This window comes from Vipera ursinii, assembly GCF_947247035.1.
Source record: "Vipera ursinii genome assembly, chromosome: 5".
Classification (NCBI taxonomy): domain Eukaryota; kingdom Metazoa; phylum Chordata; class Lepidosauria; order Squamata; family Viperidae; genus Vipera; species Vipera ursinii.
In genome coordinates, this window is record NC_139518.1 from 20,722,260 (window position 1) to 20,794,348 (window position 72,089).

Here is a 72,089-nt window from a genome sequence, read left to right on the forward strand (position 1 = left end):
TAAGGAGATGGGGCACGCTGACGCCCTCAGCAGGTTGCCTCTAGAGGATACAGGCACAGACCCTGCACCTGTGGGACAAATCATGTCCCTGCAAGAACTTGCTGAGTGCCCCCTAACTGCCAGGGACATTGCAACAACTACCAAAAAAGACCCCATACTCAGCAGAATAGCAGCATGGGTACAAGGCGGGTGGCCTAGCAAAAGCCCAGACCCTAAGTTCACACCATATGTTAGAAGGAAGGACGAACTATCATCACATGTTGAATGTCTGTTGTGGGGCAATAGGGTTGTTATACCAGAGAGGCATAGAAACACAGTAATCGGGGAATTACACGATGGGCACCCTGGAATTGTGCGTATGAAGGCCCTAGCTAGAAGCCACGTATGGTGGCCAGGGTTAGACACAGCCATAGAAGACAAAGTAGCGGGATGCTACCAGTGTCAGCGTTCTCGACCAGAGCAAGCACACACAATGGTACACAAATGGGAAGAGGCCAGGAACCCGTGGTCTAGGATCCATATTGACTTTGCCGGCCCATTCCAGGGCCTCACATTCCTTGTAGTAGTGGATAGCTACTCCCGGTGGTTGGAGGTCGTGCCTGTTAAGTCCATGACATCAGCCAAAACTATACAGGTCTTACGGGTTACCTGACGTAATTGTTTCTGACAATGGGCCACAATTCACATCTAATGAATTTCAGGATTTCCTCAAGGCCAACTGGATTAGACACGCGACTTCAGCACCCTTCCACCCCTCCTCTAATGGCTTGGCAGAACGGAACATCAGAACAACCAAGGATGCCCTCAGATGAATAATCCATGGCGATTGGCATCAGAGACTGGCTCAGTTCCTGCTGGCCCAACACACCACTCCGTGTGTGGCCACAGGGAAGAGTCCTGCTGAAATGAGGTGGGGCAGGCGATTGATAATGAAATTGGACAGACTACACCCTGACAGACTACCTGCTGAACACGATCCGGTTCCCCCAACCAGGTCTTTGAACATTGGGGACATGGTGTGGGCCAGGAATTATGGACAAGGGGACAAATGGGCACAAGGGGTTGTGATCGATAAAACCGGTCCCTTATCTTATTTAATTGAGGGGGAAGGGAATCAGCTGATTAGTAGACACATTGATCAGCTAAGGAAAAGGGCCCCTGAAGGTGTACAAACCAACAAAGAGAGGGAAAACACTACAACTGACTCTATTCCTGCCCCAGCCAAGGGTAACGAAACACCAGGGGGGAAGGGGAGGAGAATACATTTCAGGACAATTGAAGCAACCCCCCAGAATTGCAACGCAAGGATAGAAATAGCGCCCCCTGACAGCCCACCAGGGTCATCCAGTCTATCCAATGTACCCCAACAACAGCAATCACAACAGCTGCCTAATACGGAGATACCACCAGGGCTGTCCACACACACAACAGGGTCAGAGGTGGTAGTCAACGGCGGAACTGAGGGAACCCCAGCAGTTAGCAAGGCCAGCCGATATCCAGTCAGGCAACATAAACCCCCTAGCTACCTGAAGGACTTTGTCAAATAGCTAATTTCATCCAGGGGGGAAGGGGTGTTGTGTACATAGTTATGGGAGTGGTTTCTCTTCGGCGGGAAAACTTAGTGCAATCATTGGCTGTTACTCCCCGGCGGGAGATTCCAAGCCGGGGATTGGTTATGTTTGAACGGAGCCTAGTATTCAAGGTAGGGTTCAACGGCTGCTAGCCAGTTGACCCATGTGAGTTCTAATAAACGTTCCTTGTTGACATCGCTGTCTCCGCTCGTCATTCCGGACTTAACAGAAGTGGTTTCCAAAATTCTTCACAACACGTATAAGTAAAAATACCAAATACAAAGACAAAAAGAAGTTACTGATGATATTGGGTTATGCAAATTAACTATTAAATGTTGGGGAAGTCAATGTTATGTGGCCTGCTTGATGGATAGAAATGTGTTTAGGGATGACAGGCAATCTGAACAACCCTATTAAATCTCATTTCCTCTCTGAAGAGTTTTTGCTTTTGCAGAATGAGGCAATCTTTAATATCCTGATCAAACATCAGAAATTGGCTGGCATCTTCTGACACTCCAGTGATAATGTACCATAATTTTGCTGAAGTAATTGTTCTGATTCCATTGTAGAGAAACCCTTTTGCCATTTTTTACTGCAAAAGAGAGAGAGAGAGAGACATTATTTAAGGGATAGGATATGACTAGTAATGGCCTCAGAAAATTACAGTACATAATCATTTACCACTTTCTAAACTATCAAAAGTTTTCATCTTGGAAAGTTCCCTCAAAAGTTGGGCTCTGCCATGCAAGATGGACTGTGACATTGACATTTCAAGACAGCAAGGATAAATGGATTCATTTTGTGCCACATTTTCATTTCATATTTTTTACAATGAACATGCCCCAAATATTCCATAATACATGGGCTTGTTATGCTAGTTAGTTTTTGTTAGAAACCCAGAAAAAGTATGTTTATTCTACCACACTCATTTCTCCCACATGCCCTCAAAGAATAAATGTTCTGAAATAAAGCATGCGTGGCAGATTTTGAAAAGATTTTAGTTGGTTTTTGAATTGATTGTGAAAGATGTCTAGGTGAATGCATATCAGTCCTTTTCCACAGATGGAAAACCTGTAGCATTCTAGGTTTCGGCTACATAGAGAAGTCTGTGACATGCATGAGTTCTCTCCTGATTTTACATTCACTTGCTGGGATTGGAGTCATCAGCACAAGACAGGCTGAGGAGGCCCTTCCTTATAAAAGAATTACAAAAAATGGCTTTAAGAATTTACTTGACTTCTTATTAGTGCAGATGAACTTAAATATGACAACAATTATCAAAATGTAATTATGATGCTTCTTCAAAACAGAATTCATGTTAACAACTTTATCAATTCTTTGTAGAATGTTCCTATTTAAAGCAACTATTCTTCTAAAATTTATATTCTTATTCATAGATTTCCAATTTCTTTTTCTATTATTTGGTATTGCACAAGGCAAAAGAATTCTCTATTTATAATAAAAAAGAAATAGAATCAAACAAACTATATAATATAAGCAAAAACATAATAGAAGCCTAGCTATACTAACCTGAAATACTATTTTATTATGAATAAGTTGAAACAATGAACTATAGTATATTCAGAATTTAAAATATATTCAATAGTTACTGGTAACATTTGTACTGGACTACTAATTTGTTAGGGCACACCAGAAACTAAAAGAATCTCAAATTTAAACTTACAGCTTGGAGCTATAAAAAAAGGTAGAAATATATTCTGATCTGATTTTCTCTTCACATTCTTTCTTTTAAATACATGATTAAATACAAATAATTCAAGGAATGAGGTTACAGAAGGCCTTATAGGATTAGAGACTTCATTAGTTATGAGAAACTTATTTATACTGGAGATATCTTAGGGGAAAATTTCTTACCAATGTCAACCTAGTTTGAAATAAAACAAGCACAATTATTTTTGTCATGAGGCTTTGTGTTCTCAGGAAATGATCAGACATCCAGCACACAAAATAACTTCTTATGAAAAAAGGACAAAAATAACATCACAACAAACTTTTTAGTGGAGTCCTAGGTGCTCCTTGACTAAAAGATTCCACTAAAAGATTCCACAAAAGATTCCAGCATAGCATATATTCTCTTCTATTGAAATTTTTAGTATCATTTTCAACCATGCACAGCTAATATATAATATTGTATTGGGGCACTTAAACAGATATTTTCACCCACACTGCCTTCCATTATTTGCATTGGCATGCATTTCTACCTCCCTTTCCCATCTTAGACTTAAGCAAGGAGCATTAATTACATTTGGTTGATAATCAGATGAGCAGAACGTTCTCTGGCTTGACGTGCTTCTAAACCATAATCTTTATGGTTATTTCTTCCCCTTAAGATTGAATCTCAGAACATACTGATACTCCATTTCTTTTTTTCTTTTAGAAGTGATCTAAATGCCATCCCAAATGCTTCAGGAGTCTTCTCACAAAGATATTTCTTCAATAGGATTAAAAACACTTAAAAGCAAGAACCTATTTTAAAGGTTTTTTAAAAACTCTGGGAACAGGACTTGTTATTTGGATTAAATGTATTTTGGAAGTCTGCAAAATTCAATTATATTTTACAAGTAATCAAGAATTACTTGTGAAATAATACTACACCCATTTAAAATTGCATTATCTTAAGTGAGATATGTTCAGATTGTGTTTGAGAGATTTTAATAAAAAATGTAATTAATCACTATCCCTGCTGGGGGATAGTTCATTTAATGGTTCACTGAAAGCTTTTGACAAAATTAGGAAGCTTGTACTACCTAATATTTAATCATTATCATTGATATTAATGTCAATGTGGTTTTATTGTCCATTTCACAAGACTTATCAAATGATGCAACATAAAGAACCCACTCTGTTTTTTATCTGCCAATTTATTATCCCATAACTTTAGAAAATTAAAGCACATCTTTCTTTAAATCATCAATAATACAATTAGCTGAAAAATGAACAACCATATATTACTTTGGATTCAGCATCAAAAAAAGTGCTTCGAAGGCCTAAATGATGAGAACAAGAAAACATCGTGGCTTTAAAGCAGCCACAGCTTTTCCCATAGCTGCAACTGGAAGCATTATAATAATGTACTGTTTCTTTAAATAAAAGTTTTAAATCTAACTCTAATTCTTAGAATTTAAGATTTCTACTGTAACTGTATCCAGATACCCTAATATGTTCCAAATCATTTAGGCACACTTTGAGACCACAGTCAGAGCACTGTGTTTGTCTTTATATTCAGTTTTAAATCATAGTTCAAGAAAGTTATTAGTCAAACAGCTGATCAGCACAGACAAATTCGCAGGCCAGAGCGTCTTATACGAGGGTGGATCTTATAAATGGAAAAATATGGTATGTAGATTTCTGGTGCAATTTAGAATTTTATGGAGAGAACCCTTATACAAGATTCAATCTGGATCAGTCCTTAGGAACAGAGGTTTACTCTTCCGTGTTTTCAGAGTTCTACTGGAACCCATCCTTAGGGAACTTCTCTCTATTAGAATATGTGCTTTGGGCTATTCTATATGTCATATTTATGTGGTGCCTTATGATTCAGATGTTCATTCTATAAAACATAAACCAAAAACAAGAGTAGGAAGAAAAAAGTAGACAGTATTACTAATAGGGCTACCAGTTTTAGAATTCCCTAGTCTCTTATCTCAGTTATGCTCTGTCAGACTAGGAAAAAAATTATCCTAGAAGATCTGGAATTGGAGATTTAGGATTTAAGTTTCCAAGATCTGTTTTTTCACATAACACAAGTTAATTAACTGTCAGAATATGGTGAGCACAATTATTGGGTTAATGGCACTAATTTAATTTACTAAAAGAGATTCAAGCTAAGTTACTGTGAAACCAACAGCATTTCTGCATTGTGCCCTTCAGCTTCTCTTGTCTTGCTTGGATGAAAGTTTTGCCTAACACACTATGGACAGTACATTATATTTCTTTTAAAAAACCTTCCACAACAATTTTCTTTTGGGGGAAAATATGCATAAGTCTTCGCAACTGTTTATATCATGCAGTTCTAATTATCTGGGGTGGATTAAACAGGGAATGCAATTATTACAATAATTACAATTATTAGCAAAGGAGGGAAGGTGTAATTTATATTAAAGCTGTTGTTTTGACTTTCATAGGACCTTAAAAATTATCAAATAATTGACTTCCGGTTTGCCATCGCAGCACTGTGAACGCTGGAAGATGAGCGTCCGAATTCATCCCACTGGAGGACCTTGGAAAGGATCAAAAGTCACCTTGTGACTTCTTTATCATGGGAGGGCAGCGGCCTTTCCGTTTGATCCATGGAAGCCCTCCAAACCAGCAGGGAAAAGACCAGCCATAACAATATGGCTCATCACTAAGCTTCTGACAGCTGAAATCAAAATCATCACCAAGCACCTTTAAAACAGTGTGGATGAAACTGGGTGAGATCTGATCCTCTCTTTAAGACTTTAAGTATTTTTTCCTGTAAAAGCTGCCCAAAGTATTTTTTTTCTCCTGTGAGGAGAAAGGGAATGGAATTTCTACCACCCTCTAAGAAAAGCAGTGACTAACTACCCAGGGGAAACAGAGCAACTATAAGAACAATTTTAATCTAATTGGATGTATATGCTTTTGAAACTTGGAGACTAAAAGTGTTCCTATTCTTACTCGAGACATTTGTTTTTATTTTTTTTAAAAAGTAAGACTTGAAAAACTATCAGAAAAACTTTGGACTTAAAAAGCTTCAGTGGCATCTTTTGGTGAAGTATGGTTTTACAATTTGTTATTGCCTAAAAAAAACTTGGCTTGAAGCCGATACTCCAGAAAAAACTTCTCTGATCTTCACAGTTACCACCTGTGAAAAACTCAGCTGCAGAAAAGGAACTTCTGCATGGCATATTTGGTCTGTTTGAACTATGAATGTAAACTTTTACTGACTTTCAGAGCTATACTTGGGGAATTGCTTTCCTATTTCTTTACATGAGAAGCATATGTTATTATACGAGATTATTATTATTATTATTATTATTTATTAAATTTTTATACCGCCCTTCTCCCGAAGGACTCAGGGCGGTGAACAGGGCATATCTTAAAACTACAAAAATACAAAAATTAAAAAAGAATTAAATTATTGCCCACAATAAAAACAATAAAAATATATATAAATATTAAAACCCTAAGTGATTCCCCATCAGGCCAGGCCAGCTTGTTCAAATAAATGGGTCTTTAACCCGCGACGGAAGGAGCGGAGATCCGGTGATGGAATACCTTGGACTATAAACTCTTACTTGACAAACAATTTCTACTATAAAGACCACCTATAACACATGAAATAGATGTCCCATACCTAGCTATAAAAAACAAAAAAAACTATTTTTAATGTTTGATTCTAAAGTTTTCAACTTAACATACTATCAAGAGAATATGGATGAAGATCAGGAAAAAATCCTTTCCATGTTGAAATCAATACACAAAACCATTCTTTCAGCTTGTGACAAAATAAGATGCAACATAAAGGAATAAGATGCCAGCTTAAATATACAAACCCAGATCTTGACTACAACCAAAGAACTAACAATGCAGAAAATAACAGGAAAAGTGGAACAACTAAACACTAAGACAAAGGACCCAATTGACCAACAGATCCAGCCAATGGAAAAATCAGAAAAAGGAGTGACAACATTTAAAATGGAAGAGACTTTTTACAAAAATCAGAAGAAATTTGAGGAAAAGGAAGAAGAACAGATTGAATGGAAGATAAATCTGTCAGGACAATTGTGGGAAATTGGAGTAATAGGGAGGCGATCTAATGAATACAAATGGGCTAATTCTTCCAAAAAAACTTCAATCAAATGGTCTTTCTTAGTTCAAATAATATATATAATAATAGAGGGATAACTATTTTATGATTCAAAAGCATTGACATGGAAGGTTAGTTGGCAAAGAAAGAAAGCCATAGTAAGGCTGAAGAAAATAATGGTTTTGATTTATTAGAGGGGATATCATATTACTAACTAGAGGGTTGAATATGGTGGAAAATAGATAATTTTTAGAAAATAAAATAACATTATAATTGAAAACAAGACTAATAGACTTTGGTATGAAAAGGGGAAAAGGGAGAAAAAGGGAGAAGTTGAGATAAGGGAAATTTTGGTCACCTAATATAAAATATTTTGAAATCAGTTGAAAATAAGAATTCTGTTTGCCTAATATGAGATAATAGATATTACCAGAAAAAGAGAGGGAGTATTTGAGCTTTTAAAAATTAGACATACCGGTAAATGAAAAAAATATGTATATTACTGATTTATTTGTTAACCCAGACAATACATATAATGGTTTTGATTTATTAGAGGGGATACTGTATTATTAATTAGATGGTTTAATATGGTGGAAAATAGATAACTTTTAGAAAACAGAACAAGACTATATTCAAATAGATAAGACGTGTATTTAGAATATTAGATTTTGTTATGAAAAGGGAAAAAGGAAGAAGTTGAGATAAGAGAAAATTTGGTTAACTAAAGCTTGGAAATTATAAATACCAAATGTTAATTTGAATATTGATGGGAAATTAAAGCTTGGGGAAAAAGTAATAACAGGACATTGATTGCATATAAGGATTGAACGCAAACACAATTAAGGTAATGTATAAGCTAAAAATTATTGATAAATGTAATAAAGATGTTTTTACTTAGTTGATAATAATAATAACTGTATTAGCCTAATATGAGATAGTAGATATTAAGGGAAAAAGAGAGGAAATATCTAATGTTGTAACTTGAGATTTATACTAAAGACTTATGTATGTTATTGAACTATGGACTAACCCAGTCACCACGTTGCTTTTTGAATACTTAATTGTAAAATTAGAAAATTAATAAAATATTATAAAAAAATAACATAAAATAAAAACATTATCAAATAATTAAAATCTAAACTGTGTGGGAGAATATTTTCAGAGTGTATAACCACGTAGATGGCAAAGAAGTCTCCCTGAGGAGGATATTCTATAAACTGACGTCACAGTCTGCTCTGTTGTAGTATGTCTAAGTTGGAAAAGATGCATCCAAGAATTGCAAGGGTATAAAGCTAAAGAAAATAGTGCTACAAGTGATTGCCTCCAAGAACATCTTGCAAATACAACAAGATCTAAAGATATAAGTTGAAATATTTTCTGATAATTAAAAGGATCCAAGAAATAAGTCAAGGAACAACCTTTTATCATGAAGATAGGACAACAAGCAGTTATATAGAAGCACAAGAAAATCTTTTCTAGAGCATTTTAGCAAGAGAACAAACTTTCAAAGATGGACAAGCAGGCCTCTTGGAGATTCATAGTGTCATAAGAATAATTTGCGGTTCCAACTTGAGCCGGGGTTGCACAAGAATAAATAAAAATGAAATCCAGACAGCAGTGAGGAAAGAAGAAATATTTATTCTTCAAAGCAAAACCATTTGCTTTTAGGGGCAGCTGAAGAGAAATGGGGTACAGCCACAGATTTTTATAGAGAAAGCTTGTCTGGGATATATTGTGCTGATTCTAGGGTGACATTTCAGGAGTGTGTATATGTACATGTAGGTATGCTTATTGTGAACATGCAGTTCCTCTGGAAGACACAATTTAATTAACTCTGTGTTTGCAGGTTTTATCCTTTTAATATGTGGATTAGGTCTGGTTAACTTATTTTGGGATTTGAGGAAGTTTGCTAATTTGATTAACTTGGAGACACTGATTCTCAGACCCCTGTGGATTCTGTTAATATTTTAAGGAAAGATGGAAACAGTATAAAGAATAAATATATATTTGGATATAAAACTTGGACAGAAAAGTTTTTAGACAAATGGTTAAAACTTTTCTAGAAACTGAAGCTAATCTCACAGGTCACTTATATGTTGACATTTGAAAACAGCTTGAAACATTTCAGTAAAGTGCATGCAGCAGAATTATCAGCAGCCGTTCCTCATTGGCCTACTTTTTTGACTGAACAACTGGAAAAACCATAGGAGAATTCCCCAAGAAATGCAAACTCCCATGATTTCTTGCATTGATGTGGTAAAGTAGTTTTGTCTTTGATTTCACAAGCAAGGGACTTCAAAACTTTTTTTAAAGCTGAGTATATTTTGGTGTAGCTTTGATTATCTGACAATGATTCCTGAGGATGTCTTCTATTCCATCCCTTTAAAGGCTTCTTTCTGAGTACATCATCTTTCATTCAACTCTATTATCTCTTTAATGCAAATAGACCTTCTCAAGTAGAAAGTTTAAGTCAGGGAAGTGGCCTCCTTCCATTTCTCCCTCTTATATTTTCCTAATATGATTTATTTCCTTACTGAATTATGAATCACACTGCTTGAAACCAGCTCATTAGTCAGTCTAAAAGGTGACCCTGGCCTACTTGAATATAATAAGGGGAAAGTAATGGATAGCTCCCAACTCTCAGCAAAGATAAGAGATACAAAAATATTCCCAATGATTATTGTTGTTGTTAGCTGCGAAGTCGTGTCCGACCCATCGCGACCCTATGGACAACGTTCCTCCAGGCCTTCCTGTCCTCTACCATCTTCTGTAGTCCATTTACGCTCACGCTTACTGCTTCAGTGACTCCATCCAGCCACCTCATTCTCTGCCGTCCCCTTCTTCTATTGCCCTCAATCTTTCCCAGCATTAGGGTCTTCTCCAGTGAGTCCTTCCTTCTCATTAGGTGGCCAAAGTATTTGAGTTTCAACTTCAGGATCTGGCCTTCTAAAGAGCAGTCAGGGTTGATCTCCTCTAGGACTGACCAGTTTGATCGCCTTGCAGTCCAAGGGACTCGCAGGAGTCTTCTCCAGCACCATAGTTCAAAGGCCTCAATTCTTTGGTGCTCAGCCTTTCTTATGGTCCAACTTTCACTGCCATACATTGCAACTGGGAAGACCATAGCCTTGACTATACACACTTTTGTTGACAGGGTGATGTCTCCGCTTTTTAGTGTGCTGTCTAGATTTGCCATTGCTTTCCTCCCCAGGAGCAAGCATCTTTTAATTTCTTGGCTACAGTCCCCATCTACAGTGATCTTGGAGCCCAGGAAAATAAAATCTGTCACTACCTCCATTTCTTCCCCATCTATTTGCCAGGAATTGAGAGGGCCGGATGCCATGATCTTGGTTTTCTTAATGTTAAGTTTCAACCCAACTTTTGCACTCTCCTTCTTTACCCGCAACAAGAGGCTCTTTAGTTCTTCTTCACTTTCTGCCATTAGAGTGATTATTATTGTTTAAAAAATATGGAGAAGACAGAGAGTACAGTTTCAAAGACATATGGAAAGGATATGCAGATGGGAAAAGGATTTTGTCTTCTGTTTTTGTCTCTAAAGCAATATAAAATAATTGCTGACCATTTTCTTTTGGAGGTCTAAAAGATAAGCTGAGTGCAGGAAAAAAAAATATGGGTTGGCATAATGCAGCCTTATAAGGTTAGTCATAAGCTATGGATGTGATAGTAAGGGAATATAATGGGAATATAATGGGAAACATACCAGTATTATTACATCGTCACAGCTACAGTCTTCAACATTAAGCAAAAAAGCCCTATTAGAGTTAGTAGATTTATTTCTGAAAAAGGCAAGCATAGAATTGTTTACCAAAAGTGCTACTTGTAAATAGTTCCTTGCTTTAATCAGAGTAGCATATTTGGCCTGCAAAATTCACATGGCCATTAATTGGGAGCAATCTACTGGAGTACTCTGTATCATTCTGTTTTACCAAATAGTTATTCAACCCCAAAATGGTAGACCTAGTTTTAATAACAAGGTAAAAATACTGTTGTTTCAGCAAAAGAAAACTTTCTGTATGCATCCAAAGAAGGGACCTATCTTATACAAAAACATTTTTTTAGTTTTTCTTGAATACTGTAGTCAATAATGACAAGTTGACTTTGATCTGAGCTTTTCCGGTCCTTTGCTGGGATGCTCAAATTGAATCTGAGATTCTCTACATGCAAAGTACATTTCTGCAACTGAGCCACAGTTCCTTTTTTATAATTGCTTTTACATTGGAACATCAGTTGTTTATGCATATTGCCAGTGGCCAGCTTAATCACTGTACTGTGGGTTCCCACACTTTAGTCTTCCTAACTTTCAGCTATCTCCTGGAGAAGAGACAATTCTGAAAGAGCACAGACTGAAACATTGGTTGGAGGCAATGTGGCATGCAACAAACACAGGCTTGTCAACTCCCATCTAATTATGAGTGAAAATAGGACCATCAATGTTACAAAAACATTGTTATATGACTGCAGAGACTTTTAAAAAAAAGATTTGCAGGCTTTTAAGGGATGTTATTCACCTCTTTGGCCCTGAAGTACTTGTTTAAAAAGAGAGAGAGAAAAACAAGAGGGAAAATGGAATGTAATTCTCATGACCTAAGTTATCCTGTCCAATATCTGAAATGAGATCGTCGTGTCTTTTATTTATTTTAAAAGAAAGAAAATGGAACAATCATGATCACAATAACTCTGTTCCCCCAACCAATAAAGTTCTGAACTGTCCTCTTCTGGCGCGCACGCATGCACACACACACACACACACACACACACACACACAAATACACACAAGGTGTCTATTTGTACTTTCCCAGGCAAAATGTTGGGGCTTGAAAAGTGAATAATGGCATTTGGCCCTCAGCTATGAAATCATTCATACCATCTCTTCCAGTTTTCCAGGAGGGAATTCACAATCAAGAAAGGTCTCCTTTAGTTTGTAACTTTGATTCTTTGTCTGTCTTAACTTGACCTCTTCCTCTTCCGTGGTTAATCATATAAGTCTCTTCATTTCATTTCAGCAGAGTCTTTTCATTTCACACATTCTTGGTCCTGGGTTAATATCCCATAAAAGTGTCTGTCATCATTTTGTGTGTGTTTTTGCTCATGCCTTGAATTTATGCTTTGTCAATTTAATTTAATTTATTTCGTGAATGTTGGACTTTTCTCCAGATTGTGTCACTGCAAAGGTGCATGTAATGCACATTTTTTAAAAAAAATACTTTTATTTCAGCCAATAGGCATAAATAAATATACTGAATAATAGTATAAATCCAGCTGAATGCATGTAATTTTTAATGAGCATGCTATTGTTGTGCCTACGTTTTCTCATTTGTCATTTAGTTTCAGAGCTATTTATTCTTGAATAATGGAAAACTATCTGAATTACTGTAAAATTTGTTGCAATGGCTATAAGAAAGGATCAAGTGTATAGGCTCTGTTGTACAGGTTACAGATCTTTTTGGAACCATCATTTTCACCAAAGGTCGCAGTTTCTCAGAACCAATTGCAACTCTATCTGAATAGAGTAACCCATAAAAGTAAAGTTCTACATTTAGACAAGAAAAACCGAATGTACAGGTATAGTGTAGGTGGTATCTTGCCAAAAAGTAGCAACTGTGAGAGGGATCTCTGAGTCCTATTGAACAATCACTTAGATATGAGCCAGCAGTGTGCTGCAACTGCCAAAAAAAGCCAACACAGTGCTAGGCTGCACTAACGGAGGGATAGAATCAAGATCACGTGAATACTTTATAATGACTTGGTAAGGCCACACCTGGAATACTGCATCCAGTTTTGGTCACCACGATGTAAAAAAGAGGTTGAGACTCTAGAAAGAGTACAGAGAAGAGCAACAAAGATGATTAGAGGTCTGGAGGCTAAAACATATAAGAAATGGTTGCTGGAATTTGGTATGTCTAGTTTAATGAAGAGAAGGACAAGGGTGGACAGGATAGCAATGTTCCAATATCTCAGGGGCTGCCACAAAAAAGAGGGAGTCAAGCTATTCTCCAAAGCACCTGAAGGCAGGACAAGAAGCAACGGATGGAAACTAATCAAGGAGAGAAGCAACCTAAGGAGATAGTTACAACTTCCTGATAGTTAGAACAATTAACCAGTGGAAAAACCTGCCTCCAGAAGTGGTGAATGCTCCAACACTGGAAGTTTTAAGAAGAGACTGGACAGCCATTTGTCTAAAATGGTATAGGTTTTCCTGCCTGAGCAGGGGGATTGGACTAGATGACCTCCAAGGTCCCTTCCAACTTTATTATTATTATTATTATTATTATTATTATTATTATTATTATTATTATTATTATTATTATTATTATTATTATTATTCACAGTCAGCCAGATCTTCAGAGTGGATTTGGCATTTTTATCTACCTATCGAATCCTTACCAAGGACCTGGGATAGGTCGATATGGATGATTGATGGTATTACAGATATTGTCACAGGATGGAAGCAGTTCCTAGTAAGGCCGCCTTTTGCAATTGACTAATGGCGAATTTGTCAATGCCAATGCTGTTCAAGTGGTGCTCCAGTTGTTTTGGGATTGCACCCAAGGCGCCTATTACTGTTGGTACTACCCTTGCTTGCCTTTGCCACAGTCTTTCTATTTCTATTTGTAGATCTTTGTATTTTATTATCTTCTCCAGTTCTTTCTCATCTATTCTGCTGTCTCCAGGCACTGCCACATCCACTATCCAGACTTTTTTGTCCTTCTTTTCGACAATTGTTAAGTCTGGGGTATTATGTTGCAGGTGCTTGTCTGTTTGAATTCTGAAATCCCAGAGCAGTTTAACTTTATCATTTTCTATGACTTTCTCTATTTTATGATCCCACCAGTTCTTGCTTACCGGCAAATGATATTTCTTGCAGATCTTCCAATGCACCATTATTGCTACTTTGTCATGCCGCTGCTTGTGGTCAGTCTGTGCGATCTTCTTGCAGCAGCTTACCAGGTGGTCCAGTTTTTCTTCAGCTTCTTTGCATAGGCGGCACTTGCTGTCTGTTGCTGTCTTCTCAATTTTGAATTTGTATTTGTCCTTAAGGCTTGGTCTTGTGCAGCCAGAATTAGTCCCTCGGTCTCTTTCTTCAACTTTCCTGCTCTTACCCATTGCCAGGTCTTGTTATTATCTGCTTTCCCAGCTATTTTTTAAATATACTGGCCATGTAGTGCTTTGTCTTCCCATGCCTCTATTCTGTTCTTCATTTGGTCTTTCTTGTAAAATTATTATTATTATTATTATTATTATTATTATTATTATTATTATTATTATTATTGTTGTTGTTGTTGTTGTTGTTGTTGTTGTTGTTATTATTATTATTATTATTATTATTATTATTATTATTATTATTATTATTATTAACCTTTACTGAACTTTCACTTTAAAAGCCACCATAGATCTTGCAACACACAAAAATGAATTCTTACAATCTTGTGTATGATTTTATATGCACTTTAAAAATGTACTGTTTTTGTTCTTTTGGCTTTTGATGTTGCTTTTTTTTCTTTGTTTAATTGATTTATATGGCTGCCTAATTTGCAAATTAGGTCTCTGGGCATCTAATTTAGAATTAGAACCAAAAGCATAAAGCAACAAGAGGAAAAAAACATAAAGAAAAACATAATACACTTGAGAAAAGTCCACAATTGTGGACTCTCAAACTGTTACACTGATTCTCATGCTCTTTCTGACAATTCTTCTGATTCCTCCCTCTTCAGCCTAATTGATGATATTCCTTATTATTATGGTTGTTCACACAGTCAGTATTTTGTCTGCTTCCTCTGATGAAACTTGTCCAGTATGGTTGAACCTCTGTCATAGCTGTCATCCTCCTCAGAGCACACAAGGCCCACAACCTTGTCATTTGAGTATTTTTGTTCCCTCCTTCATACGGTAGAAATTCAATACATCCCAATTTCAAAAGAAAAGAAAACAGAATTAGTGAAGAAAAAAATCCTCAATTCCAACATCTCTTTTACATCTTTCGGCAACAGATTGTGTATATTTCAAAACTTACCCTTGCTGATTAGTATCTTATTTATGCTCTGTGAAAGATTAGTTAATTACAATGAGACATTGATATGAGCAAGAGAAAGAAGAGAAAGACTCATTCTTCAGTATTTATGCAAATATGATGAATTTAAAAGTTGTGTGATGATTTAGAAAGGCTTTTTGATTTAATTCCCTCAAGTCTGCAATGTCTTTTTTTCTTGCTGCATATAAGGAAGAGGGGAAAAATGCTTTCATAACTCTGCTCTTCTGACAATTTCTTCCAGAAAAAGCCTGCACTGATATACAAACTGCACTCAGTCCTTATAAACTTTTAGAATTGCACTAGGTAAACATTTGATATTTCTCTGCATTTATTTACATTATGGAATCCCATATAAAATGACAACTAAGAAAACAGGAATGTGAATACAGTAACTAGAAAGCCACCCTGGACAATTTGTCAAAACTGATAAATGTAATGTCTATATCTCAACTAAGTGGCTCATAGTTTTGTTCCCCTGAATCAATTAAAAAATAATTTGACTTTTTACAACCTCACTTATCACCATTTTTCATTCTTGCAAAGCTAACGAATGATAGTTTTGTGGAGCTGACACTTTATGATTACTTATAAGCAGCCACAATTTCAGGAGAGATTAATTTACCCAGTGTTCAAACCATGAAAGAATTCAGGAGCCTGAAACAAAACAACAAGAAACCTAATCAAGAAGTATTGTAATACTGCACGAAATCCGTTCAGCAAATTTATTCGCTAGTGACTGGACTACAGACTAAACTAAATGAACATGTAGAAAATAGATTTTCGTTAGACTTGCAACAACAACAACAATAACAATAACAACAACAACAACAACAATAATAATAATAATAATAATAACAACAACAACAACAACAACTCCAGCAAAGCTACAAAAACCTGTGCTACTTGAAACATCTTACATTTTAAGGAGATACCTGGTTGGTACCTAGGATGCTGGCAGCAGCCCGTGTCAACCATTAGTGCCAGTCAATTTGAGTGTTCAGTTGACTGAGGTTCATGTTTTATGAATAAAAGTTTTATAATATTAATATTAATGATGATGATCAGATAGCAATAATGGTTTACTGAAGGGTGTCCCAGGCAATCTAATGATCTCCAGCTATTTTAGACTATAATTCCCATAATTTTTGATTATTGATCAATTTATCTAGGGGTTACAACAGCTTTGGTCCCAAAGATTTAGACTGCATCAGGCTACTTACTCTGATTATACGAATACTAAAGTAATTTGTCTATGCTTCATGAATGAAAATCTTTTGCTTCCAGAATTCTGGAGTGGCATGTTCACAATTTATACTGAATACCTGAATTAGCTTCGTTACTCAAAACTACATTTCTAATTTCCAGGGTTTGCTTTTTTCTTGATTAAGTTGGTTGATTAAGTCAATTAAGTTAATTAAGTTAATTAATCTGGAAATAAGGATAAGTTTTCTGACAGTGAGAACAATTAACCAATGGAACAGTTTGCCTTCCAGAGCTGTGGGTGCACAATCAAAAAAGGATTGGATAACCATTTGTCGGGGATTATATAAGGTCTCCTGCCATGGGCAGAGATTTGGACTAGAATTCATCCAGCCCTATGATTCTGTGACGTGCATTCTTCCTGATTAATTCAATTAGGATATAAGTCATAAAGTACACTAGAGTTGCCATATTCCTAAATCTGTGCTTAGTCTTACATCGTAAGGCAAAATGGACTTTTTTGAATCTAGGAGTGTGAGACATAACATATACAGTAAAACAGCACTGCAGTTAGACTCCATTACATTAATATGAACTCCAAAATATTAACATGAACACATTTTAATTCTTAATTGCTCACAGGTTGTTTGAGGTTCACTTTAAGGGAAAGATGAAGAATGAAATTAATATTAATATTAATTAATATTAATAGGAGATTAATAGGAAACACCACTATTATATTCAGAATTCCTTCTATCACCCTTTTTTGCATTTTGCATCTAGGAATAAGCTAATATGCCTCAGAAAAAAACATGCTAGCTCTGCACCCTGATTCATCCTCATGATAACTTATACAGTATCTTGGGACTCAATAGCATAAAGACTTCAACCTGAGTCCTATTTTCTAGATTTCTACATAGGTTGAGATATGTTCACTAAATTTCCCACCACTCTAAATTTTCTAGTGCACTTCTGTGCTCACAAAGTATATTAATTGCACACCAAAAGCAATATTCAAAATAAAACAATTTAGAAATATATACATTTATTTTTCACATTTGAATTCCTATTTTCATCTAATGAGCCCAAGAAAACCTATGTGCTTTAGATATTCCAATATTGTTATCAGGATCATTTTAAATAAAATGTGATTACCTGGTAGAAATTTTATCCTGTTGCAACAGTCTTCTGACACTTTATATCTAATAAGAGTCCATTTTATAATGCTGTATTCCAGATACAACTCCCAGCAGTTTACAGTGAAACAATGAAATATAAAGCCAATAAAGCAACTAAAATTAAATTAAATAACCACCCACTGGTACCCCATCACAATGGTGACAGTTACAATTATGTGTTGAAGACTCTGTAGGATAAACTGCATTATTTCTTTCATTCTGATAAGGAAAACATTCCCTCAAAAACAGCCAAAATTTTAGTGTCTCAAACACAGCAGAGATCCACATTTATTGAACTTGAAATTCATTTATGTATATTTGCAGACACCGTTAATGTAATTTCATATCCTCAGGTAAAAATATATGACCTTAAAATAATGCATAGTTATTAAATTAAGTGGCTGCTCTTTACACTTTTAAAGGTCTGGAGAAACTTTCTTTTCAAAATTAATGGTTTCTTTTTACATCACTGGCTACCATGACCAAGTAGGCATCCAGTTTCTGTGAATCATTACCTAGTTGAGGTATTGTTTTTTTATCACAGAAATGTCTTGAAAGAAATATTCCAAGGAAAGGATTTTAAACCATAAATGTCAAAAGACAAACTGAAAATGGGGAAAATTAAAAATTAAAGCATAAATAAGACAATTAACTGTAGCAATGATCCATCAGAGAATCACATACAGCCATGACATTTTTTTAAAAAAACCTGATCAGGATTTGCAGCAAAGCAAGAATGCTATCAAAACTCACTCCAGAAATTTGCAGTGGGCAGTTGTGGTACCATAAAGTTTGAGAACATGTTAATATATAGATTAAAATGAAATTATTAAAAGGATGTGGTATTTATTTATTCCTTGCCCACTCCTAACCCCCATAAAATTATTAGATTTTTTTTTGTTAAGTGAGGTTTGCACCGTCATTTGTCATTTTAGAGTGTCATGGTGCCACCAAATATGATCATTCCTGGATGACTGAGAAGGGTGGGGAGCTATTACAAACATATTATGCAAAATAGGTCTTTCATGCAAAAGCAAGTTTCCTATAAGCATTATTCCAGGTAATTGCTCTTCCTTAACACTATCACAGAGTCCAGCTTAAAGATCTACTCTGTCTCGTTTCCAATTGTTTAAGCTATAGGAGTCACAAATTTGCATCTTCTAGATTCATCTTGTGTGTCCTGTATGTCACACTGGTGTTATCACAACTAAGACCCATTAAGTCTCCACTATGACTGACAAGGGGTACAACATCAGCAGATCTTTTTGTTCTACCCTCCTTCACATTGGGAGGTGTGCCTTGAAGACAAGTTTGTCAAGGTTGGCTAAGAGACACTGCCACCTGTGGCATTTTCTACTAATACTCTCCTTTCCCACTATTCTTTCATGCTCAAAATATAATTTATGTAGAATTCAAGAAGGACTTGACCTTGCATTCACTCACCTTGCCATTTCCCCTCAACTTCAGCTGTGAAAGGTAAAGGAGAGCTGCCAATGAAGAGTTTAGAAGTGATGGGCACACAGTAACATCTCCTTTCCTCAAACCATTCCTCCCTCCCAGCAGCTTCCCTCCATCTGCTCCAGCTAGAGAACCATCTAGATACATCTCAGAAACATGTGCATAATCAAATGGAGAGTACAACTTTCATATCTACTGCTTCAGATTACAGAACAAGCAAGCTGATGCTCTTTCATGCAGACTGGAATATTTTGTTCCATATGACCTGCTTCTGATTTTTATCCCATGGCCAGAAGAATTTGTGCATCACAGCAGCAGAATTTTATGCTTGGGTCTGCTAAGTGACTTGGAGCATATCCCTTTATTTAATTTTCCCCTTTCTCTTGGCAATGGAGAGAATTGCACCACCATGGCTATTTATACATTCTTGATTCATTTAATAAAGAGGTTTTACAAGTCTGATATGTCAGGGGCAACTGGACATTTTGGAGTATTTAAGACTATTTACCTTCTTTTCAAGGACTGAACAGATGTCAAGAGCTATGTAACCTCTTGTCACACCTGCTGCCACAAAATTGTTTCTGTTATCATCTAGTCAGTTGGTTATACCATCATTTCCTAATCCCCTACCTCAAAGCATGTCTCAGGATATGTAGCCTTGAATTTGATCACTGATCTACTATTCCTCAAGGCCATAGATGCTATACCACTTGTCACTGATCATTCTTGAAGATGGCTCAGTTCTTTCCTCCCTAAGTGCTTCCCTTGCATCTAGAGACTGCTCATTTGGTTATCTGCTTTTCCTCTAGGACTAAGGAATATCCAAAGATCTCTTCTTCATAGAGGTGACTAATTCATAGCTTGCTCTTCAAATGGTCTTTTTAAACATTTAAATGTTGGAACTCTGTTCCTCCTCAGCATGTCTGGGAAGTCTTATAATGAAACAGAGTTAATATATGCTACCTTGGGATGTTGCAGTGTGAATTGCCAGCCAAATAACTGTCCAACCTATTGTTTGTATGAGTTCACATACTGTATAACAATTTAGTTTATGTATTTAATCAATATGTAATCATTTCAGGCATTGTGTGGATATCATCATAACTATGACTAGACTCAGTGCCACCCTTCAAATCACTGAGTTTCTCAAGTAACAGCTAAATTCCTCCAGATGAGCTTCCTATCAATGTACTGCTATTTGTTATTGCTAGGAAGATTCTCCAACTTCTAAACCTCGTCTCCAAAAACTATAACAAGAACTTGGATGTTGAATGTATTGGACTGTTCTTTGCATCAGCACAGTTCAACAATAGGCTGAAGCCAGGATAAAATGTCAAAAAGAATGTTATTGAGTCATGGAGAAAGGACTATGCACCAATGGCTATTCCTTCTTTCAATCATAACCCCCAAAATAGCAATGGATCATCTCATTTGGCAACTATCTCAGAACTATCTTCATCCTTCAGTATCCTCCAGCATCACTTCATATATTCTAATAACAATGACTCTTCCCTTGATGACCCAACTTTCTACATTTTAGCCATCTTCTTCTAAGAGCCCAGCATACCATGGTTTGTGGGTGTTTTTCCAATCATATAGTCTTCCTTTCTTACTTTCATGAAAATAACAATATTTTGCCATTTTATAGCCTGGTACATATCACAAGCACTGGACTGTTTTGAGAATATAACAATGAAACAACTGAGAGTGTGTGTGTGCGCACACACACACACACATATGTATGTATGTATGTATGTATGTATATAAAATTCAGTGCCATATTTCAAACAATGCAATACATTTATCTCTGGAGGGCTTACTGTGTTCTTTTCTTTAAAAAAAACCTTCACCCTTCCACCCCCTCCCCCAACGTATGCTAAAAGTACCACAGCCAGAGCCATTATTTTCTATTTCACTAAGGATATTTTGTAGGCAGATTTCATTCCTTTTTTACATGAGCAAAAGTCAAGAGGCAACATCATTTTAATGGTACAATATTCTGTTCTGTCCCGGTGATCATTTTTGTAAGCAATACATTCTATGTGTCAAACGTAGCACAGATTATTCATAGCACCTCTAGTTACCTCATAAAACCAAAACATTAAGCATATTGCTATTTCATTATCCTTCCAAATGAATGAATAAATAAATAAACAAATGAATTAGCAACCTTCACACCCTTGTCCCAACAGACAATTGAATTAGGAAAGAAAATGCCTCATTAGGGAGTTTTTCTCACACATTCACACAAAGGGGAAAAAATGTCATATGTCCATAGTTGCCTGTCATATAAATAATGAATATACAATTCTTCAGAGTTCCCTGTCTGTTGTAAAATATGATCTTAGCTAGCATACTGTTTGAAATAACTGACACCAAATTCTATAATATATGAATTCATCATTTTTACCAAAGGCTAATAGATTATGGGAAAATCTGCATAAATGTTGAGGCTCCTGAAATTTCTCATAAGGAAAGAGGCCTATCACAAATGTGCATCCTTTTAGTTTTTCCTCTTTCTAGAAAAACAAGGCAACCAAACCAAACAAGGGAGGGAAGGACAGAGGGTATATTTTTAGTTTGAATCACTGAAATATTCTGTCGTAAAGAGCTTTCCCAACAAAATCCATGTATTCAGAAGGATGTAAGAGCACGGATAGTAATTGCAGAGACTTGCTAAGAAAAATGACCTTCAGACAGTGACATTGGATGCTTTTGAACTTTGGTGTTGGAGAAGACTCCAAAGCACACAGTGGACAGCCAAGAAAACAAAGGTATCCTAGAACAAATCAATCCAGAGTTCTCACTAAAGACACAAATGACCAGGCTCAAATTATTCTACTTTGGACACATTATGTTGAAGACCTAGCTATCTGGAATGCTGGGAAAGGTGGAAGAAAGGTGGAATAAAAGTAGAAGAAGAAGATGACAAGATGGATAGGTTCAATTACAGGGGTAACAAGTGTAGCATTGGAAGAGCTGGAGGATCATTTTAGAGACAGATCAACATAGAGTTCTGGAAAAACAAACTTTCAAAGATCCACGTGGTTCCATCTTTTCTCTTGTTTTGAAGACCTGACTTTGCTCCCAGGCATTGGATTACTGGAGTTACTGAGCCCCTAATAATTTTGTTAGAGGGGTTTTTTTGGGTGTTGTTTATTTTTCAGACATATGTGGTTCTTTTATCTATGTTATTGATTCTTGTAATAAAGCAAGCAAACAAGCAAATAAACATAGTTAATACTTTGTTATTATTGCCTGGTTGGAATAGATAGAGAAGTGCAAAAGTACTTTACAGATCAATAAACAATATAATTTAATTTTTTTGACTGAGAGTTATCTCCTTTTTTCCATGTTCTATTATGCATTCTATTATGTTTCCATTATGCATTCTATTACGAATATATTATGCACTCTATGGAATAGCTTGAGGCTTTCAGTTAAATAAGAATAGTTTAATTTATTAACAATTACTAAAATATATAAAAGGCTTAATTCTGTTTTTTTTAAATAGAAAATTTAACAATTCCTTCTTGTTTTTTTCTTGGATCTTCCTTGACATATAAGAAATTGGCTCCCTTTACAGCTGGGGTCTCACCATACACGAGTTTATGAAAGCTGATTTTTTTTGTAGTTCAGCATACTATAAGAACCCTTTTTTTCACATGTTGTGTCAACAATATTGCATCCATTGAATTGTTTGGGCACAACAACTGTAATTTTTTATGTTGTTTGGCAGATAGGGGGTATTGTCTAAACCCAGAATACATTTCCTTGAAACTATCTATTAGAGTCAAGTAGAATATAAGAATCTATATACAGATTGAAACCCTATCAAGCCATGAGTTTTTTGAAGTGGTAATACAATATGGCAGAATTACAAAATAATAGAGTTGGAAGAGACCTTAGAGGTCTTCTAGTCCAACCCCCTGCTCAGGGAAGAAACCATTTCAAACAAATGATTGTCCAATCTCTTCTTAAAATCCTCCAGTGTTGGAGCATATTGGCATATCAGTAGGCTATGAATATAAGGTTTGACACAAATTTGAGGATTTTTTCTCTTGTGTATCTCTCTTATATATGAAATCATTGTTCATAACTTTGAAACTTATTTCATAAATTTTTTAATAACTTTTACTTCTTCCAAGGTACTGTTTTTCTTGCCCATTTCCATCATCAGCATATTCAAAATGAAGCGATGGTGCTGAATTCCTGTATAAATAGAACTACAGATAACAGACTCACAATCCAAAGGAAAAAAAATTAATCGTTTCTTTGAAATAATTCACAAAGTGGCAGTTATCATTCTTATCCAGAGACTACAGTTTGAGCCAAAACATTTCACATGCAATAAGGAAAAGATAGCATAGAAATCAATGCATACATGTCAAGCTTGTAATTGACTTGTGCACAGAGTGGGTGATTTGCATTTTTGCCAATAATAGTTATTCAGCATTTCATTACTGTCAAGTCTTTGCGCTTAGTAAAGATAGAAGCACAAGAGTCAGAAATTATTATTATTATAGCAGATTGCACAGTCAGCCAGATGTTTAGTCTTAATTTGGTATTTTGATCATCTATTGAGTCCTTCTCAAGGACCTGAGAAAGGCAGATGTTGTTGTTTGATGGAGTTAAAAGTACCAGCATGGGATGTAAGCTGTTCCAACTAAACCTGCCTTTTGCAATTGTTGATTTATATCAATACCAATGGCTTTCAAGTGGTGTCACAAGTTTTGAGATTGTGCCCTATTATTATTATTTCTTCCAAACCAATCTGGTAATGAACAAAAAGGCAAAATACAATAGAAGTCCCGGATGAAATTATAGAACAAAAAAAAACACTATCAAAATTAGAATGTATTAAAATTGCCAACAAAGCAACTTACTTCTAGATATATCCTGCATGTTTAGATTGCTGTCTGGATCCAAACAATGCAGAAGAAGGAATCCAACAGCAATAAGAAGGCTCTACACTATCACATAGGGCTTCAGATTCATGTGTAGGACCACAACACAGATATCCTAGGTCGTATGAGTGTTCAGATCAGAAGGTTGTAGGAGGTAGCTTTTCAATTATTGCCAAACTTTTGAACAATTCACAGAGAGCCAGTTCATAGCCAGTAGTTCTTTCAGGATTGTGGCCACTTGATCCCAGATATTTCTGATGAACATATATTATTTAGAAGTTATATTCTGACTCCTAACTTATCTAATTTTTGTTAATTTTTATATTTATTGCTTTGATGTTTCAGTTCGCATTTTATTATGTTACAGTATAAGACTCCTGACAGTGAGTGGGCAGCATATAAATTTGATAAATTAAATTTTGGGCAGGGCAGATATTTTCAATTTTCATAGAATTCATAGACCATCTCAACATTCTTGGGGAAAGTATGTGGGGGGTTTGTTTGTCTGTTGTAAAGAATCCCAACAGTGGTTTGTGGTCTGTAAAGACCGTGAAGTCCCTGCCATATAAATAGTCATGGAATTTTTTTATTCCAGCTACAAGGACTAGGGCCTCTTTGTCAATTTGGGCGTAGTTATGCTCAGCAGAGGACAGTGTCCTTGAATAAAATGCTATAGGGACTTGTGTTCCATTCTTTTCTAAATGACTCAAGACTACCCCCACCCCATACAGAGATGCATCACATGCTAAACAGACTGGTTTAAACTCCCTAAAATGAGTTACAGTGGATTTAACTGACAATAGTGCCTTTAAGTCCTGGAAGCTTTTTTCAGGAATGCTGGTCCATTTCCATGGAGCTTTCTTATCTAAGAGCCTGTGAAGAGGTGGCCTTGTTAGGCAGGAAGGCATGGTAGAAGTTGAAGAGGCCCAAAAATGCTTCTAGCTCTCCTTTGGATATAGGACTAGGAGCCAATAGAATGGCCTTCACTTTGGATTCAGCAGAGTGAATACTGTTAGCATCAATTTGAAATCCTAGAAATTCCTTTGAAGAAACTCCAATACTACATTTACTCTTCTTTAATTTGAGGCCTGCTTCTCGAAACATCTGTAAGACAGCCTTGAGCCTGCTGGCTAACACTTCTGTAGATTCCCCAGCAATAAGTACATTATCAAAATAAGGGCAAACACCTTGAATGCCTTTAAGTATGCGTTGCATGATTTCCTGAAAAATACCTGGAGCAATACTAACTCCAAATTGTAAACGCTTTACTTTGAAAGCCCCCCTGTGAGTCATGATCATCTGAGCCGCAACTGTGGCCTCATCAACCGGCAGTTGCTGATAGACCTGTGCTAAATCTAATTTAGCGAAAATACTGCCCCCTTGCAAAGAAGCTAAAATGTGGTTCACCACTGGAAGAGGGTAAGCGTGTTGTTTAAGGGCTTTGTTAATTGTACATTTATAGTCTGTACATATTCTGATTTCTCCATTGACCTTAAGTGGAGTGACTATAGGAGTTTCCCACTCCCACCATCAGCTGGTTGTAAAATGCCCTGTTCTACAAGCTTGTCTATTTCTGAGTCAATTTAACTTAACCCTAATGGGAACTACATTGGGATCTAGCTTGAATGAGATAGGCGGGCCTGTGTATGTTCCTAGGGCTGAATCAAAAATGTCTGCAAAGTCCTCGCAAATTGACGAAAGGTTTGCAGCTTGTGTCCAGTTGATACCAGTTATTTGAATGCCTAAAGCATCAAACCAATTGAGTCCTATGAGACTCGTTCTCTGGCCCCCTACTACTGTGACATCCAGGTACCCATAAAACCCCTTAAATTCTATGGCCAAGGTGGCTTCCTCCTTAACTTTGACTTGAGCGTTTTGAAAGTCAGTTAAAATTATGTCAGAGGGCCTTAGCTTGGCCCATTTTCTACTGCGACTGCACACGAAATTGAAGGTGTCCAGGGAAATAATGGAGACAGCAAAGCCAGAGTCAAACTCCATTTTACAAGGGACCCCTTGTAGCTCTACCTGCAGTTTGAGTTTAGGTTTGAAGGGGTGTCGGGGCCTGGTGCGGCATACACTTCTACAGCTTCTACAAAGCCCCACACTAAATGGACCCTGAGTCCCGGTACCTCTCCTGGTCGGATCTTCCGACTGGTGTTTGGGCAGCCGGTCCCTCTGGCGAGCTCTGCAAGTCACTGCAATGTGGCCTGTTTTGCTGCAGGCCTTCACCTGGCTGACCAGAATCTGCAATCAGCACGTTGGTGGCTGCCACCACAACCTTTACATCTAGGTAAGAGAACTGCCTTGTAAGTGTTCTCTTGCTATTTGCTGCTGTGGTGCTGTGTGTCGGGTTGCTTGTGAAGCTTGTTGACTTCAGGATCTTCTTCCTCCGAAGATTCCTCTGGGCGTTTGGAGTCCTCGTGGTGGACTGTTTCATCTTGTTTCATCGTTTTGGCAGGCTGGACTGTTTGGACTACACCCCTGGTGGCTTCGTCTGCCATTACTTCGTCTTGGGCTTCGATAAAGGTTAAATTCGGTCTGGCAAAAAGTTTTTGCTGGAGCGTTTGGTTCCATAGGGTGCAGATGAGCTGGTCTCGCAGTCGCTCCTCTACGGTGGAAAATTTACAGAGGCGTGCGGCCTGCCTCAAGGCCGCAATATATTCTGACAATGTTTCGCCGGGCTGCTGCATTCAAACTTGAAACGCCAAGCAATCACCAACATCTTTGGCTGGAAATGCTCTCCCAGCTTTTTCTTGAGGTCCATGTACAAAACTGACTCCGACGATGTCGGAGCGAAAAGGTTTTCGGCCAGGTCGAATGTATCTGGGCCACACACGCAGAGCAGCGTGGCGGCCTTCAGCCCATCTTCTGCGACTTGGTTTGCCTGGAGGTAGTTTTCTACCTGGGACAAGTAGGAAGGCCATCCCTCTGGATGCTTGACATCGAATTCATTTAATCTTCCGACTTTCGGCATTCTGTCTTCGGCTGGTTCCTGCAGTTTTCAATCCTGCTTCTCCAAGGCCCAGGGATTGAATCCACTGAGCACATGGTCACTAGCGTGGCTTGCTAGCCGACCGTAGGGGGGGGATGCCTTTTCCCTCCAGGCATGAGCTGCCTCTCCCCTAGTGAACTTCAGCTCTTTTGGAGAAGCAGGATCCCATCCTCGTCGCCAGTGTTGTGTAGTGAATTCTTCGCACAGGAAAGGAGACGAGGCAAGTGAGTTCAACAAAGCTCATGGTTTATTGCTTGCAGGATCCAAACTGAGAATTGGGCTGCAGCTTGCAGCAATTTATAGCCTGGCCCCTAGGCAGCAGCCAATAGGTTTAAAGCAACCCATTGCCTCCTAGGGTCAGCCAATAGCAGCACTGGAGACCTGGAGTCTGGGTTGCTGGAGAGCCGTTAGCTGCTCTAGCTTACCATGTGGTGTTACAATTGAGTCCAATACATAACATATTATGTGATTAAAATTGGCAAAAAGCTTAGCACTGAAATATGTACTGTCCCATGAATTGGGTTCACTTCCATGAACTAAAGGTGTAACTCAGTTGATGGAAAAATAATCCAGAGTCCAAGATGAATTTATGCCCTTAGACCAGGTTGACTATTGCTTATTTATTAAAAATGTGCTTATTTTTCTGAAACATTTCCTATTCCTAGGACATGTTTATTGCCTTCTTTAGATTTAATTGATTTTTCTTTTAAACAATACTAAATCTTATATCCCTACAAAATACACAGAGTAGTATATGATAACATGTGTTGGGCTATTTTATAACTTTTACTGGAGGTATAAAATGTCCTTTTTAATCCCTTTTATAGAATAATCACAAAATAAGTTTCAGAATGTCAAAAAAAATCTTTGTTTAGGAAAACAAGTTTGATTCAGAGTTTAATTAAATTTGGAAATCATTTATGGATTATAATTCTGCACATGGACTTGGACTGCATCCCAAGTTTATGTTTCTCCTAATAAAAGGTTTTAAAACATTAGATATTGTCTGACTTGTTGTCATAAAGATAGACAGAAAATTGTATTTTTACCTCTCTTTGATAATTATTATTACGTTAGTAATCCTTGCTAATTAAAAATATTCATTTGGTTTTTAATAATGGCCTTGCATTGATGACCACTTTTGTATACAATATTAATCTAACGTTATTTCAAAAAACATTTCAATTTTTATAGCAATAGCATTTAGACTTATATACCATCCTGTAGTGCCTGAAGGATTTACAATATATTTGCAGATTGTCCCCAACAATCTGAATCCTCATTTTACTCACCTCAGAGTGTTGGAAAGCTGAGTCAATCTTGAGCCTCATCAGGATCGAACTCCAGACTATGGACAGAGTTTGCCTGCTATAGTGCACTTAACAACTGCATCTCAATGGCTTTTTATGGCTCATAAATTTTATATATTCTTTTATTTTCCTTCTTGATCTTTTTCTTCTTTATGCTTTCAAATAATTATTATTTTTTTAAATAAAGATTAGACCAGTGGCCTTTCTAAATATAGCCAATTCTTTTTAAAAATAAAGCATCAAGGCCCTTTCCTTCTAAAGCACTTTTATACCTCAGAACATGTCTTTCCTCCATAAATCCCAGTATGCTTAGGAAGAAATATACCTGCTTTGCCTGATACAAATTTTGTGAATAAATGCCTTTTATTTTATTTCCAATTCAGTTCATGTCAGCTGTAGGCTTAGAAGGAGGAGCTGCATTCGAGAATTAGCATAAAGTGTTCTTGAAGCATTTCAAAAATTGAACGGGGAAAGTCATAATCTTCCAAAGACACAGTTTTTGCCCATGCCTGCCAAAGTTTTTCAATGTTTTCAGTAGTGGTTGATTTATATGCATTGCTGTGTGACACAGTGCATCAAGTATCTTCCCCCTAAAATCACAGTTGACAGAGAATAATTTTTGCATCCTTCAAACTGTTCATTCTAAAAGCTTTTCTCCCATGACGGTGTTCAGAAATTCCCAGTATTATGCAAAGTAATACTTTCTTCATGATTCAATACCTTCTTAGAAAGCCACATGTCACTAGAAATTCAGATTATTGATTTTGCACAAACTATTCTTAAGTATCAATGACAATTATCACCAAACATTTCAAGATTTTAAAGCTATAACCAGCCTCAGATCAGCTTCCTATGAATTACTGTCAGAACTTAAAAATCAACAGCCCCATATGTGCTAGCTGGGATGAATAATCAAGCTTCTAGTTATTTTTTGGATTCTATAAACAAGAGTATAGCAATCTCTCTTATTTGTCTGTGAGGAATTGTGTGAAAAAAATGGCATAAAGCAAAAATGTAGCCTACAATTTTGTTGTTGTTGTTAGTTGCGAAGTCATGTCCAACCCATTGCGACCCCATGGACAATGTTCCTCCAGGCCTTCCTGTCCTCTACCATCTTCTGGAGTCCATTTAGGCTCATGCCTACTGCTTCACTGACTCCATCCAGCCACTTCATTCTCTGTCATCCCCTTCTTCTCTTGCTCTCAACCTTTCCCAGCATTAGGCTCTTCTCCAGTGAGTCCTTCCTTCTCATTAGGTGGCCAAAGTATTTGAGTTTCCACTTCAGGATCTGGCCTTCTAAAGAGCAGTCAGGGTTGATCTCCTCTAGGACTGATCGGTTTGATCGTCTTTCAGTCCAAGGGACTCGCAGGAGTCTTCTCCAGCACCATAGTTCAAAGACTTCAATTCTTTGGCACTCAGCCTTTCTTATGGTCCAACTTTCACTGCCATACATTGCAACTGGGAAGACCATAGTCTTGACTATACGCACTTTTGTTGGCAGGGTGATGTCTCTGCTTTTTAGTGTGCTGTCTAGATTTGCCATGGCTTTCCTCCTCAGGAGCAAGCATCTTTTAATTTCTTGGCTGCAGTCCCCGTCTGCGGTGATCTTGGAGCCCAGGAAAATAAAATCTTTCACTACCTCCATTTCTTCCCCATCTATTTGCCAGGAATTGAGAGGGCCAGATGCCATGATCTTGGTTTTCTTAATGTTTAGTTTCAACCCACGTTTTGTACTCTCCTTCTTCACTCGCAACAAGAGGCTCTTTAGTTCCTCTTCACTTTCTGCCATTAGAGTGGTATCATCTGCATATCTTAGGTTGTTGATATTTCTCCTGGCAAGCTTAATTCCAACTTTTGATTCATCTAGCCCTGCCTTTCTCATGATGTGCTCTGCATATAAGTTAAACAGGCAGGGCGACAGTATACAGCCTTGCTGGACTCCTTTCCCAATTTTGAACCAATCAGTGGTTCCGTGTCCCGTTCTCACTGTTGCTTCTTGACCCGCAAATAGATTTCTCAAGAGACAAATAAGATGGTCTGGTACTCCCATCTCTTTAAAAACTTGCCACAGTTCGTTGTGATCCACACAATCAAAGGCTTTAGCATAGTCAATGAAGCAGAAATAGATGTTTTTCCTGGAACTCCCTAGCTTTCTCCACGATCCAGCGTATGTTGGCAATTTGATCTCTAGTTCCTCTGCCTCTTCGAAATCCTGCCTGTACTTCTGGTAGTTCTCGATCCACATACTGCTGGAGTCTAGCTTGTAGGATTTTAAGCATAATTTTACTAGCATGTGAAATGAGTGCAATGGTGCGATAGTTTGAACATTCTTTGGCACTGCCTTGCTTTGGAATTGGAATGTAAACTGATCTTTTCCAATCCTGTGGCCACTGTTGAGTTTTCCAAATTTGCTGGCAAATTGAGTGTAGCACTTTTACTGCATTGTCTTTTAAGATTTTGAATAGCTCAGCTGGAATACTGTCACCTCCACTAGCTTTGTTGTTGCTCAGCTTTCCTAAGGCCTGCTTCACTTCACATTCTAGGATGTCTGGCTCGAGGTCAGTGACCACCTCATTGTGATTATCAGGGACGTTAAGCTCGTTCTTGTATAGTTCTTCTGTGTAATTTTGCCACCTCTTCTTAATATCTTCTGCCTCTGTTAGGTCCCTGCCATTTTGGTCCTTAACCATTTTTGCATGAAATGGTTCATCTCTCCAGTTTTCTTGAAGAGATCCCTACTCCTCCCTATTCTATTGTTTTCTTCTATTTCTTTGCACTGTTCATTTAAGAAGGCATTCTTATCTCTTCTAGCTATTCTCTGGAATTCTGCATTCAATTGGGCGAATCTTTCTTTTTCTCCCTTGCCTTTCGCTTCCCACCTGTCCTCAGCTATTTGCAAAGCTTCCTCAGAAAGCCATTTTGCTTTCTTGCATTTCTTTTTCTTTGGGATGGTTTTAGTTGCTACTTCTTGTACAGTGTTGCAAACCTCCATCCATAGTTCTTCAGGCACTCTGTCTATCAGATCTAATTCCTTAAATCTATTTGTCACCTCTACTGTATATTTGTCAGGGATATGATTTAGTTCATACCTGAGTGGCCTAGTGCTTTTCCCTACTTTCTTCAGTTTAAGCCTAAATTTTGCAATGAGAAGCTCATGGTCTGAGCCACAGTCAGCTCCTGGTCTTGTTTTTACTGACTGTATAGAGCTTTTCCATCTTTAGCTGCAGAGCATATAGTCAATCTGATTTCTCTGTTGACCGTCTGGTGATGTCCATGTGTAGAGCCGTCTCTTGGGTTGTTGGAAAAGAGTGTTTCCTATGACCATCATATTCTCTTGATAAAATTCTATCAGCCTGTGCCCTGCTTCATTGTGTACTCCAAGGCCAAACTTGCCTGTTATTCCGGTTATCTTTTGGCTTCCTACTTTAGCATTCCAATCCCCCATGGTGATAAGGACATCATTTTTTGGTGTTAGTTCTATAAGGTGATGTAGGGCTTCATAGAACCAGTCAATTTCATCCTCTTCAGCACTGGTGGTTGGGACATAGACTTGGACTATTGTGATATTGAATGGTTTGCCTTGGATTCGAACTAAGATCATTCTGTCATTTTGGGGATTGTATCCCAGTATTGCTTTTCCTATTCTTTTATTGACTATGAAGGCTACTCCATTTCTTTTGAGGGATTCTTGCCTGCAGTAGTATACCTGATGGTCATCTGATGTAGATGTTTAGTCTTGTCATCTCTTGTTTGACCACGTCCAGCTTTCCTTGATTCATGGATCTTACATTCCAGGTTCCTATGAAGAAAAAACCTTTACAGCATCGGACTTTCCTTTCACCACCAGACACATCCACAGCTGAGAGTCCTTTCAGCTTTGGCCCAGTCGCTTCATTCTTTCTGGCACTACTAGTACTAGCCCTCTGCTCTTCCCTAGTAGCATATTGGACGCCTTCTGACCTAAGGGGCTCATCTTCGAGCATCATATCTTTTTTCCTTTTGGTACTGTCCATGGGGTTTTCATGGCAAAGATACTGGAGTGGGTTGCCATTTCCTTCTCCAGTGGATCACGTTTTGTCAGAACTCTTTGCTATGACCTGTCCGTCTTGGGTGGCCCTGCACAGCATAGCTCATAGCTTCATTGAATTACACAAGCCCCTTCACCACGACAAGGCAGTAATCCATGAAGGGGAGCCTACAATACAAATATATAATAAACCTATGATATGTAAGAAAATATTGTATTCTGAATATTAATTTCTTCTTTAAATCTGGGACAATTTTTGCTTCTGCTACCTTTCCTCATGTGTATACACACATGTACATCAAAGAGAGAGAGAGGAAAGAATATATCTTTGTGTAGTGCATGAAATTAGAAAGAAAGTGGGGAAAGTGCAATTTGCATGAAAGTGGAAGTCACTGAGACCTTCCTAGACTTCTCACTACCCCCAAAATTAACAGGCTAAAAATAAAAGCTTAAGCCTTCTCAGTTTTTCTGTTTCATTGGCAATAAAGATACTCTACAGAGAATTCACCAGATAGGACTGTGTCATGAATAAACCTGATTTAGGGGTCATCCACAACGATTAAAGTAATCTATTAGGCCTAGAGAAGGAAGGAAGGAAGGAAGGAAGGAAGGAAGGAAGGAAGGAAGGAAGGGAGGGAGGGAGGGAGGGAGGGAGGAAGGAAGGAAGGAAGGAAGGAAGGAAGGAAGGAAGGAAGGAAGGAAGGAAGGAGCATGCCTTCAAGTCACGCATGACTTCTGGCTACTGCCTGGACAAGTCCATGCAAAGTATTTGTTATTCCCTTTTTCCTATGACTGATAGAGAAACTTGGCCCAAGGCCAGCCAGTGGTTTGTGCCAAAGGAAGGATCAGAAGGTTGGCAGTTTGGTGGGTCGAATCCCGAGTGCCGCGTAACAGAGTGAGCGCCTGTTACTCGTCCCAGCTTCTGCCCACCTAGCAGTTCGAAAGCACGTAAAAATGCAAGTAGAAAAATAGGGACCACTACGGTGGGAAGGTAACAGCGTTCCGTGTGCCTTTGGCGTCTAGTCATGCCGGCCACATGACCACGGAGACGTCCTCGGACAAGCGCTTGCTCTTCGGCTTTGAAACGGAGATGAGCACCGGACCCTAGAGTCGGAAACGACTAGCACGCATGTGCGGGGGAACCTTTACCTTTTACCTTTTATCTTTAATCAAGAGACCATTTTGAGTGCCGTATTTTCCGGCGTATAAGACGATTGGGCATATAAGACGACCCCCCAACTTTTGAGATGATTTTCAAGATTTTTCGTCTTATACACCGGAAAATCAGCGAGCCCGGGAAGGCACGCCCTCCCCTCTCACTGTGGAGGAAGCAGGGCAGGCTGGCATCTGGCGGGAGCCGGCAGGGCAGTCCTGTGCATGCGTGTGCTCCCCGGCTCCTAAGGAGTCCTCGGGGATGCTGCCTCAAGAGGGAAGAGCATTGGGTGGGAGCCGGCAGGGCAGTCCTGCACACGCGCACACTCCCCGGCTGCTAAGGAGCGCTCCTTAGCAGCCAGGGAGTGCGCGTGTGTGCAGGACTGCCCTGCCAGCTCCCGCCCGACGCCAGACGGCTCCGCCGATGCTGCCTCAAGAAGGAAGAGCGTGAGGCGCCTGCCATGGCTCCCCGAGGACTCCTTAGGAGCCGGGGAGCATGCGCGTGCGCAGGACTGCCCTGCTGGCTCCCGCCAGACGCCAGCCTGCCCTGCTTCCTCCACAGTCAGAGGGGAGGCCGTGCCTTCCCGGGCTCGCTGACTTGCAGCCAAGCTGTAGCCGAAAGGGGCTTTTCCTTCCACCCACCCTTTGGAATAGACGCAAGAGCTCCCGGGGTCTGGCGTTTGCAAGGGGGAGGGGAAGGGGCTGAGAGGCTCTTGGGGGTGGGAAGGGAGAGTCACGTTGGAGGGGGGACTGGACTAAGGAGGCTTGAAGTTGCTTTGCAAGAACGGGGGCGCTCAATTGATTTATGTACTATTTTCCGGCGTATAAGATGACTGGGCGTATAAGACGACCCCCCAAGTTTTGAGATGATTTTCATGGGTTAAAAAGTCGTCTTATACACCGGAAAATACAGTAAGAAAAATTCACTACTGAGAAAAATTATTGAATTTCCTATTTATGAAACTGACACTGCTAAGAGGTTTCACGTGACAAAAGAAATTGCTCCTGACACTAACAAAAACAAAAGGCTAAAAATTACTGGATATGAATTGCCCATCTTTAGACTGGAAACAATGACAAAGTTCAACAAGTGACAGCATACCATTCTTGAATCATCTCCTTGAAGTTCTGAGGGAAAACAAAGAACCTGGCTGATTTCAAAATGGAAATCAATCTATTTATAAACAGTGTTTGCTTTTGTTGCTTTATTTTTGTTACTTTGGTACTTGTACTATGAGATGCTATTTTCTCCAGCCATAAAGTATCTATCTCCCTCCTCCATTTTTGGTACTTAAGAATTTGTCACAGCTCCAGACTAATATTGGGGAACAGGAGTTCTAGAATTCTGATAGAACTACACCTATTTTACACTTTTTAAAAAGGATTTTCAACTTATTTACCAGCACATTGAGGACATATTTTTTGTATTAGTCAGACCTATTCTTCATATAAAGATGACACATTAGTGGGATTTTTTTCATCTTAGTCAGATGCTTTTCATCTGAGTCAAAAATGGATCTGACTGAAAATATGTTAAAATTAATCCAGATTTGTAGCCACAGTCTTCCTGCCTTGTAAGCTTATATCCATGGGAGAGCTGAACTATCAGAATGTAATAAAGAAATAATGCCAAGCTGATCTTCATCCACAAGATGATGTTCATCTTCAAAGCAGTTTAAAGACAAATTTTTATTCCAGTGCTCTTCTCTTTTTTAAAAGAAAGAGAAATGTTAGTTGTCATATGAAATTGAAGGAAGAATCCATGCTGATGTCCTGTAAATTTAGCATGAGCCAGTACGTGTTTTTCCCAATTACCAGCGAGCACTAAAGCAGAACTAGCCACATTTCTTTCCAAATAAATATCACATTTTGAAAAGTCTCCAGAATTCCTCCTCTAAATTCCCTAAATTCAAGGCTGTTGTTCTATTTCAAGTCACCCACTCAACAGAAATAAATTTCTGAAAATAAAATGCTACATTTTATCCAGAAACCTAACCAAGTTATTTTAATATAAAAATCCTAAATATCTTAGACTCTAAAAAAAGCAATTGTCCCATGTCCCTGTTCACATTTGAAGGTGGCACTTAAAACATCAATCTGATTATTTCCAATTTTCCCCCAAAAAAATAAGCATTGTTGAACTCATTAGGACATTTCTGAACAAACATACAAAGGCTAGCACACCCTGAAACATATTTTTATGACAACACCCCCTTTGATTTCTCTCAAAACTGGAAATCAATCTGTGAATAAAAAAACTCAATATAGACATTTTGTATTGTACTATCTTTGGATTTAAAGAGATCGTTGCAAGTTTCAGTCCTGCTGTGTATATAAACTTGCAACTTGGCTATTAGCATGTCAGAACAAAAAACATAAAATCCTTCCTTCCTGACATAGCTGCTTTTTTACAAGCCAGGGGTGGATGTTGATATAGAAAACTATTGATCCTGCTTTTCTCACAGCTCTAACCTTTAGTTAACCATGCTGTATAATTTTGCTGAACATGCAGAGTGCTCTGAGGTTTGGGTAACTCATTAAGATTCTTTTAATTGGGCCTGAAGGAAAACTAAATGTGGTTTTTGTAACAAAGGGGTTCTTTGGGCATAAGGAAGACCTCTAAGCTAAGGTCAGGGAGACATATATATCCAGATCAATCCAAGGAAGAAGAATATTCATCATCAGGGGTCCAAATTAATGACAAATCCACAATGCAGTCTTTCTGTAGTAAGAAAATAGAATGTGAAAAATGAACTGGCCCTAGATGGGACTCCATATTAACTATGTAAGTCACCAGTCTGGTAGCAATGCCAGATTTATCTCTACAAATTTAATAACTGAAACTTATGTCTACCTCCTCTAATTGTTAAATGCACACAATTTCATTTGTTTGTTGAATGCGTAAGATGGTGGTTTGAGAACCTTATTAGAAACTAGAGATCACAAATTCAGTGCAAGTAGCAAAACAAGTTATTGTTCCCTGGATTTTAAGCAAGATAAGGTACTTCCCCTTCATGGATTACTGCCTTGTCGTGGCGAAGGGGCTTGCGTAATTCAATGAAGCTATGAGCTATGCCGTGCAGGGCCACCCAAGACGGACAGGTCATAGCTGAGAGTTCTGACAAAACGTGATCCACTGGAGAAGGAAATGGCAACCCACTCCAGTATCTTTGCCATGAAAACCCTATGGACAGTACCAAAAGGCAAAACGATATGACGCTGGAAGATGAGCCCCTCAGGTCGGAAGGCGTCCAATATGCTACTGGGGAAGAGCAGAGGGCTAGTACTAGTAGCGCCAGAAAGAATGAAGCGACTGGGCCAAAGCCGAAAGGACGCTCAGCTGTGGATATGTCTGGTGGTGAAAGGAAAGTCCGATGCTGTAAAGATTTTTTCTCCATAGGAACCTGGAATGTAAGATCCATGAATCAAGGAAAGCTGGACGTGGTCAAACAAGAGATGACAAGACTGAACATCGACATCTTAGGTATCAGCGAACTAAAATGGACAGGAATGGGTGAATTTAATTCAGATGACCATCAGGTATACTACTGCGGGCAAGAATCCCTCAGAAGAAATGGAGTAGCCTTCATAGTCAATAAAAGAGTAGGAAAATCAATACTGGGATACAATCCCCAAAATGACAGAATGATCTCAGTTCGAATCCAAGGCAAACCATTCAATATCACAGTAGTCCAAGTCTATGCCCCAACCACCAGTGCTGAAGAGGATGAAATTGACCGGTTCTATGAAGCCCTACAGCACCTTATAGAAGTAACACCAAAAAATGATGTCCTTATCATCATGGGGGATTGGAATGCTAAAGTAGGAAACCAAAAGATAACTGGAATAACAGGCAAGTTTGGCCTTGGAGTACAAAATGAAGCAGGGCACAGGCTGATAGAATTTTGTCAAGAGAATACGATGGTCATAGCAAACACTCTTTTCCAACAACCCAAGAGACGGCTCTACACATGGACATCACCAGACGGTCAACACAGAAATCAGATTGACTATATGCTCTGCAGCCAAAGATGGAGAAGCTCTATACAGTCGGTAAAAACAAGACCAGGAGCTGACTGTGGCTCAGACCATGAGCTTCTCCTTGCAAAGTTTAGGCTTAAACTGAAGAAAGTAGGGAAAAGCACTAGGCCACTCAGGTATGAATTAAATCATATCCCTGTTGAATATACAGTAGAGGTGACAAATAGATTTAAGGAATTAGATCTGATAGACAGAGTGCCTGAAGAACTATGGACAGAGGTTCGCGACATTGTACAACAGGTAGCAACCAAAACCATCCCAAAGAAAAAGAAATGCAAGAAAGCAAAATGGCTGTCTGAGGAAGCTTTGCAAATAGCTGAGGAAAGGAGGGAAGCGAAAGGCAAGGGAGAAAAACATAGATATGCCCAATTGAATGCAGAATTCCAGAGAATAGCTAGAAGAGATAAGAATGCCTTCTTAAATGAACAGTGCAAAGAAATAGAAGAAAACAATAGAATAGGGAGGACCAGAGATCTTTTCAAGAAAATTGGAGAGATGAAGGGAACGTTTCATGCAAAAATGGGCATGATAAAGGACCAAAATGGCAGGGACCTAACAGAGGCAGAAGAGATTAAGAAGAGGTGGCAAAATTACACAGAAGAACTATACAAGAATGAGCTTAACGTCCCAGATAATCACAATGAGGTGGTCACTGACCTCGAGCCAGACATCCTAGAATGTGAGGTGAAGTGGGCCTTAGAAAAGCTGAGCAACAACAAAGCTAGTGGAGGTGACAGTATTCCAGCTGAGCTATTCAAAATCTTAAAAGACAGTGCAGTAAAAGTGCTATACTCAATTTGCCAGCAAATTTGGAAAACTCAACAGTGGCCACAGGATTGGAAAAGATCAGTTTACATTCCAATTCCAAAGAAAGGCAGTGCCAAAGAATGTTCAAACTATCGCACCATTGCACTCATTTCTCATGCTAGTAAAGTCATGCTTAAAATCCTACAAGCTAGACTTCAGCAGTATGTGGATCGAGAACTACCAGAAGTACAGGCAGGATTTCGAAGAGGCAGAGGAACTAGAGATCAACTTGCCAACATACGCTGGATCATGGAGAAAGCTAGGGAGTTCCAGAAAAACATCTACTTCTGCTTCATTGACTATGCTAAAGCCTTTGATTGTGTGGATCATAACAAACTGTGGCAAGTTCTTAAAGAGATGGGAGTACCAGACCATCTTATTTGTCTCTTGAGAAACCTATATGCAGGTCAAGAAGCAACAGTGAGAACTGGACACGGAACCACTGATTGGTTCAAAATTGGGAAAGGAGTCCGGCAAGGCTGTATACTGTCGCCCTGCCTATTTAACTTATATGCAGAGCACATCATGAGAAAGGCAGGGCTAGATGAATCAAAAGTTGGAATTAAGATTGCCGGAAGAAATATCAACAACCTAAGATACGCAGATGATACCACTCTAATTGCAGAAAGTGAAGAAGAACTAAAGAGCCTCTTGTTGCGGGTGAAGAAGGAGAGTGCAAAACTTGGGTTGAAACTTAACATTAAGAAAACCAAGATCATGGCATCTGGCCCTCTCAATTCCTGGCAAATAGATGGGGAAGAAATGGAGGTAGTGACAGATTTTGTTTTCCTGGGCTCCAAGATCACTGCAGATGGGGACTGTAGCCAAGAAATTAAAAGACGCTTGCTCCTGGGGAGGAAAGCCATGGCAAATCTAGACAGAACACTAAAAAGCAGAGACATCACCCTGTCAACAAAAGTGCGTATAGTCAAGGCTATGGTCTTCCCAGTTGCAATGTATGGCAGTGAAAGTTGGACCATAAGAAAGGCTGAGCGCCAAAGAATTGAGGCCTTTGAACTATGGTGCTGGAGAAGACTCCTTCGAGTCCCTTGGACCGCAAGGCGATCAAACCGGTTAGTCCTAGAGGAGATCAATCCTGACTGCTCTTTAGAAGGCCAGATCCTGAAGTTGAAACTCAAATACTTTGGCCACCTAATGAGAAAGGAGGACTCACTGGAGAAGAGCCTAATGCTGGGAAAGATCGAGGGCAATAGAAGAAGGGGACGACAGAGAATGAGGTGGCTGGATGGAGTCACTGAAGCAGTAGGCGTGAGCTTAAATGGACTCCAGAAGATGGTAGAAGACAGGAAGGCCTGGAGGAATGTTGTCCATAGGGTCGCGATGGGTCGGACACGACTTCTCAGCTAACAACAACAAGGTACTTAAGGGTGGAAAAAAAACAATCTCAGAAGTTCTTGCCAATCTAGACAGTAGCCAAAGACCGACAAAACCAAGGAAACTCAAACTTTGGAGACCAATCAGAAATGGGAAGATTGGCTTTTGTCTTAGTTGAATGTTTAAAACAGAAGGGGAATTTTATTGGTCTTTCACCTTAGAAGACTTTTATTATCCCATTCTGCCTCCTGCCAGGTGAGAAGTATACTTCAGTTTATACAGTAAAAGGGATGGGGATGCAGAAGGAAATAACCATATAGAGAAATGTAAAACTAGATAGGAATTAGAATTTATCAGGGCTGGTTCTTCGTAGCTTCATACCTACTTTGTTCTTCTACATTGTGTATTCCAGCTTGAAAAATTAGCTGTGAGTCAAGCCTGTACGATACCTGAGATTTGTGTTCTTTTTCAGTAGTGCTCAATCCTGAGCTCCTTAACCAACATAGCAAGTAGACTGCATCTTCTTCTGAAATCAGTAATCTTATTCTGACAGCAAATTTAATTTGCCATGCATTCCTGATACTCTGCTTGCCACAGATGAGCAAAAAGCTGAGAGTGAGAAAAAATTTCACTCATCTATCCTGTATAAAAGGTACAGAAAGAAACATCTATAAACAACCAAGTTTACTCATCACTCCAGTTTGTGGAAGGTTGCAACTATAGAGATTGTGAGAGAAGAAGGAGAAGAGACTGAGCAAGCTGAGGAAGCTAAATGGGCTAATCTACTACAAAGTTGAGTACTATATAATGTATAATTCCATTATGGCTTCATTCTACATATGCACTGCCTGTTCTTTAATACTTGTAATTTCCCTTTGCACAAAAATAAGAGTAATATATCATTTTAATTTAATAGGCTTGCATTTACACAAATCACTAGAGAGAATGACTACCAGGGCTAATTTATTCCAAACCTTTCAAAAATTTTCTTTATCAGACTGCTTTTGTTACTTGCCTGTCCTATAACTGTGCTAATGTTTTTCCCTGTCAAGGCTTTTTTGTTTCTCTTCTCTCTTGACTACTTGAGTCCCTTACTTCTGATGTCCCAGGCATTGTATCTCATTAGCAGATATGACACTTAGCCCAATTTATCCAAGATTACCATCCCAACAAGGGACTGTTTTATTTTTATTTATTTTATTTTATTAGATTTATATACCGCCCTTTCCCGAAGGACTCAGGGCGGTTTACAGGGTATTTAAAACCAAACCAATACAAAAGTTAAAAACAATTTAAAAAGATTAAATCATTCCTAAAATATAAAAAACCCAGTTAAAAATTCTCAGCCTGGGCCGGAGAGCTCAAAGAGCCAGGTCTTCAGGCGAAAAGAATGAAGGTCGGGGGCAGTCCTAAGCTCCACGGGCAGCTGGTTCCAGAGGGCAGGCGCACCCACAGAGAAGGCCCTCCCCCTGGGTGTTATCCACCGGCAGTCTTTTACCGGCGGCACCCTGAGAAGACCTTCCTTGTGTGAGCGCACTGGACGAAGGGAACTTGATGTTGGCAGCAGGTGTTCCCTCAAATATCCCGGACCCAAGCCATTAAGGGCTTTATAGGTCATCACCAGCACCTTGAATCTCACCCAGAGGGCAACCAGAAGCCAATGCAGCTCGCGGAGTAGAGGTGTTACATGGGAGTATCGGGAAACCCCCATCACAACTCACGTGGCCGCATTCTGCACCAGCTGAAGCCTCCGAGTGGTCCTCAAGGGCAGCCCCATGTAGAGAGCGTTGCAGTAGTCTAAACGGGAGGTCACGAGCACATGAGTGACTGTGCGTAGGGCATCTCGGTCCAGATAGGGTCGCAACTGGCACACCAGGTGAACCTGGGCAAAAGCCAAGGGTTTTTTTCTAGGACACCTTTATTAGGACGATACTTTATACTGCAAGGATTTTCTTCTGCAGTTTGAGAAGCAACAGAAATATCTTTCTATTATGATAATTTACCTCATTTTGGCATGCTTCCAGAATGGATCAGGTATCGACATAGCTTTGGCATATATGTGCTGATATGATTAATATATAGTAAGTTACATTGTGGTGAAATTTGCAAAGATATAAATTCATAAAACACAGCTATTAAAAAAATAAACAATTTGCCTTGTGGGGCTATGGACACAAGTGAATTAAATTAATGCAAAGATTCAAACTAAAAGTCCTTTTTTATTTTAAAAAAATATGATTTAAACTTAATAGTCATCCTCTGGTTCTGTAAGATACTAAATGTTTCAGTTTCTGCCTACCAGGCAACTTAACTCCAAACATCAGACTACGTACTAAGCAATTGGTAAAATAAAATTTTTAGTTAAGAGGTTGAAAGTATAGCATCACAAATGTAGAAACTGACTCTTCAGGAGATACAGAATGGTGGTGGTAGTTTTATAGTTCAAAGATCCTGAGATATCTGCTAATTATTTTTCACCAAAATAATGATCCTGTGAGAAAGGTCTAGTTTCTAGCTTTGTAGCTAGTGTGGGGTTTTTCAGATGGGTTATGAGCCAAAATCCTGCCTTGTTGTTTTTTTCTCCTCGATGCAGTTCTGAAATTTTGCCAGGCCTTCACTTGGCCCAGGCTGGATGTATTATATTCTTCTATTCTGGGGCAATAAAAAATATCCCTTTAGGCCAACGAATATGTCCCATTTGGAATGGTGTAGTAGATTACATGAGAAATATCCTCTTTTGCTATCTCTGACAAATGGACCACTATTTATTTATTATTTATTTGTTTATAAAATGTATTGGCCACCCATCTTACCACAGGGTAATTCTAGGTAGTTTACAATCATAAAAGATAAAAACAGTATACACTAAAAGCATACTGTAAGTGGTACATGTGGAACAAATGTCTTTTCTTGTATTTTGTATTATTATTAAATTTTTAAGTATGTGTGTTCATTTGTTCATGGAAGAAGTTAATATAATAACATATATACATAATTTATTTTGATTTTATTAATCTTAAAACATAAGAAATGTTTTGTATGATGATGATGTTGATTTTATAGCTTCTCTAGTATCAAGGAACATGTAGTATTTTCTATATATTTTTTATCAAAACAACTATTCAATAAAAGAAGTTTGGCTAAGAAAATATGACCAATGCAAAGTCTGCTAGTAAGCTATGTAACCAGAGGGGGAGATTTATTTGAAAATCCAGATCTGACATCCTAAATATAGCACCAAATATTATTTGTCTCTCTAAAATCAACTTCTCAGCAGAAGTGCAACATCTTTTTACTCTCCTTGTTTCTTCTCAAACAGTGATTCGGCCCTTGTAGAATTAAGCCATATATTCTACTTCAAACTTGTCTAGAGGTAGTCCTTGCTTAACCATTGTACTGTTTAGTGACTATTAAAAGTTACAATAGTGCTAAAAAAGGAATTTTACATCCATCATAGTGTCCCCACTCCCATGTGATTGAACTTCAGACATTTTGCAACCAGCAGGAGTTTATCATCATCACAGTGTCCTATGGTCATAAATGGTCATGATCAACATTTGAACACTTGAACACAGCCAACCAGAACCACAAGCGGAGTCAATGAAGAAGACCGAAGTAAAATTGTGAATTGTGTTATGTGATGTTTCTGTTAACAACCACATTACTTAGCTATGGAATTGCCAATTGTACTTGTTAAGCAAAGACTACTTGTACATTGCAAATACCTACATTGCATGATCAGTAAGACTACATAGGAACAATTGCTCAAACAAATATTCTTTGTTAAAGCAGAAATAAAGCCAGTTTCATTTTTGGTGCTACTAATATTAATATATAAAAATAAGTTGATAGTGAGCTTCCCATCACTGGATTTATTATAATGAAGGCTAACCAGTTAAATAGGGATGCGGTGGCTCAGTGGGTTAGGACGCTGAGCTTGTGGATCAGAAGGTCAGCAGTTTGGCAGGTCGAATCCCGAGTGCCGCGTAACAGAGTGAGCGCCTGTTACTCGTCCCAGCTTCTGCCAACATAGCAGTTCGAAAGCACGTAAAAATGCAAGTAGAAAAATAGGGACCACTACGGTGGGAAGGTAACAGCGTTCTGTGCGCCTTTGGCATCTAGTTATGCCGGCCACATGACCACAGAGACATCCTCGGACAAGCACTGGCTCTTCAGCTTTGAAACGGAGATGAGCACCGGCCCCTAGAGTCGGAAACGACTAGCACGCATGTGCGGGGGAACCTTTAACTTTACCTTTTAACCTGTTATTTATATTAGATTATTTTTGTTTGGTTCCAGCAGCAAAATGGAAATTAAAATTTAGACTAAGATGGACTTTCCAGATCTACTATATAATTATATTTATGAAAGAGGTTATATTATGAGGTTATTAATTATTGCTTTGGAAAGTTTAATGCTTTTTTCAGGTAGAGTTTGTTTTGAGGTAGGATTTCTTTTTTTCAAAGAAGCAGATGCCAGAACAGATGTTCACCAGGTTATTCTAAAATAACATGGAGGGAAGTATTTTTTTTATTTTTATTTTTATTCCATTATATCCCGCCCTTCTCCAAAGACTCAGGGCGGCTTACAAGCTTAGCAATAGCCTTCATTCTATGTATATGCCTGCTTATTAGGGCTTTCACACACACCCCAAGTGGCATTATTACAAAGTCAGCTTATTGCCCCCAACAATCTGGGTCCTCATTTTACCTACCTCAGAAGGATGGAAGGCTAAGTCAACCTTGAGCCTGGTGGGATGCGAACCTGCACTAATTGCAGGCAGCTGGTGTTACTTAAGGAGGCATGGGGCCGGAGTACCTTAGGGAGCATCTGCTGCCGGCATCAAGCTCCCTGCGCCCTGTGCGTTCCCACAGAGAGGGCCTCCTCAGGGTGCCACCGATCAGGGAATGTCGATTGGTGGCCCCCAGGGGGAGATCCTTCTCTGTGGGCGCTCCGGAGCTGTGGAACCAGCTACCGGTAGAGCTCCGGATGGCGCCCGATCTTCGCTCCTTTCGCCGCGACCTCAAGACGTTTCTGTTTGTACAAGCCGGCCTAGCCTGATGGGGATTGGTGGGGTTTTTTAATTTTTTGTTTTAATTTTAAATTGTTGTTTTAGAATTTTATTCCAACTGTTTTAATATGGGCAATTATTTAATCTTGTTTTAACGTTTGTATGTAGTATTTTATTCTGCCCTGTGAACCGCCCTGAGTCCTCAGGGAGAAGGGCGGTATATAAATATTATTAAATTAAATTAAAATTAAATTAGCCCACTGCTCCACCAAGTATGTAAGAAGAAATTCCATTCAAGGTGAATTGCCTGTTGGAGAATTGGATTCAATAGCAGCCTTTTGGAGAGGATATGATCCTGCACATAAACAGAATTTGAACAAATACCAAGTAATTAAGTAGAGGAACATTCCAATGAAATATAATACATTGTCTTGGCTGCAGAGTACAATATGGGCTTAGCCCAGCAATTAATGAATGCTAATGGATATTCAATACATCAGAAGGGAAAGTTAGATTTATTAAGAAACTTATTTATTATTTTTATTTTATTGATGTAAAATGGTTGCTCCAAACAGCACTGGGCAGCATATATTCCAATCCCCATAAACCAGATTAAAACAATATCAGGAAAAGAAAAAAAGCAATATTACAGAATCTACTAATAGCACTGGGAACATTCAACAATATAACAAAAATTCAAAAGACATTGTACTTTCAAACCTATCAAAACAACAGCATTCCAACCTTCGAAACTTGAAGGAATAAGACCAGGAGGAAAGGAGCCATCTGGCTATCTGGGAGATGCTGTGTCACAGAAAAAGAACAGCAATTGAGAATTTTATTTTATGTTTTATTTTAATCCCATTTATATCCCGCCCTTCTCCGAAGACTCAGGGCGGCTTACAATCTAAGCACAAATCAAATGTGCTTAGCAATAGCCTTCATTCTGAGCCTTGGTGGAGCAGTGGGCTAATGCCTCCTTAAGTAACACCAGCTGCCTGCAATTAGTGCAGGTTCGCATCCCACCAGGCTCAAGGTTGACTCAGCCTTCCATCCTTCCGAGGTAGGTAAAATGAGGACCCAGATTGTTGAGGGCAATTAAGCTGACTTTGTAATAATGCCACTTGGGGTGTGTGTGAAAGCCCTAATAAGCAGGCATATACATAGAATGAAGGCTACTGCTAAGCTTGTAAACCGCCCTGAGTCTTTGGAGAAGGGCGGGATATAAATGGAATTAAAATTAAAAAATTAAAATTCTATGTATATGCCTGCTTATTAGGGCTTTCCCCCCCCCAGCAGCATTTTTACAAAGTCAGCTTATTGCCCCCAACAATCTGGGTCCTCATTTTACCTACCTCGGAAGGATGGAAGGCTGAGTCAACCTTGAGCCTGGTGGGACTCAAACCTGCACTAATTGCAGGCAGCTGGTGTTACTTATGGAGGCATTAGCCCACTGCTCCACCAAGGCTCTTAAGATCTCTATGGTTCATAAGGATGACATTTCACTGACTTAAGGGGCCTGGGGCGAGCCCACTGGAGCAGATCTTGTTGGATGGGCAATCCTTGGCATGGCAGATATCCAAGGCTTACAGATACATAAAGATGGAAAAACCTCACTTCTATCTTAACCACCTCTTAGTGAAGGACAAGAAAGAGTGTCTATGGAGATTATCAATCATCCAGGTCATGGTTGTCCCAGATATGCTTTCCTGGTGTTGTTTTTTTTTCTTGAAAACATTGACTTCTCATCCAAGAAGCTTCTGAGATGTGAAAGGTTTTCAAGGAAAAAAACAACAAGAAAGTGCAGTTGCCTTTTGGAAAAGCACCTTTGAAACACTAAAAAGAGGAAATGGGGGAGAGGAATTTCCATTTGTTTCTTAAGTACACAAACTAATGGAATAATTATAGGCCAGGTGAGAGACAGACACAGAGATAGTATGTGAAGATCCTTCCTCTAATTTATCTCTTGCCATTTGCCATACTGTCAAATTGACTCACAGGTGCAATAAGATGATGTCTTGTTGAGTATTAGGACAGTAAGTCAGGCAAAAAGCATTGCTAATCTTTTTATTCAAGATTATCACATTTGCACCTTGAGGAAAATTTCCATACCAGCCCCTCTCTTGGAAAATCTTTGTAGAACTGACATAGACCCCCACAGGGGAAAATAACACCTTAGAATATAATTTTGAATGGGTAAAGAAAGGTTAAGCATTCATCTTTTTCTCTCTTCTCTTCCACTATAATTCCTCCACATGAAATTACAACTTCCCAAGGCTTCTTTGTGTTAACACATGATCAAACTCTATAGCTCTCTTACATTGATTTGTATTGGTGTAGTAGTCCTTATCATGCTGGTGTTGAAAATTAATTCAGTACATCCCAGTTTTTCCTAGTACATTCCATACCTTACAGGATGTGACAGAAATGTCCAAATGTCATCATATAGAAGATTTAGGGAGCTTGCATTATGTTGAATAGTAAGCTGGAGGTATTGGCTCAGGGTTTCTATAGTATTTTGTTCTGGAAATAAACTAGAAGAAGGTAGAGGAGCAATAAGCTATAATTGTCTTCTGGCACCACATCTATCTGGAGAGTACAGGTCAAAGAATAGTGCCTTAGAAAATGGAGAAAGTTTCAATTTTCAGGCATTTTGATTTCATGTTCACTTCTTCTCTATTAACCCCCTCTTTTTTAAGTTGGCTGACATTTGAAATTCAGTGATTAAGTGTGGTAAAATCATAACCCTAGAAATGTATATAATTCTTAGGGCAGAAATGTGGTCTTCAGCTAAAGGTCACTTTAAAATTGGCCATAGATATTTTAAACTATTGCTGAGTGAAAGTGTCCATGTGATCAGATTTCCCATTAACTCAGACCTGGGCATTTTGTGGACTGTGGGCCACATCCAGCCCTTTAGTTGTCCCTGTTCAGTTCATGACAGGGTAGCCCTCCATAATGGTCCTAGTTTCTCATGTGGGCCCTTGGGAAAATGAATTGCCCAGCCTTCTTTAAGTCCATTCAGACAATCAGGAAATGAATGCAATCATACAATCCTAAACGCAGTTCCCAGTAGAGATTTTCATCTAAATTTCAAATAGAGATTTTCTACATCATACCTATTTTAGGCTTTCTTCATATTAACAAAGTTTATATACTATGCTATATTACATGATCCCAGCCTGTATCATTTGCAAACCATAGTTAATAGCCTATTGCCTAAGTCCACTTTATATTTTACACAAGCAGTCGTAGCTTATTCAGTGAACTGTGGTGAAAAACTAATTTGGTTCACTGTAGCTTCTATTCACTGGTGGTTTCAAAACCATCACCACTACCACCTTCAAATGTAAATACATGGAAGAAAAAGATATTGTGGATTCTTAGTCTGACATTAAGGATGCACATTGTAATGATTTTTAAACTCTTTTGTAACGTTTATGTTGAAATATTCCTCAGCAAAATCATAAGCCTGCTGAGACGAGCAGGGCTCCATTTGCAATTTAGGGCAATTCTGAAAGAAGACAGAAAACAATCCTAAAATATCCTAGACCAGTATTTCTCAATTTAAGCTATTTTAAGGCATGTGGGTTTCAACTCCTCGAATTCCCCAGTCAGCTGGAATAGTTGAAATTAAAGAATTGAAATCCACATATCTTAAAGTTATCAAGGATGAGAAATACTGCCCTACACTATAATTCAAAGCTGAACAGTTCACACTCATTCATCCTGTCCATGAGAAAGGGAAGCCAATTAAAAGTGGGATTAATAGAAGCAGGAAGGGCAAGGATTCTTTTCAAAATTCTCAGTGTGGAGGGTAGGAAGAAACTTGAATTTGCCTATCTGTTCTTCTATTCCTTAAGTCTAAAATGCCCTATGCTAAGGATTCACAATAGCATCTTAGCACTCCACACAGCAGGGAATCACCTCAAAATTGCCTTTGTAATTGACTGACAGAAGATAATCTTCCTTTTTCAATACAGTAAAAAAAATCCCAAATAATGGAATAAGGATTCCACCTACCGCAAGCATAACTGAGGAGCATACATAGCACTACTGCAAAACTATAGACAGGGTACTTTATATAAAGCTTTTAAACCCCTATATTCTATCATGCTATGATTTAAGAAGCTGACCACTGAATAATAATAGAAAATATAATCTAAACAAAATAACCAAAAAATAAGTACAGAGATTGCTTCAAATATGCAAAACCTAAGCACATAAGTTGCCCTAGAGGTGCAGCAAAATTTGCAAAGCAAAAACATTTTTAAATATACGGGGAGTAGTAATCATATTAACTGTGCTTAAGTAATTTAAGTATAAGTTCAAAGAAGTTTTCTTCTGCTCCCACTTCCTTTCTTAATAGTTTTAACCCATATTCTACAGTAATAGTGTATCATAGAGTCTAGTCTATCAAAGAGAAGGATTAAGTGGGGGCTATCAGTGGCTCAGGGGGTTAGGATGCTGAGCTTGTCGATCAGAAGGTCGGCAGTTTGGCGGGTCTGTTATATATTCAGTCACAAACAACCCCTCACACTCATAAGGAATCCCCGGCAGCCGTTTGACGGCCGTCAAATGGCTGCCGCGGCATTCCCCACACACACACGCGGCGAGCGGCCGATTCTGACAGCTGTCAAACTGCCGTGCATGCGCAGTGCAATGACAGCTGTCAAACCGGCCAGCTCTGACAGCTGTCAAACTGCCACGCACGCGCAGTACACTGACAACTGTCAAAGTCCACAGAGCCGCGCATGCGCAGCTCGGCCGCGCTGTCAAAACTGCCAGCTGGCCCCGGCAACAAGCCGCCTCAGCCGCAGCCGGCCTCCTGCTTATTGGGTGTCCTATTCTGGCGGGAGATTCTTGCCTGTTTATTGGTTTTGGGTATTATTGTTGCTATCCCAGTTTACTATAAATATGAGAGATCCCCGGCATTGTTTCGCCCGGGACCTCTGCCCAAAATAAACGCTGTTGCTTTTGAACCTGCCTGCTGTCTCGCTGTCGTTCCTCAAGACACTACACCTGGCGACGAAGGTGGGATACGGGTCTGCTTGTTAGCTGATGGTCACTAGCTGAAGCCACAAGTGAAGGAGGGAAGCCGTCCCACCAGCTGACACCGCTGAAGTCACTTGCTGGTCGGGAGAGCCCTCCACGCACGCCTTACAAAGCAGACCCGTGGTCCGGACAGCATGGCAAACCTTGGGCACGTCTGAGAATTCGATGTCTCCCAGCCCGAGGGCTGGGAATCGCATCTCGGGCAAGTGGAGGGGTACCTCCTCGTCAACAACATTGTCGAGGATCGCCCCAAAGCCGCAGCGCTCCTTTGCCTCAGAGGCCCGGCGGTCTATGATGTCGCCGTAGGACTCTGCGATCCTGCTCCGGTGGCTTCTGTGCCCTATGCCGAGTTGCTCGACCACCTCAATTGGCATTTCGCCCCGAGACGGTCCGAGCTGTACTGGCGGTTGAACTTTGCCCGCCAGTACCAACGACCAGGCGAGTCAGCCAAGGCATTCATAGCCACGGTCCGACAAGCGGCCCGTCGCTGCCGTTTCCCGGACCTCGAGGACCGCATAAGGGACCAAGTCATTGCCGGTCTGAGGAACCTGAAGCTCCAGAAAAAGTTAGTCACCAGACCGACGATGGACCTGGCCGAATTGACTCTAGAAATCATGGCTTATGAAGACAGCCATCGGGAAGACGCGCTGCCACCTGGTCATCCCTTCATGGGGTCAGTCCACCACGACTGCCCTAGAGGTATAGACCCCGAAGCAACCGAGCAGAAGACAGATGTGGACGCCATCCGTCCGAGACCCACAAACCCCCAAACCCGCCAGGAGGGAGGAAAAGGGCCAGATCGTCCAGCCGGAGGCCAAAGGCAGACCACCAACCGCTCCAAGTGTGCCAGCTGCGGTGGCAATCATGCCAGGGCATCTTGCAAGTTTCGAAACGCCAAGTGCCATGGCTGCGGCAAAACTGGCCACATTCGCTCCGCCTGCCGCAGCACCGGCCGCGAGACCCTTCACGACTTGGAGGCGGCCCAGGAAGGTAATATGCCCTCCCCCAAATTGTCAGGGATGGCCTTCCGGTCATCCGTCATGACCACTAATACGACCCAGGGGACCCTGACTACCTGCTTTGTCCGCCCTAAAATTAAAATCCAGGTCCGGATCCAAGGGATCCCCTCCGAAATGGAGGTGGACTCTGGCTCCTCAGTCTCCATTTTGTCCTGGGACACCCTCCAAGGGATCGCGCGCCAATGCAGGCGCCGTTTCCCTATTACCCCCTCAAAAATTCTGTTAGCTGATTTCCAGGGCGCCCCTATAAAATTAAAAGGGGAAACGAGGCTCTCTATTAGTTATCAACATTTCCAGGGGGAATTAACAGCCCAAATTGCAACAGGGAAACGAGCCAGTCTCATTGGCCTCGACTGGTTCGAGCCCCTAGGGATAAAAATTTCCGGCATAAACCACTTCCAACCTCGCCATTTACAGACCGTCTGCCAACAATTCGCAGACGTGTTTGACGGGTCGCTGGGGAAATTCAATGGCCCCCCCATTGATTTAAAATTAAATCCAGAAGTCCTGCCCATTAAGATTAAGGCTAGGAAAGTCCCCTTCGCCCTCAAACCAAAAATTGACGCAGAATTAGACAGACTAATCGGGCTAGGGGTCATCGAACCAACAGACGGAGGCACTTGGGAAACCCCCATAGTCACCCCCGTCAAGCCAAATGGGGAGGTCCGCCTCTGCGCGGACTATAAAGCCACCCTGAATCGGGCTTTAAACCCCCACGCATACCCAGTCCCAGCTGTCAGGGACGTGCTTTCCTCCATTCAGGCAGGAACCATATTTGCCAAACTGGACCTGGAGCATGCATTCTTGCAGCTGCCAGTCTCAGATCAAACCGCCATTGCCCAAACTATAGTCACCCACCGCGGAGCGTTCAAAGTGAACCGCCTGCAGTTCAGAATAGCTGTAGCACCTGGAATATTCCAGGAAACCATGGAGCGGACTCTTAAGGAATCCCTGGGGTTTGCCCCTATTTCGATGACGTGCTCATCGCAGGGGAATCGGAAGACATACTAGCTGACAGGCTGCGAGAGGTGCTTCAAAGATTTCGCACCGCCGGCCTCAAACTAAAAAAAGAAAAGTGCTCCATTGGAGTCCCTTCTACGGAATTCCTGGAGTGCAAAATTGATGCTAATGGAATCCACCCCACGGATTCCAAGGTCAAAGCAATCAGGGCAGCACCACCCCCCAAAAATAAGGCTGAATTACAAGCCTTTTTAGGATTAATAAATTTCTATCATGCTTTCCTCCCCCACAAAGCCTCCATAGCAGAGCCGCTCCACAGGCTCTTAGACAAAGGAGCCCAGTGGCTCTGGACTCAAGCCCACGAAGATAGTTTCAATAAATTAAAACAACTTCTTTCTAGCAAGTCCACCGTCACACACTACAAAGACAAAATGCCTCTCTGTGTCGCCTGCGATGCTTCCCCCTACGGCATAGGCGCTGTCCTCAGCCATCTCCACAGCGATGGGACTCAGTCGCCCATCACATATTATTCCAGGACCTTGTCCAAAGCCGCGCGCAATTACGCGCAAATTGACAAGGAAGCCCTAGCACTGGTGGCGAGCGTGAAGAAATTTCACGATTACTTATACGGCCGCCACTTTACAATCTTCACGGACCACAAACCCCTGCTAGGGCTCTTCACCTGGGACAAATTGACCCCACAAATTCTATCCCCTAGAATGCTCCGCTGGACAACATTCCTAGCAGCATACTCCTTCAAAATTGAGCATAAGCCAGGCAAGGAAATGGGCCACGCAGATGGCCTCAGCAGGCTGCCCCTGCCCACCCTCGACCCAGACCCTGCACCCGCCGGCCGAATCATGGCCATCCAAGAATTGCCTGACCATCCTATTTCAGCCAAAGAGATAGCTGCAGCAACTTCTAAGGACAAAATCCTAGGCAGGGTTCTGACATGGGTCAAAAGCGGATGGCAATCCACATCCCCGGGGCCAGAATTTCAGCCTTTTTTCCAGAGGCGCCTGGAACTGTCAGCCCACCTCGGCTGCATCCTTTGGGGCAGCAGGGTCATCGTACCCGCCCCACACAGGCAACAAGTCCTAGCCTCCCTTCACGAAGGCCACCCAGGGGTGGTCAAGATGAAATCCCTCGCCCGCAGCTACTTGTGGTGGCCAGGGCTCGATGCAGACATCGAACACTTTGTCGCAACCTGCGACATGTGCCAACAGACCAGGCCACCGCTCCCTCACACCCCTGTCCATAAGTGGGAGGTGACAAAAAACCCCTGGTCCTGAATACATGTCGATTACGCCGGCCCCTTCCAGGGACAAAATTTCCTAATAATTGTAGACAGTTTTTCAAAGTGGCTCGAGGTCATCCCGGTCACCAGCACAACCTCAGCAGACACAATTAGGGGTTTGAGGAGGGTATTTGCCACCCACGGCTTGCCTGATGTCATCGTATCTGACAACGGCCCCCAATTCACTTCCACTGACTTCCAGGTTTTCATCAAAGCCAACTTGATTAGGCACACCACCTCTGCGCCTTTTCACCCCTCCTCGAACGGTATCGCAGAGGCCATGGTAAAGGCGACCAAAGATGCCTTAAGAAAAATCATCTCCGGCAACTGGCACTGCAGACTGGCAAAATACCTCCTGGCCCAGCACTCCACACCATGCACCACCACCGGCAAGTCTCCGGCAGAACTCCGTTGGGGGTGCCGCCTAGTCACAAAATTGGACTGATTACATCCCGACAGGGCAGCCGCCGAACAAACCATTGCACCGTCCACAAAGGTCTTCCCTCCCGGCCAGCCCATCTGGGCAAAGAACTTCGGGGTCGGCGACAAGTGGCTGCAAGGCGTGATCTCCCACCAAACTGGCCCAGTCTCCTACCTCGTCGACCTAGGAGACGGAAGGCTCATCCGGAGACACGCTGACCAACTGAGGAACCGCACACCACAGAACCACAGTTCCCGAGCCCAACCGGGCACTTTACTTTTTCCACCAGCGCCATCAATGCCACCCAGCCGCTCGTTCCTGATGCCGCCGACGACCCCCATCCTATTGACCCCGAAATTCCCCCCACCGGGGAAAGGGAAGACCAGCCCTGCACAAGTCAGCCCAGCCCAAACCTCCGTCGCTCCACCAGAACACGGAAGGCTCCCTTGTACTTGGCGGACTATGAATGGGCCGGCAGCAGGACTAGAGGAACTGACCCCACCTAAACTTCCAGGGGCAAGGGGGGAAGGGGTGTTATATATTCAGTCACAAACAACCCCTCACACTCATAAGGAATCCCCGGCAGCCGTTTGACGGCCGTCAAATGGCTGCCGCGGCATTCCCCCCACACACGCGGCGAGCGGCCGATTCTGACAGCTGTCAAACTGCCGCGCATGCGCAGTGCAATGACAGCTGTCAAACCGGCCGGCTCTGACAGCTGTCAAAGTGCCGCGCACGCGCAGTACACTGACAGCTGTCAAAGTCCACAGAGCCGCGCATGCGCAGCTCGGCCGGAGCTGTCAAAACTGCCAGCTGGCCCCGGCAACAAGCCGCCTCAGCCGCAGCCGGCCTCCTGCTTATTGGGTGTCCTATTCTGGCGGGAGATTCTTGCCTGTTTATTGGTTTTGGGTATTATTGTTGCTATCCCAGTTTACTATAAATATGAGAGATCCCCGGCATTGTTTCGCCCGGGACCTCTGCCCAAAATAAACGCTGTTGCTTTTGAACCTGCCTGCTGTCTCGCTGTCGTTCCTCAAGACACTACAGGGTCGAATCCCGAGTGCCGTGTAGCAGAGTGAGCACCTGTTACTCGACCCAGCTTCTGCCAACCTAGCAGTTTGAAAGCACGTAAAAATGCATGTAGAAAAATAGGGACCACTACGGTGGAAGGTAAAAGCATTCCGTGAGCCTTTGGCGTCTAGTCATGCCAGCCACATGACCACAGAGACGTCCTCGGACAAATGCTGGCTCTTTGGCTTTGAAACGGAGATGAGCACTGGCCCCTAGAGTCGGAAACGACTAGCACGCATGTGCGGGGAAAACTTTACCTTTACCTTTATCAGTAAGAAGAAGGAATTGACTTATTCTCCAAAGCACCAAAGGGCAGAACAAGAAGAAATGGGTGGAAGCTTGTTGAAGAGAGATCTAATCTAGAAGGAAGTGAAAAATTTCTGACAGTGAGAACAATTCATCAATGGTGTAGCTTGCCTCCTGGAGTTGTGGGTGCTCTATCACTGGAGGTTTTCAAAAATAACCAGGACAACCATTTGACCAGGTATATGGTAATGTCTGATAATATGTGGCAAGGTAATTTCTATTTAAAATCTTCTCATTTCAACACATTTCAGGAAATCAGCTCTGTTGGTTTATTCAAAGAATAAAGAAGCTGGTGGCAATTTGAAAATCAACAAAGTCTTCTGCCCTGAGCAGGGGGTTGGACTAGGTCTAGGACCTCTGAGGCACCTTCCAACTCTATGATTCTATGTTCTGTGTCTTCCAAAGGAGGACAAAAGTGATGCATCTACAGCCTAATTGTGATCTTGGCTTTTTAAAGTTTCCAGTGTGCTAGTTTTAACCTGTAACATGGGTTGATATGAAAGCAGGCAATTGAAGCCCCACCCATTATTACATGTAGAAAAGGACCAGGACTTCATTAATATGGTTATGAACCCATCTAGAGTAATTCTATATTCTCCCTGTAGATGCCATTGTACCAAGGAACATCTCAGTTTGACCGGATATTAAGATCTTCCACTCAGATGCTAGTTTGAATATCACCACTGCCTAATTTAAAAAAAAAAAACAAGAACTTTTTCATATTTGACACACTGTTTTTATTTGTTTGGCTATTTTTGTAATAGTTATATCCTATCTTTTCTCTGAAGAATTAGAGGTAGTACATGAGATCTCTCCTGATTTTCTCTTTATAAAAACAATCTTGCAAGTTAAGTTGAGCTGAAAGAAAGTGACTGGTCCTATTGCATCCTATCTTTTAGGCACAGGCAAAAAAGTCTTAAATTATTCAGAGATTTGAAAGGAATCATTGGTCATCGTGCACCGTGTACTACAGTTATTGATATTTTTTCCTCCGGTATTAAAACCATGCTCAACTTCTTCCACATCAACTTCCTTTAATAAATATTCAGCATAAAGGTTGAATAAATACAGCCTAGTCTCATTTCTTTACCAACCTGGAGCCAGTGTTTCACCTATGGTATTCACAGTGTAGCTTCTTGAACTGTAATAACTATCATGTGAAGACAATTGAATGTTCTGAGATTCTTATTTTTCCAAGCACTTTGCACAGCTTGAAAAGACTGATGCAATCAAAGGCCTTTCTATAATTAATAAAGTACATACTGACTTCTTTTTGGTATTCTTTGACTTTTTCAGTTGTCAGCAATAATGTCCCACATTTATCATTCTTTTTAAAGCCAGCTTGACGATCTGGCACCTTTTTATCAATGTAAAACTATATTGGATGATCCTAAGTATTATTTTGCTAGCATATAACATAGGTTATAATGGTTTGCACGCTCCATTAAGTCTTCCCCTTTTTTTGTATTGGAATGTTGATTGACCTCTGCCAGTCTGTGTCATTCTCCAGATTGGCTGGCGTAGCTTTATTGTAACCTTTACTGATTCTTCTCCTGCTGAGTTGGATAGGAACTATCTTGCTGGTTTGCGCAACACACAAACTTATAAACTCCAGGTAATGAATCCTAATTGTAACAGTAAGTCTTAGCCCAAAGATGTTGTAGCAAAATTTAATTGAATCCAATTCTTTATTTTCTTAAACCTAGTGGACAGAATCTAGCCAAAATAAAGCTGTAACCTTCTATTCCACTTAAGGGATTCTGGGTGTGGTTACCCTGAACCTCTTTCCCCTCCCATATCCACCTTGGGCCTCTCTCTCTATTGAGAAACTCCATATTGCCAAAACTCTCCCTCACATATAACAGGTGCACATTCTATCACAGTAACATATAACAAGTTCTGTACAAACCGATTTGGGGGGGTCTCCTGGGTTTGGGAGCTGGTCTGTCTTAAGGAACCCCATTGAGTCCTCCTCAGATAAAAGTGGCACCATCCAATTTTTGGCCCTTGCTAAATGGCAGGCAGAACCTTGCATCACTGCCTGAGAAGCTTAATTTACTAAAAGAAAAGCACCTTGTGGTCGTGAACAGAAACTGATTTATTACTATTTTTTCTCTATTTAACTTACAGAAATTGAAATAACAGACCCTTATATCAATCTTCACCATTTTACAAATGAGTTTGAATGAACACCAGACAATTGTGCTAAATATCTACCCCATATCCATCCCATTCAAGGGGTCCCTTGAATAACACTTCACACACACATCCCTGCAATATTCACATACTTCAGTCAAGTTGTTTCCCACCTCTTTCAGCATCCCACTCTTTCAGCTGAGATGCTTATTGGATTTTATCCTGTTTACTGTTTCTACAACAGCTCTCGTTGCTTGTGGCATTTCCTTCTTTGACTCCTCATTCTCTAGTTTCCTTCCTCTTCTTTCTTTTCTAGTTCATTTCTTCTGACTTTCATTTCTCTTCTTCTCAAACCACTTCCCTCTGATTTGTCTCATTATTTTTTCATACTTCCTTCTGGCTTTCTCTTTTCTTACCATTTGTGTCCCCTTTTTTCCCCTCCTCCCCCTCTTCTTCTCTTCACATATTATCTCATCTCAACCTTCTTTTCATCTAGCCAAATTATTTTGGCATGTAAAAACAAAAAGATAGTTTTGCTATTGTTATGCCCCTTACTGGCATTAGAACATTGCCCATTTTCCATTATATGACATCCAAAATCTGTTTCAAAGTGCTTGGTTTATTTTAATGATTGCTAAATGGTAGGATCAGCCCTTGTAATACTTTCAGTATTGATTGTCTGTCAGGTAAGAATATGGTACCTGAATAAAGTCCATTTCTTTCCTTCTCCATCCTATAAAGGCCAGGAAGAAGGGCCACAAAAAAAACCCACTTTACAACACTTCTGTAACTGAAGAATATGAGTTATACTGAAGGATCTCTAGTCTTTCTGTCTCTAGATTTTGCTCTTAACTCCCTGTGTTTTATATATATAATAAACTTCAAGGCAAGGCAAAGGACATTTCAGTGTTAGGAATGGAATCCCCATTTTTCAGTTATCTTCAGAGACTTCTAAGCATCTAATTTTTTTCATTTTATTTTGTTACCTTTAAGTATGATGTAGACCAACATTGCCCTCTGCTGGCAATTTTTTATCATTTCATATTGCATAAGAAAAATGAAATGCAACTAAAACGTCCTACTTAATTCCTGCTTGCATTCCTCTAAAAATATACACTTTTGGGGGGGAAATCAGGTGTCAGCTGCTGCAAACAGCATGCCATCATTCCCTTTGTTTTCAATAGAGATGATAATAGATAGATAGACAGACAGACAGACAATCTTTATTCTTTAAATACTAGGTAGGGCAGGGAATCTGTCAGGTGCCAAAGAATGATCACTTTTGGAAAGTATGGATGGTCAAACTTTAATCTGGACTCAAGTCCATTTTTATTGAGCATTATTAATTCAGCAATAATAGAGAGATGAAGAGGAAGATTCCACCATTCCACCATTCCTACAAGAACAGACCTAATGTATAGTAGACCCCATTGGGCCTTACTTCAGAGAAAGTAGTAGCAAAACTACTTTACTAAACTCATTAATGGGTAGTTTGTATTCTAAACATTTCAATTCCTTCTAATTCTATTGTCATGACTTTGAGTTCAGTCCTCATAATAGAGAACGCTACTACAGGTTTCCTTTTGGCAACTTTCCTTAAATACAGCTTAAAGGAACTCAGCATAGTAGCATGCAAGAAATACAGTAGTTGTTAGGTAAGAAAAACTGCTTCAAGGAACTCTTATAGGCAAGTAATTGTCTAAAGGACGGTCTATTTTTAACAGCTAATGAAAGTGGTTCCCAATTATGGCAATGGTGTTCAATTGTATATTTTACTTCTAATTTTTCAGAGAAAGAATCCCATTGCATCATTCTGTCAGCAGTCTCAGAAAGTACTCTGGAGGAGCTACAAATAAAGGTCTCTGCTTACATGCCATCAAATTTCAGCAGCAGAGTTTGAGGTATCAAGTGATAAGAAGTATCTTCATACCTTCAACACTCCATCTGAATTTCAAGAGTAGAGACAACATGGATCCAGTCCCAGAATGTACAGCATATGACTTTCAGTCATATGCTGTACATTTTATTTCAGGTTTCTTATGATGGAGTTTTGAACTTAGTTTATTGATGAAGGTAGAAAAGATGCTGCTGCTGTGTTGTGGTTTCCTGCAACACAATTTTCCATTATGCTAAAGCCTCACTCACTGAAACCCCCCATGGTTTCAGTCTAAAACTGCTAATTTTCCATGATTTGTTCTTTCTGAAGCAGGGGAAGCCAGAAAAAAGAAAGAGGAAGAGGAAGAAGAAACATTTTCTTCCCTCAAACTGTTGCTTTATCATATGGCATTAAACAAAACATCTTGCAATAGTGATGTCCAATGACTTCCATTTTGGAATCTGTACTTGACCAGTTCATTTTCTGTTTCATTTCTACTACAGGTTTACTATAAATGCAAAAACAGATGAGTGAAAAGCTAACTTCCTCAAGAAGTAAAGTGGATGTCCTCGAAGACACATATCTTGCTCAGAAAATCTAGTGATGAATGTTTTTGTGACTCCCCTCCCCTCCCCTTAAATAACCAGCCATATGTGTGAACAATGGTCTATTATTACTTTGACAGAAGCGTTTGCCAGAAGGAGGAGCAATCAAGGCAAAAGTATGGTGCTCATTTAAATTAATTTTGTATCTTTTCCCTAAAAATGGAAAAATAGTCTCAATCTATTCCATCTCAATTGTAGTCAGATAAGGAAAGATTCTCCATTTTTCTCTAGTTGCAAATAAATCAGTTGCAAGTAAATAAGAGGGGAACAAAAATGATCCTGCAAATAGGAAAGAAGGTTGACTTCAGACAAGACATAGCATTATTTTAAATCAACTAACCTTACCAAACCATAATCGTCATGCATTCCAGATTTGAAAATACATGTTGGATGATAAACCTAACATAAGATATCCTTTATGATCATTTTTTTTTTACTGTGGGCACAATGGCACACATCAAAACTGAACTTTAGTTACCCGCTCTCAAAGTGAAACACATACATGACACACACCTAAACCTAAACCTCATCATAATTTGGATTAATTCTGTATTATGCTTTTTTAAAACTCCTCTTTATCAAGGGCCTATTTTCAATCCTCAAAACAATAACAGGATTCCAAAGTAACTTAATGCAATCAAACTTTGGTGGCCTCCTTTTTCAAGTATTGAAGTTCTGAAGAGGCACAATGGGTGCCTTTTCAAAAAAATATTCCATTTGTGATGTCAAAGAACAAAAATGGTGCAAAATTGATAACTTTTGCCCTTTGGTGCAATCCCCAACCTGGCCCTTCCAAAAAACTAAATACCTGGGCTACATTCTACCACCCCTGCTCAGTAATGGCCATGGCCTTTGTAGCTCTCAGAAGCCAGTTCAAAAACCAGGAGAAAGAATTGCCTATTTCTCTCCAGCAAAGGAAAATCTCTTCTTAATAATAATAATAAAGTTGGAAGGTGTTGCAGCTATAGCTGCTCCTTTAATTTTACTATTACTTGCATGTGCAATTGGCCCATGTGTTATGGGTAAACTTTTAGATTTTCTACAACGAAGGCTGAGCAGCATTAGCGATGACATTCTGTTGATGAAACACACTGTTGACAGTGAATACAAACATCCTCTTTTAGAATTCACTTCTGACCCAGAGACTGATGCACCCTCACACCAACACTCTTTGAAAGGAACACTGGCGCCGGCACAGGAGGTATCGGAGGATTTCTCTTTTTCCCACACAAGTATCCTAGAAGAGAAAGTTCTGGACATTGAGGGGCCTTCTCAGTAATTGGCTTTAAAAAACAGAAAAGGAGGAGTTGTAGTTATCCCAGACTCCAAAAGACCTTTTTGATTCCTATATGGAAAGTTACAAAGTTCTGCATTCCTGAGTTCTAGTGATAAATCTCTTTACACTTGTATATAACAAGACTTGTTTCATGTAATTGCCCATGCCTCAAGATATGGCTTCCTGTCTTCTGTAATTATCTTTGCTTCAAGTTATGTCTTTTAAGTCATGTCTTCCTGTGATAACCTTTGTCTTCCCTGTTAGCATTTGTATATGGTTCCTGTCTCCTGCAATTATCCCTGCCTCAAGTTATGTCTTCCTATGATAATCCTTGTCAACATTTGTATAGATAAGCTATGCATTATTGTTTCCTGTAATGACCTTTGCCCTCTTCATTAGCAGTTCTCTGTTAGCATAAACTATGTTTTTATTGTTTCCTGTGATGACTTTTGCTCTCTTCATTAGCAGTTGTATACAATGAGTTATGTTTTCCTTTGACCTTCCATATGTTGCTCCCTCATGAGTGTGCTTCCCCCTCCCAAATGAAACTGCCTAATAAAAAGAGGGTGTGCAAAGCTGTTCGGGGGCAAAAAACATCCACCCCGGGCACTCTGTGCTCTCTCACCTTGAACAAACTTGTGTTGGTGCCTCAGTTTGTCCTAGGACTCTGTCCCTGAGCTATCGCAGTTCCCAAGTGTGACCGTTGGAACGTCCGGCACACTGGGTCGGTGGCAAAGGGCAAAATCCTTCCATATTCAAGGTGTTCACCCTTGCGAGGGTCCCTCTAAATTCTCACCCCTGTTACGGGGCTCTAAGAGTTGAGGCCAGAACCCTGATCAGTCGCTCAGCGCAACAGGAAGGGACCTTGGAGATCATCTAGTGCAACCCCCTGCTAAGGCAGGAAACCCTATACCATTTCAGACAAATGGCTGGCCAGTCTCTTCTTAAAAACTTCCAGTGTTGGAGCACTCACAGCTTCTGGAGGCAGGTTGTTCCACTGGTTAATTATCCTAACTGTCAGGAAGTTTCTCCTTAAGGTTGCTTCTCTCCTTGATTAGTTTCCATCCATTGCTTCTTATCCTGCCTTTGGGCACTTTGGAGAATAGCTTGAGTCCCTCTTCTTTGTGGCAGCCCCTAAGATATTGGAACACTGCTATCATGTCCCCCCCCCCTTGTCCTTCTCTTCATTAAACTAGACATATGCAATTCCAGCAGCCATTCCTTATATGTTTTAGTCTCCAGTCCCCTAATCATCTTTGTTGCTCTTCTCTGTACTCTTTCTAGAGTCTCAACATCTTTTTTTACATTGTGGTGACCAAAACTGGATGCAGTATTCCAAGTGTGGCCTTACCAAGGCATTGTAAAGTGGTATTAATACTTCACGTGATCTTGATTCTATTCCTCTGTTAATGCAGCTAAGCACTGTGTTGGCTTTTCTGGCAGCTGCAGCACACTGCTGGCTCATATTTAAGTGATTGTCCACTAGGACTCGGAGATCTCTCTCACAGTTACTACTATTGAGCAAGGTACCCCCTATACTATACCTATATGTTTGGTTTTTCTTGCCTAAATGTAGAACCTTACTTTTTTCACCATTGAATTTCATTTTGTTAGATAGCGCCCAGTGTTCAAGTCTGTCCAGATCCTCCTGTATCTTAAGCCTGTCTTCTGGAGTGTTGCCTATTCCTGCCATCTTGGTGTAATCTGCAAATTTGATGAGTTCTCCATTTATCCCTTCGTCCAATTTGTTGATGAAGATGTTGAAGAGCACTGGGCCCAGACCAGAGCCCTGGGGCACCCCATTACATACTTCCCTCCATGTAGATGCAGTTCCATTGAGGACCACATGCTGAGTGCAGCCAGTCAGACCTTCTTTAAAGGTCTCTACTACCTGAACCTTTCCTAACTCATCAAACATAAAACAATCTTCATGTTTATATTAAACTAGAAGGTGCCAATCATTCTTACACTTCAGTAGATCATTTCTTAGTTGTGTTGGATTGGACGTACAATATGGAGAGGTTTTTCAAACATTGTTAAGATACTTACTAAATCCACTGTGAATATAATCGAATCAGATTTACCTTGCTGGTTATTCTAGATATTAATTCAATAGTTTTCCTCTTTTAGAAAGCAGGAAATTTCCAAATTTGGTTCTTCCCTCCTTTCTATTTCCCTAATTTCTTCAGGATAGAAATTTGTTTCTCATTTGTTCACGTTCTTCTTTCTGTTTCAGAAGAGGGTGAGCTAAAACAGTTTCTGATCTTTAAACTATTTTATAGACAGTGGAAGTGGAGAAAACATTGAGTAGGATGTGCAGGGGAAGGTGTTAAATATTTCTTTCCCTAAAAGGAGAAGGGAGCATGATGGTGGACTTTAAAGAAATATTTTTAACCGAATTCTGCTGTGATTGATAGAATTGCAATCAATACCTTAGCAAGCTACTGTCAGTCTACAGTTCCTTTGTTTGAATTGATATTGCATCATAATGCAGCATTCCAGAGGGATCCTTTAGAACAGGGGTGTCAAACTGCCAGCCCGCAGGCCAGAGCATCACAGACAAACCGCGCCCATCCCATTTTCGGCAATGGGAAAAAGTTCCGATACGTCGCGCGACGTCACGTGACGTCGTGAGTTTGACATGCCTGCTTTAGAAAGAAAAATTGAGGTATCCTCCTTAACCTTCCATGAACCATTCAAATAGTAGCACTGGGAAAATAGTAATCTGCCAAGCCACTAGTTAAGGCTCCAATGTCACAGGGGATTGACATATCTTGTTCAATAATAGAAAAAAAATTGCACTTAAAAAAAAACAAAAACAACCTTATCTTGTGCTTAGAAGTTTTCTCTTTTTTTGAAAATAGCAATTTCTACCTCCTTGCATACTCCTATTTATTTATTTTGTGTTTATTTGTGTGACTTTATACCACCTCCATTGCAAAACTAGGGTAGATCATATACCAGCAACTAGAATGATACAATAATACACTCACATGAAATTATCATATACAATCCCAAACAATTTGACCACCAGCATTCATTTGCGGTGTCATATTCTGTATCAATGTTCTTCAGAAAAGAGCTGTTTTTTGAAGGAAAGGCTATTTCTCACAGTTTAAGTTCAACACAATAGAACAAAAACAACTATGCTTCTTTACGAGAATCAGAAGTAAGAGAAATCTATATTCTAAAGATATTTCTATCAAAACACTCTGAAGTATTTTAAATAAAATGTGATTTGTTGTTTTCCTGCATTGTATCAAAATGCAGTTATTTTCACATGTGATAAAATAAGAATTTATTTACATTCATCAATTAAACAGGGGAATATCAATACTGCTAATAAATCTTTATTTAGTGATGCATTTATCCATGATTGCATTTGCATTTTTCCTTGTTGAAAGATTTGCAAAAATGGATTTAGAGACACTTTTCCATAGTCTCAAGGCAAAATCAACATACTCTTCTAAAAATATGCATTTCATTCAGTTATTTCCACCCACATTAAAATGATATATTTTCACCAACGTCTTTTTTGTAATGTGGTGACCAAAACTGGATGCAGTATTCCAAGACCACACATGTTGAGACTTTGGAAAAAGTGCAAAGAAGAGCAACTAAGATAATTAAAGGCCTGGAGACTAAAACATATGAAGAATGGTTGCAGGATTTGAGTTTGGCTAATCTAGAGAAAACATGGACCAGGGGTGATATGACAGCAGTATTCCAATATTTGAGGGGCAGCCATAAAGAATATAATAATAATAATAATAATTTAATTTTTATACCGCCCTTCTCCCGAAGAGGGGGGTCAACATATTACCAAAGCACCTGTAAGGCAAGACAAAAAATAATGGATGGAAACTAATTAAGGAGAGAAGCAACCTGGTACTAAGGAGAAAATTCCTGTGAGGACCTTTAACCACTGGAACAGCTTGCCTTCAGAAGTTGTAGGTGCTTCATCACTGGAGGTTTTTAAGAAGGGACCGGACAGTCACTTGTCTAAAATGATATAGTCTCCTGCTTGAGCAGGGGGCTGGACAAGAGGACCTCTAAGGTCCCTTTCAGCTCTATTCTGTCTGATTTCCAGAATAAAGTTCTAAATCACATCACTGAAGTTAGAATATTAAGTCTCCATAATGTCCAGGAAATATGTATTCCTTTGTTTTGTTTTTCTCTGCAAGTTTAAATGATATAAATTAAGTACAGTGTTCTTGCATTTATTTTAAATAAATTATAATTAAATAATAAATTGTTTCCTCTGTAATTTATGTTTGCTTACTTTGAAATTGATGTAATGGTTTTCAATCAAATTGGATTTGTTAAAAGTAAATTGTCCTGTGATCAATAAAGCATAGGGATGAAGATTTAAGCATGGTTAGAATCATAAAAAAAAGCTTTAATCTGTATGCTAAAGAATAAATTAAGACATATTAAAACTGTTGAAGACTTTGCCTGTTGATACCTAGGACTACATACTAAGGACGGAATTCAATAAAAAGCTAAATATCTTTAAACTCATTCAAATAGACATAAATGAGTTAGAACCAGACTTTTGGGGCTCAGGTTTGTTTAGACTACATCCAGAAAAATTGATGTAGCAAATAAGTTGGGTCTAACTTTCTTCTCCTGTTTTGACCATCTATTTTTAGTCTGAGGGAGGATATTTATCCGTCATTTCTCTGTTGACTGGATGCATTAAATTCAGGGGAAATAAGAAACACAAAAATAAAAACGTGTGAAATTGGTAACTGAATAATAAACAATTAAAAAGAAACTTTAAAAAACATAAAAAGTAAAATGGAACAATAAAAAAACTTAAAAGATTATAAAGAAGGAACTGTAAAGAAATTATATGGAATTTCACAATCAGAGTGCTGTTAGAGCCTGAGTTTCATCAATCTAATATCTCTAAGTATAAGCATAAGAGATATAAAGCAGAGGCTTCAATGACTAGGAACAGATACATCTGTAATGAGACTTTCACTGTCCTTGGTGAACCAGTGATAAAGGAATTCCGTTCTTGAAACAAGCACACATTTGCACTGAACTGAAACAATAATTCAGGACTGACAATACAGCACTTGCAGACCCCACTGATCACTAGATACTTTTTTTTAAAAAAAACAGAAATATCATCAAATCTTTGCTGATTCCAATGCTCTCGTAAGATTTGAGGGGGGAAAATTGGTGATATCATTTGCTCACTCATTTGGACATAAGTGCCATAAAAGAAAATTCTGGTGGCCTTAAAAGATTGCCAAGCAAATAACAACCGTGATTGTCAGGGAATGTAGAGAAGGAATGGAGAATGAAATGTGGCCAATCAACACACAGTAATCGTTTTTTATTTTATAAAAATTATTGTGGATAGGTCTGTATAGAGCTGTAACATACAAATAGTCCTTGACTCAAAATCATTCATTTAGTGACTGTTTGAATTTACAACAGCACTGAAACAGGTGGCACACAACTGGGTTTGCACGTATGACTGTTGCAGCATTCCCTTGATCATGTGATCAAAATGACAGTGCTTGGCAACAAGCATGTATTTACAATGGTTGCAGCATCCCGGGATCATGTGGTGGCCATTTGCAATCTTCCTAGAAGGCTTCTGAAACTACAGTCAATGATGAAAACCGGATTAACTTAACAACTACCTGATTCACTTAACAACTGCAGTGACTCATTTAACAATTGTGACAAAAAAGACTATAAAATCAGGCATGAGTCACTTAACAACCACCTCACTTAGCAACAGAAATTCTGGTCCCAATTTTAGCCATAAATCCAGGATTTATCTGTTGTACAGAGTTTCAGTCACAATCAACATCTTGACTTTACTTTATGGAAGCCTCTGTTATGGAGCCATGTATGATTCCTATAAATTATAATGGAATTAGATGATGGCATTCTATGAATCAACAACTGATGATGAAACCATTCAGATAGTAGATTGATTTTATTGGGCTCATTAAGAGATAACAATAATCCACTGGAAAAATAAGGAACAGGTTAAATTTAGGAGAGGAAAGCAATAAGCATCTTATCTTATCAGATAAGATGATAAAGGATAAAGACATTTTTACTTACAACAAAGATCAGAATTCTAAAAGCAATCTTTCCCCAGTGGAAATGTATGTGGTTGTGAATGCTGGCTATTGAGAAAGATTTAAATTTGAATTACAGATCTGTACTTGTTACTGATAATGTTGTACCATGGACTGCAAGAAGAACCAATAAATGGGCCTTGAGAGAAAAAAATAAAAACTAAAGACAGTTAAGACAATGATCAGCGAGCAGAAATTCATAAACTTTGGACATGAGATAGAGGAAGGTGATGGAGTATGGGTGGAAAAAGTCAGTTCTGCTTGGCAAACCTGAGAGCTGTAAAAGAAAGTGAAGCAATGGATAAGATGGATGGACATATCAGGCACATCCCTTGAATGTCCTTGGAATAAATACAGAATGTCACAGGTATAGATAAAGTTAGAGCATATCTGCCCATACAATTACCAAAAGACAGACCCAACTAGATGGCATCTAATTAATGTTGCTTTGCAGCACAGTCAGTTTCTTTCTTATATATTTACAGGTTCTTATCTATATATTTCTTTTTTTAAAAAAAGCTGACAGTTCAGGGAATGGAGCCTTTTGGTCCCAAACATTGCTTGCCTATGGCTACAGGTATCCTAGTTATTTTATGATGGGTCACTTCCATTCAAAGTTTAAATCTATCAGGGGTTTTTCAAGTGTAGTTTGTTGATCAAGGATGAAGACTTGATGAGAAATTGGTAAATGCTATGACAGAACATACATTTATAAAACTATCTATGAGAGGCTTAACAAGTTTGGGCTACTGTAAACCATATTGTTTGATTCCATTTACAGTACTTAGGATGGTATGTGAAGTCAGCCAACACTTTCAGGCATAGTGCAGCAATGTAGCACAGCTTTGTTGGTTTCAGGGGTGGATCATGGTAAATATGAACTAGAGAGAAAACTCTTCCCAAATCACTGCTTGATGCAACCATTTCATATGTACCTCTCAGAAATGTGTCTTATCCAACCTAGCTGCTGTGTCTTGATTGCCCAGAAGGAGTCCTTAGAAGGCCATCTCACATTGTTCTTAGAATTTTCTTAGATTCATGGCTGTAGATTGATGGTTCAGAGTTTGCACAATTATGGAGACTCTGAAACTGTTCTGTTCCAGTCTACTACTGGCCCTGCAGAAAAGGCAGGGACAACTCCTTTACAAAGGCAAAAGGCTGGAAGTAAGCCCGCCAAATTTATTTACACAAAACAGATCCAAAACAGAGCAAACTGAGCAAAACAAAACACGAACCACTAAAACAGGAGCTATTCAAAAGGTTGCCTTCAGCAAACCAGCCCTCCCACACATTCCCCTTTTAAACAGTTCAAGGCGTGGCTTCTCTCTGCCTCCTTCTGAGGTGCCCCATTGCCTTCCTCTGTTTACTCCTGATTGACTGCCTCCTGCGTCGGGCATCCTTGAACAGGGCCAGCTTTGGGTCATCTTCATCCACGCTGTCAGGCTCACACAGCTGGGTCTGCGTAGTAACCAGATGGGAGGGGCCTGGCTGAGAGCTCTGTGAAGCCTCAGAACTGTCCTCTGCAGGCTCTCCAAACCCCTCCTCCTCCTCCTCCTCCTCCTCTGAATCATCCGACCCAACTGCCGAACCCACAGGCTGACCCTGAATCACAACAGAAACTTAATAAACTATTATAAGGCCATGAAAGTTTATATAGACCTACCAAGATGTCATACCAATACTCAAAGGGTTCCATAAAAAGGAGTATTGTTTGTTTATTTCATTTTCCTAACCAAAATATAAACAGTCCTTCTTTTATACATTTACACTCCCTGAAACAAAATTCTATTTTTCCACCTGCCAGTATAGTTGCCAAAATAGAGACTTATTAATTATTCATGGTTTGCATTTCAGTAGAAAGGATTTCTCAGTGGGAAGGAGGGGAGATCCTCAAAGTGAGTATCCTCAGAATGGGAATTGAAATCACCCATAAGTGATGGAGATTACATTTTTTTAAAATGGATCTGACTACTACGGGCAAAGTGGGCTTATTATCAAAACCAGTTCCAGGTTTTCCTCCACACATCTTGGCTGTTGAAACCTGTATTGAAGTGCACAGTTGGGGTACCACAAACTTTGAGAATTCCTGTGAAGTACCAATTGAATTATAATTATTAGTTTTCTTTAAATTTGTCATAATTATAGGTTATCCTATATATAATTAATACTTGGATTTTAATCTATATACCATTTTAATTATACTTAAAACTTGTTTTTAATTATTAAAATGAAAACTACAGCCTGATTAAATCATTAATTTTGTTCATGGGGTTACACAAATCCATTTCAGTGGGAGATGTCACAATGTTGAAGGACCCCTGCCTTAAATAATGAGAAACAAGATGTCAAATGAGAATTTTGTGAAGGGGAGGTATGAAATAATGTTTTCACAGTTTTTGTATACATAAAAGACATAGCAAAATATATAAAGAAAAGGAAGAGAGAAAATAAGAGGAAAAAATGCAAAAAAATGATCCAGTTAATATAATAATTAAAGAAGTGACTTCTGCCATTCTTTAGAGCAAATAAACTAATTATCTTTCTCCCTCCTTAGCATTACAATAATTCCTTCAGCCTCTTATTCAATCCCATCATCAAGACTAGAAATTACTATTTCACTTTTTTACATTTTCAGCAAAACATCTCTAAAACAAGTCAATTTTGCCAACTTTGCTAACCCTGCCACCTTCACAATCTGTTCTTCCATTGTAGGTATTTCAATTTTTTCCATTTTTGCACATATTACAATTGTACAAAAATGCACTTAACATGTATATAAAATAAGAAAAGTTCTGGTCCCTTAAACATCTTTGTTGCTCTTCTCTACACTCTTTCCAGAGTCTCAACATCTTTTTTATGTTATGGCAACCAAAACTGAATGCAATATTCCAAATGTGGCCTAACCCTACTACGTGTATAAGAAATAGTCAGTTCAATCCTTCCACCCTTAAAAAATCCAGGTCTGCTGACCACCAAGAACATTTTGCTCTTATCAGGCGTTTAAATGGAGCAGACTTTCTTTGTCCATTTATTGTTGATGTAATCTTACTTCTCACATTGATAAGGATTCAGGAGACAGTTTTATACCCAGCCACCTGCAAGGTTCATCTTTATCAGTGAACAAACTCATCAGAATTATCTACTAGTTTACACAAAGAAAATAAAAAAGAAAATGAGGACAGCTCCATCCTAATGTATTTTGGTGATATATTGCTGTATCCAGGAAACTGTTCAATTGCTGGGTTTCTTTGAATTCCATCCTTTTTCATTTTAATGCCTATTACTAAGAAAACCTAATGAGAATTTTGCTTGGAAAAGGAACAATTTCAGTATATTGGAGAGGTTAAGAGCCTGACATCTGCTTTCTGGGAACAGTGGGATTTATTGTCAAGGAAATATAAATGACATAGGGTTGGAGAAGGCTGTTGGTATGATAATCAATCATAATTAAGTAAGCTATCATGTGTAAGCTATCATCTTACTCAGTTTATCTTTGAGCCAAAGTACATAGCTACATACAGCAGCAATATTTACTAAACCATTGAAGTTTAAGAAGAAGTTATAAAATTAGGAAAAATCAGAATACCAAAAAAATGTTGGTTATTAATTCAACTCAAATTTCTAGACATGGAAAAGAATCTTCCATATGAATCAGGAAGTAAAATAAAATTATACATTAACAAGTGTGCATAAAGGTTTATCAACACTATTATTATTTTATATAAAGAAAAATTCAGGCCACCCATATCTATATAGACTTATCCACACATTTATATTCCAAATCACTGTTTTCCAGTTGGTTTAAATCACATCTCTGGCTGCCCAAGAAAAAGCACAAGAACTTATTTTACTTTATTATGTACTAAACCACACGATACAATTTATTTAAATGAAAAAAGAATTTGAAAAGTAGATATACGCTTTCTTTTAATAAACTGATTCAATTTCTACAGCAAATGTTCGTTCCATTAGGCTACCATTTAATTTTGTATTGAAAGACAATCTTAATTTCACCAAAGTGAATGATAGAAATAAATATTTTAATAACATTTTAGCTATCAAATGCAGGTGCTCCTGGAGAAAATGATATTGTTATTTTAAAACAATATCATCTTTCTCAAAACTATATGCATACCATGGTGTAATTTTAATTAGCTAATGACCATAGAAATAAAATATGAAATCTTTCTGGAGATCTTTCCCTGTCCATTGCCCAGATACATTTCTATAACAGTTTCCCACAAAGCAATTCAAATTATTGCAGATTAAATGCCCCATGCTTTAAAATCACTTCCATTAGTTAATGTCTTGAAACTGTGAGTTGGATAGTGAAATATGGTTCTTTATTTTTGGTAGTGAAATATGGTTCTTTATGATAAACAAGACAGAAAGGAGACCTTTCTCGGCACTTTGTTCATATCTACATGCTATTCTTATAGCAGAGTGTCAAATATTTCATCAGGATATAAGAGGAAGCCTGAAAATATGCTGTCATCTTCAGCACTAACATAAACCCCGTTCCAATCCCTTGTGACTTCTAGCCATACTCGGTCCCCTGCATTTAACTTCAGAATGGTAAGGAAGGAAGCCTGATCTATCTCCTGGCCATAGAGCGTCTCCCGACTTCTGATCACCTTCTTGTTCTGACAGACTATACTGATGCGGGCAGGACGTCCTCGTATTGTCATATGATAGGAGAAGACATAAGCCCCAGCAATGCTGCAATTAAATTTCCCTGTCAGTGGATTATAATGTTCCTGGTCGTTGTACAGTATCTTGTCAAACTTAATAGGCAGGTTTGGGGGTGGGAAAGGTTTGGATAGACCAACACTAAATGCTGATCTGGGGAGCATTGGAGTCTCACCTTTTGGACCTTTTGGACCTCTTGAACCTTTTTTACCAGGAGCCCCTCTGATTCCTTTGAAACCGAGGCTTCCTTTCACCCCTGGAGGCCCCATCATCCCAACTGGACCTTGGTCTCCTTTGTCACCCCTAATTCCAAGGTCCCCCTTTTCTCCCTTTTGTCCATCCTCCCCATGCCCACCTTCCACTCCTATGTCTCCTTTAATACCCTTTTCTCCTTTTGGCCCAAAGTCACCCTTCTCTCCTCTTTCTCCTTTTTCCCCTGGA

The 72,089-nt window shown here is 39.4% G+C and overlaps 1 protein-coding gene across 1 annotated transcript in view; it reads right to left on the bottom strand.

Annotated features, from left to right (window-relative positions):
• Positions 1-71,392: 71,392 nt before the first annotated feature.
• The window catches only part of OTOL1 (otolin 1), a gene marked incomplete at both ends in the record, with an annotated part of 5,924 nt that continues 5,227 nt past the window's right edge, over positions 71,393-72,089 (bottom strand). Inside the window, one exon of the mRNA XM_083363435.1 lies at positions 71,393-72,089. This exon is cut by the window's right edge and continues 202 nt beyond it. Within this exon, the coding sequence (XP_083219561.1) occupies positions 71,393-72,089 (697 nt within the window).